This window comes from Haemorhous mexicanus, chromosome 11, assembly GCF_027477595.1.
Source record: "Haemorhous mexicanus isolate bHaeMex1 chromosome 11, bHaeMex1.pri, whole genome shotgun sequence".
In the NCBI taxonomy this organism is placed as follows: domain Eukaryota; kingdom Metazoa; phylum Chordata; class Aves; order Passeriformes; family Fringillidae; genus Haemorhous; species Haemorhous mexicanus.
Window position 1 is genome coordinate 5,929,520 of NC_082351.1, and position 71,899 is coordinate 6,001,418.

At 46.1% G+C, this 71,899-nt stretch overlaps 1 protein-coding gene across 1 annotated transcript; it reads right to left on the bottom strand.

Moving 5' to 3' along the window:
• Positions 1 to 24,292: 24,292 nt before the first annotated feature.
• On the bottom strand, positions 24,293 to 47,306 carry SLC6A1 (solute carrier family 6 member 1). Its single transcript, XM_059856149.1, has 14 exons — positions 46,938 to 47,306; positions 44,112 to 44,243; positions 41,564 to 41,664; positions 40,071 to 40,180; positions 39,826 to 39,958; positions 38,324 to 38,458; positions 38,099 to 38,202; positions 37,638 to 37,762; positions 35,574 to 35,686; positions 33,125 to 33,256; positions 32,070 to 32,172; positions 30,711 to 30,811; positions 29,105 to 29,272; positions 24,293 to 26,754 (listed from the first exon to the last, which is right to left on the bottom strand). Exons 1-14 carry the CDS (start codon positions 47,170 to 47,172, stop codon positions 26,650 to 26,652), a joined length of 1,797 nt encoding a protein of 598 aa, XP_059712132.1. The 5' UTR covers positions 47,173 to 47,306; the 3' UTR covers positions 24,293 to 26,649.
• Between the last annotated feature and the right edge of the window lie 24,593 nt (positions 47,307 to 71,899).

Consider the following 71,899-nt stretch of genomic DNA (forward strand, 5'->3'; position numbering starts at 1 on the left):
CTACTCTCACACAGAGGAAGTTTAGGAAAGTGAAGTGATTTATGAGGAACAACGTTTGCATTAGCAGTTTGATGTTATAACTCAAGCAATCCATCAGATTTCACTTTGGTCCATTTATTTTGTACTTGCCTTGCCCAAGGCCTTGTTTCTCATTGCAATAAAAGGTCAACTCCCAGCACTGAGCTAAGCAGAGCAGTGCAGGAGAGAGTTCAAAGACAAGGTAACATACAAACCAGAAGAATCCAGACAAGAGCTGATATTTAAAATGCATTTATTTGAAATAGAAATACATAAAACAATTCAATACTTAGCAATAAATCTAACCTGGCTTTTCAAACCATCTGCCTCAAGCTTGCATTTGGTGTGTCATTTTGGGGACAGCAGCTGCTTTGAAAGCCACGTGTGCACATCAGTGTCAGGTTTTATCAGGTGCCACAGATTCTCCTGAAGCCTGGGAGGCTGCAAGAATCCTCTGGGAGCCCAAAAATCCTTCCTGAAACCCGAGCTGGGGGTTTCAGAGCCTTCCACCATGTCCTGTACCCACGGTCATGGCAACTGTCTGCACAGCAGCACTGCCTAAAGTGAAAGCAGTGGGATTGGAAAAGGCAGAATTTGTGTGCCCTGGAGCATCATGAACCAGCCCAGTTTCTGTAGTGAAGGTGATGCTGATCAGAATTATTGCTTCCACAAGGTGGGACTGAGCCTGGATGGAAGAAAAATTCAAGTGAGGCTTAGGAGGAAGAGAATGTGGAGGAAGAGAATGTGGAGGAAGAGGTGGAGGAGGAGGTGGAGGATGTGTTTTATTTTTCCCTGCTGGTGCACTGGAGCCCTGTGTGGCCACCAGAACAGCTGTGCCTGGAATTTGTGGACATGGCCAAACACGAGGGACCGTGGCTGTGTCACATTTGCTTGATTTGCAAGAGATTTTGTGCCAAATGAAACCAGAGCCTCACTGCAGCAGCAAAAGCTCATTTCACCTGTTGGTGCAGCTGCCATCTCACCAATAAATGTCCTTGCAGAGCAGCAGAGGCAGTTTTTGTTTGCTTCTGGGTTTCTTGCAGTGGCTGGATAAGTGCCAGTGGCAGAGCAGGGCAGAACAGAGAGGTCAGAAGGAATGGATTTTGTCAAGTCTGGCTTTGCTGGAGCTGCCAGGCTGCTCCTCCTGTTTGCTGAGCACCCAGCCCTTGCTGTCCCAGAGTGTCCCCTCAAAGTGGCACATGCCACTTCCTTCATGTCTCCTTGGGCTGGTGTGAAACTGCACAGCCCTGCTCTGGCAGCCTTGAAGGGTTCAAACCAGGCCATGTTTAGACACCAAAAATACAAAAAAAAGGCTGGCTCTGGATTTTAGCTCCCTGGAGAATGGCTCTCCTCAGCAGCCTGCCTCACTCCCATGGTGCCACTGTGGCTTTACATTTGCTTTTTCAACTCTAAACACATCAACTGCTTGAACCTGACAATGTGTGGAGCACATTTGACAACAGAAATCTTTGAATTCAGCTCCAAATTAATGCATATTGACATAGGAGTCCTTTATTTTGTGTTAGCCAATTCTTGCTTTCCAGTTGCTGTCTAAATATTAAATATATGATTTATCTAAATATAAACCCCACAACTTCTGGGCTTTTTTATTAAATCCATTGTACACATAAAATCCTCATCTGGGAGAATCAGAGGGAGAAACTGAATGGGGATAAGCTGGTGTGGAGCTCACAGGAGAACATGGAAAGTGTCAAAAGAGGCATTCATGGCATTTACTGACAAACGAAATCATTAATAATTAAAAAAACTCGGTGGATATTTCTGTGCATAAAAGGGTTGGGTTGAGATTCCATTCACAGCTCTCTGATTTGTATATTAAGGCATAATTGCTGCTGGTGATCAGTTCTGTTTTGTTCCATTTTGGATGAATAACAGCACTAAAAAACTACTGATTTCACCCACTTTGGAGCATTTCAAGTTGTTCAAGTTTGGAATATCCCACCAAGAGAACCAGACCTGTACACAGGGGGGCTTTAATTGACCAGCTGAACAACTCAGGAAATGAAAACACGCAATCTTTAGGCTGGGAATTCATTATCTAAATATTTTTCAGGTCAATACCAAACAAAACCAGGAGCCATACAGTATCTGAAATAAGAAGAGACTTTTGTAAGTGGCAATCCTACAGAACAGCTGGGCTCACCTTGGAAAATGCTCTGGCCATAGGGGATATTCTGTAATTTCAAATATTTACAGTAAAAGCCATTAAAGAATGAAGAAAATCCTGGAATAATCTCCCCTGGGACTAATTCCTGGTGCCTGGGAGCTCCTGTGGGGTCAGACCTGCCAGCGGGGTGCAGCAATGGAGCTGAACTTGGAGGGAATAGTAAAATATCCATTTTTTTAAGGGCTGAACACATCCTGAGGTAGATTGCATCAATGAAATGTGACCTTCTAAGGCCCCTTTCAGTTATTAAATTAATAACTGAAAACAAATATTAAAAACAAACCAGTATTTTGAGAACTGCTGAAGAGCACTGACCCTCTGACAGCTGGTGAGAGGTCTGTGTGAGGAACAGGGGCCTCAGATTTGATTTGAGAGCATGGCTCAGGCAGATATCAACTTCTTGTTCTGCTGGTAGGGGTGGCTCTTGGAAGAAAATCCTTTCACCCCCTCCAATTCTGCTCTTTGTGTATTTCTCAGTTCTCCCAACCTAAAGCCCCTCATCCTCTAATCTCCTTAAATCTCATTTCTTCATCACTGGAACCCTTTGGAGGCTTTTAAAGAGCATTTTAACCATTTTAAGAGCCTGTAATTTATGGCTGCACAGTGCACTGCACCCTGTGTGGCTGGGAAAACATTTTTTCCCCTACAAACATCAATTTTAACCCTCAGAACTGACTGCCTGTTCCTCTTCTTGAGTGAGATTTATGTTCCCCTCTCGCTGAGCAAGCAGGTGTGTTGCAATAAGGTAGAAAAATCATCAATACAGGGGGAAAAAAAGAGAACAACCATAAAGCAAGGCTTCACAAAATCGAGCCTGCTCTCCTGGAATCAGGGGCTGTCCTTGTCAAGGCAGCACTTTGCAAGTTCCCGTGTGAAAGCAATCCTGGAGGGAGCAGTTTGGTAACATAGCAATCTATTCCTGGGTGAAAAAAGTGATTAAAAAAAAATTGTACCTGCATAAACTGCTTTTACACCATCAGACAGAAAAATGAAAATATCTCTCCCACACAACTGTCCCTGCACTACACACTGAGAGTCTGAGTGAGCAATCAATGCAGAACAACAGCTTGTTAATAACCAATAAAGTAATTGGCAAGAAAGCACCTGTGGTGATCTCAGTCTGAAACTGGGTAGAAACACTAACTTTGTGTGGTGGTTTTGGTTTGTTAATTTGGGATTTTACTAATTTTGAGATTTTTTTTAGTTAATGTATTAAAGAGTGTGGTGGGTTTGGTGTTGGTTAATTGCTAATGTGCTTAATTCTTGTTGTGAGAGAGGGTTAGGGGAAAGGTAAAATAGGTGTAAAACTATAAAGTGTAATAATTTAAAGGGTAGAAGGGTAAAGGTGTAATACTTTAAAGAGTATAAAGAAAAATTATTAACAGTAATTAAAAGAAAGGATAATAAGAATTAGAATAAACCCTTTGGAATATTTTTGTTTTTTTGTGTGGCTGTTCCACACAATATTCATCAATAAATGACAAGTGTTTGTGAGAGGACTTTTGAAATGTGTGTGTGTGTGCTGTCATGCACATCTGCATGCAGAAGGGTTTCTGGGAGAAGAATTTGTAGGAATTTGCACTGGTGTAGGAATTTTCACTCTCCAGTGTGATGGCTTTAGTCTGAAACTGGGTAGAAACACTAATTTTGAGTAGTGGTTTTGGTTTGTTAATTTGAGATTTTACTAATTTTGAGATTTTTTTAGTTAATGTATTAAAGAGCGTGGTGGGTTTGGTGTTGGTTAATTACTGATGTGTTTAATTCTTGTTGGGAGAGAGGGTTAGGGGAAAGGTCAAGTAGGTGTAAAACTTGAAAGGGTATAAAGAAAAATTTATTAACAGTAATTTTTTAAATAGGCTCAAAATTTAAAAGGGTATAAAGGCAAATTTATTAATAGTAACTAAAAGAAAGGGTAATAAGAATTAGAATAAATTCTTGAGCCATGTTACTTCTTTACTAATCAGAAGAGAAAAAAATAGTTCTTAAATTTCTTTCTTTCCCATGTGTTTTTCACAAAAGCATGTTTAGTTTTCTAGAAGCTCTGCATCACTTCCCTAAATGTCTCTCATGGAAAACCACCACAACTACTGACCAATGGAGTCCCACACAGGGTCTGTAAAACTGCACAAAAAGGAGTTCTGAATAAAAAATGGGCTTTTTCCACCATGAAGGAAATGGAGCCTGGGTGATTTATTCCCCTCAAGTTGAGGCACAGCAGTGCTCTGTGGAAGAAGAATAACCACTACAGAATGAAATGTTTCTCTGGGCCTGCAGGCTGAGCCCACTAGGCACAGCTGAGAACAGAAAATCTTCATTATATATGGGCAGAAAATCTTTATTATATATGGGCAGAAAATCTTCATTATATATGGACAGAATATCTTCATTTTCTATGGGCAGAATATATTCCTTTTCTATGGGCAGAATATATTCCTTTTCTATGGGCAGAATATATTTCTTTTATAGGTACAGAACATCTTCATTTTCTAGGTACAGAATATCTTCATTTTCTAGGTACAGAATTTATTCATTTTCTAGGTACAGAATATCTTCATTTTCTAGGTACAGAATATATTCATTTTCTAGGTACAGAATTTATTCATTTTCTAGGTACAGAATTTATTCCTTTTCTAGGTACAGAATTTATTCCTTTTCTAGGTACAGAATTTATTCCTTTTCTATGGCTGTGGGCAGAGCAGCCTGACTCTCTCCCTGCTTGTTCCTCCCGTTGTTTGCTGTTCAGAACTGGAAGTGATGAGCCAGCCCCAGCTGGGGGAGGGTCTCTGCACAGCATCACCTGCTGGGATTTGTGCTTTCAGGGCTGTGCTTCAGTACAGGCTGGTGTTTAGCCTGGTGGGATGGGACAATGCCACCGTGGCACAAGGTACAGAGCTGTCCTGTCGCCCAGGGGTTGGTGATGGAAGGGCCAAGGGAAGCACAGGGATTGCTGAAGCTCTCATGGAGTGGAAATCCAGGGAAGATCCCTGGGCTTGGGGCTTGGGTTTGGGGGATTTGGGGCTGAAAAGGACCCTGTGAGGCAAAGTGATGTTGGGAGAGGTGAACCCCTGATACCTTCAACCCCAACCAGCTCCCTGCTGGTGCATTTACAGAGGAGAAGGTTGGAACTGGGGACCACTGCAGGGACACCCTGTCCCTCCACAGCTCTGACTTTAGGGTTGGAGAGATTTGCTGATTGTAGGAAGGGTCAGGGGGGTAGAAATGTGCCATGGCCATGCCAGGGAAGGGCTCAGAGTGTGGGGCAGTGTTTTGTCCTGAATGCCCAGCAGTGATTTTGTCTGGTCCTTGTGGTGTCACAGACACCCCGGCTGAAACCACTGGGGCAGTGGCACCTCCACTGCTCTGCCCTCTCCTGCTCTTTTCCAGGAAGTGATTCAGAGCCAAAAACCAATATTTCACTCAGCCATGACTGCCTGAAATCCCAGAAGATTTGAAAATCTCACCATTTCCTTAGAAAACTGCCGCTTGAATTCGATAAATTTGTCTTTGGGTCTTTGTTTCTGAAGATGCTCTGTTGGTTTCATTCTGAAATGAAACATTTGGTTGTTTTGCATCCTTTTTTCTCTCTTTTTTTTTTGTTTTGGCAAAAACCTGCCACGGAGTCTGACTGTTTCACAGATAGTTTAGATGGCAAGCATGTGTTATCTGATGGAAATGGAGCTGCTGGAGCAGCCACAGTCCATCTCCCTGCTGAACACTTGGAATAAAGGAGGGAAAGCAAAGCACTCCATGTGTTTTACTGATGGTAAACCGAGGCTCAAATGCTCCAACTTGTTTCTAAGCTGGGGTCTGAGATTAGAAAAGGGTTCTGCTGAAGGGATCAGCACTGGTGTGAAGCAAAGCACAGAATTATTCTGCATTTTGTGGTACTTTTAAAGGAAGCTTGGCACTGTGGTGATTTCCAGGAAGACCCAAAAATTGGGAATAAGCGTTGCTAAAGGGAAGCAGAGCAGTGCAGTTGGTCTTTTTCTAAACAAACATATCTCTTCATATGAAGTTGTAACCTTGTTTTTTTTCCCCAGTCTAGTCCTGTGAGATTCCCCTCGAATAATTGGATTACACAGGAATAGAGGAGCACATAAAGAGGTTAACTTTGAATTTGCTGAATAGCTGAAGTGAATTGTATTTTTTATTATTATTTCTTGAAGATGTTCATAGTCTGTGTGGGTGGATAACAGGAGAGAGAGAGAGAGTTCAGGCAGCACTCTGGCCTTGCATTAGGAAGAAATTGCAGCCTGGAGGAGTTCTGCTTTATGGTCAAATTTTAAAGCCTTTGATAATAAGAAGAGTAAAGAAAATGGATTTGCCATTGCTGCAGAACACACAAAGCTGTGTGTCTGTAACCTGGCCTAGATTAGCAGGATTTGCTGCAGCAGCAGCAGGAAGGGATCTGCTTTGGGACCTCTCTCCTGGCTGGGGGCTTTTCTGAGCCCACCCTGAGTGTGCTCCGGTTTCCTGAGGTCTGTGCTGCTCTGGAGAGGGCAGAGATGAGATTTAATGTGCTGTGAAAGGCTCTGAGCACGGCAGAGAGGGGAGGGAGCACAGCAAAAAGTTTACGCTCCCGACTTGTCAGGATAATTTTGCCCCTGCAGGATCTTTTTTTTTTTTCCCTTTTTTTTTTTTGGGGATGCAGAGCATGTGAGACAGGAATGTTGCCTGGCAACTGGAGGGGAGCAACCTGTGCAGGGGGAAGGGAAGGGAGAGGGAATAAATTATTGCCCTTTTTGCTCCTTTTAGGACTGAGCCAGGAAATCTTTTGCTGAAGCTCTTTCCTTCTGCATTTCTTTCCCCAAACAAGTCACTTCTCTCTCTTTCTCTCTCTCTAGGCAGGATGCACCCAGCTGATGAAATGTTGTGATAAAGGATGTTGGGCATCTGGAAATCATAAAAATGTAGGGCTCCCAGAGTGAATAAAATGTGAGAATGCACTGGAGGAAATTCTGGTTGCTGGAATAGAAAGGGTTAAGTGGACTCTGGACTGAATTGGGGCGACAAGGGGAGCAGATCCCTCCCACCAAGGAGTGGGAGGATGCACTCAGGTGTTAGAGGAGCTGCACCTGGTTAACAAATCCCATTTGAAGGGTCAGGACTGGGGATCTGGGTTTCATGGAGTTCTCTTCAGCCTCCTCTTCTGGTTTGTGTCAGGGGCCAAAAGGGGGGGGGGGGGGGGGGCTGTGCCACCCTGCCAGACTCTGGGGGCACAGAGATATTCTGGCTCACCCCTCAGGAATTTCAGGAGGAAAGCCAGGCAAAGTATCTGTTCCAGGCTCTTTATTATCAGATAACTTCAACTGTAGAATCACTGCTGAGACCATCCAAACCACACTCAGAGCATAAAATTCCCCTTACTGGAACCTTCATTCTACAAGTGTAAGCAGAAATAGTAGATTGAAGCTGGCCTCTGATTGCCCAGAACATCACTGCAGAAACTGCTGTAACATGGATTTTTACCAGCAGGCTCTGTGGGCAGTGAGTCCATGAAGCCCAGCTGTCTGAAATCCATGTCCTTTTTGGAATGCAGCAGCTGAAATTCAGGTGCTCTCCTGCAGGAGCTGGAACAGGAGGTGGGAGAGGAGGCTGCCCAGAATATTTATTTGCATGCAGGACACTCGGTGCTGACAGCCTGGGAGGGAGCACTGAGCAGATTAACAATTAGCTCTGGCTGGGCAGGAAGCAGGATGACCTAATGCTGAGCTCAAACCCTTCCCCAGCCCCTGGCACTTCCGCCACTTCTTCTTTGCCTGCTAGGAAACGTCAGAATAAATATTTTCCTTTTTCTAGTCAGTCTGGAATAGTCCTGCAATTGCAAAGATGAGCTGCATGTAACTTTCATGGAGTCACAGGATGGTTTGGGTTGGAAAGGACCTCAAAGTTCATCCAGTACCATCCCTGCCATGGCAGGGACCCCTTCCACTGTCCCAGGCTGCTCCCAGCCTTGCCCAGCCTGGCCTTGGGCACTGCCAGGGATCCAGGGGCAGCCCCAGCAGCTCTGGGCACCTGTGCCAGGGTCTGCCCACCCTCACAGGGAGGAATTTCTCCCCCATATCCCATTTTACCCTAATCCTGTCAGACTGAAGCTTTCCCACTTTTCCTGGCACTCCATGCCCTTGCCCAAAGTCTCTCTGTTGGATGCCTTGTTTCTAGTGCCAACAATATCTCTCCTATTCTATGACATTTCTAAATCAACATTTCTTTTCTCAAAGTTTGCATACAAATACACACTATATAAATATTTATCAAATTCAAAGAATTTTCTACAAATCCATTTCCCACATCTCTCCATCTTCCCTGCAGCCCCTCCAGGTCCTGGAAGGCCACAATTCCATCACCCCAAAGTTTCTCCTGTGAACAAGGTGAACAATGCCAGCTGTGCCAGCCTCTCCTCCCAGCAGAGCTGCTCCATCCCCTGCCCATCCTGGAGCCTCCTCTGGGCTCCTCCAGCAGCTCCAGCTCCTTCCCGGGCTGGAATTTGTCCTCACATGTGGAAAACCCTGTGCTGCCTTTTGTGAGAAGCTTGGGAGGGCTCTCAACAGAGAGACCCATGCCTGTGTTTGGGTGGATCACCCCAAAATAGGGAAAATCCACACCAAAATGTTCCAAAGAAGATAATTTTGTACAAAACCCTGCATCCTGAGAAGACAAGAGCTGGAGCTGCCTGGATTGGGTTTGTTGTGTGTGAAGGAGGGAGGGATCTGGACTTCCAGCTCTGCAGACAATGTCCAGGAACTGCAGGGGAAGGAGGATTAGGAGGATGTTGTGCTGCACTCTAAGTTCAGATTGTTTTGAGGCAGCCTGAGCTCTGCTTTGGAGTGGACAGGAGAAGGGTGGGAGATGAGGAGCTCCTTCCACTCCAAAGCCTTCCTTTTCCAGGGAGAGCACCAGGGCAGCCCCTCACCAGCAGCCAATGCCAAGACATTTCCCCCTCTCCTCACACAGCTTTTCCTTTTTCCTGATTTTTGGAACCAGGGAATTCTCACTGATGGGAACCATTTGATTTGGGAATTGCCAAGGGGAAAACACAATGGTGTGGAGTTCTTACCTGGAATTTTAGTGAAATTTAAGGATTTAGGAGGAGACCAAAGAGATGCTCAGGAAGTGCCCAGAGGTTGGGTTGGCACCTTGGGTTCACTGCCTGCCTTGGAGCCCTAAGTTCAGGCAGGGTTGGAGTTTTGGGAAGCAGGGATTTGTGTGCAGGGTGTGATGCCTTTGGGGAACCCAGAGCAGAGGCAGGTTCAGAGAATAAAGTGGGGATGGGTTAAAGCCTTCAGCAGGCCCAGCTTGGGCAGCCACAGCCCCCAGAGGCTGCACCCGAGGTGGGCGATGGGCACGAGTTTGTCACACGGTGATCACTTTGGGCATTCACACATCAGGGGTTAATGCTCCAATTCCAGCTCAGGGAATGAAGGCATTCACCCCCAGTTTGCTCCCCCCAAAACTCACTTTTATTTATACTTTTTGGGGCCTGAGGCAGTGAGGTGTCCTTGAGTTCCAGGCCCAGAGAGGAGTTGTTGTGCATCTTATAACGTGCCCAATTTATTAGTGTGGCAGTACCTGTGTGTCATCAATAATTTCATCTGACCAAAATGTGCAGACAGTTAACCAGCTCTCTGTATGGAGTTTAGAGTTACAGTGCAGGAACTGAAAAACACAGAAGCTAAAACCCTGAGGGATCAAACAGAACAAAGGCTGATTTACCCAGCTGCCACTCCTGGAGGGCTTTACCTGAGTGTTCCTCTTTGCCATGTGAGAGATTCCTGGTCCAATCCTGTTATCCCAACACAAAACCAGGCAGCAGCACCTGCAGAAGGGCACAGAGCCATCAACTCTGGCCCATCTAAAAGCTGGCACTGACATCCAATTTCACTAACCTCTCCTGTTGCAAACCTCGCTTGTCAAGGTGGTTTTTTCCTGCCAGATTTACATATAAACAATCCAGATTTAAACTCAACCAGTGTATTTTCAGAAATAACTCCAGTAAATCACTTTAATCCCCAGTGTGATCTGTTCAATATAGTTGTTGTTAAAGTGTAAGCTGATATCATTAAAAGATTCAGCTGAGTGATGTCACACTCTGCTTTATCTGAACTGCCTTCTGCAGCTGAAATAATTAAACACCAACATTTTTTCTCAGAGGGCATCCTGAATCCAAGACTATCCAGATATATCTTATTTTTCTGCAGGTTTTGGGATTCTTTGTCTGCAGTTAAATACTTTAACAGAGCGAGCCTCTCTGGTACTATTTTATTTGGGTTTTTTTTCCTTTTCTTTTGACCTTGGTGTGTCCTCAATCTTTGCTGGATTGCTTGGAGGCTCGTTTGAGCCAAGAACCTCGTGTGTGTGATGTCAGCTCCATGCCACAAGGCTTGGAAGGTGAAGAACACTTTGATTTTCCTCTGCAAGGCTTTCTGAAAAATATTCTTTCGTGACAACAAAAATTCCTGTCGCTGGGTTTTGGATTTTGCTGAGATGTGAAAGGGGAAATCAGCAGCAAAATGGGAATGGGGGGAGAAAAGATTGTAAGGAAGTATTTGAAATTACTCTTCAAAGTATTTATGATTTTCTTAGCAGAAGAGGTTATAAAACACAAAAGGCTTGTGATTAAAAATAATAAAAAAAAGAGAAAGATGAAAGGAGATGCAGCAAGAAGCTGCAAGGGTTCTTTGAGATTAAGTTGGCTGATCAAATAATAAGAGCTTAAAAGGGTGATTTGCTCCATTCATAAACCCATCTTGGATTAATTAAATCTGCCATTTATTTATTTTAAATACATGTCACATTGCCACATTAAGGTTTTTACCCAAAACAAAGGGGTTGCCAGGAAAAATAGAACAATTTGGTTTAAAAGCAAAGATATGAGCCCAAGCTGAAGATCAGAAGGTTTTATAAACTCCACGTGTGGCTGCCTGATCCCAGCATCCTGGAATTTATCATCCCCAGAGTTAGATGGGCAGGATCCATTTTCTCCTGGAGCTCTCTGGGAACATTTTAGGAAATTTCACTTAAATTTAGAACATGGTGCTATTCAGAGTTTGTCTCCATGGTCTCAGTTCTGTTGAGCTTCTGTGAAACAACCAAATAATTTTCCTTTCATCATCCAGACAAATTCTGGTGAGGAGGAAACCTGAATTTGTGCTGAACTCTGTGGAGTTTCCTCGTCAGGAGCAAGCCCACAGATGAGAGCGAGGCAGAATTTTGGTGTTGGGGCTCTGCAGAGCAGCAACCTGAGCAGAAATGAAATTATTTTTCCCACTTTTGCTGCCCTGGATAAAGCAGCACAGCTTGCCTGATGTGGGGAAAGGGAAGAGTCCTTTCAAACAGGCCCTGGGACCTGAGCTGCAGGTGCCAGATGAAGCTTTGTAAAGTTAATTCCCAGGAATTTTATTTCACTGGCTGCAATGGAAATGCACTTTGTCGTAGGCAAACATTTCCAATCACAGGGAAATATTTGTGAAACAAATGAATGTTAAGTATAAAAACAATAGAATTTGGACAAAGTCTGAAGAGTCACATGGTTTCCATTCTGTGCCCTTGTATCTGCTCACCAGAAACTGAGATTTCCACAGGAAATTTCTGCAAGTTACAGGGAATAGCAGGAGGGAACCAGAGGAGTCTTAGACTTCCCTTGCTTGCTTTGTGTTTTATTAGGAATTGAAATGGTTCAGATTTTCAGAGAGTTCATGAACATTTCCAAGCCATCTGTGCCTCTCTGTGTATGACTGTGAATTTCAAGCCCAGATTTATGACAGATAGAGGGAAACTAATGGAATTTATCACTTCAGCAGTGTCAGGGGGTGGGGAGGCCATTGCCACTACAAAAATACTGTTGAACAGAAAAAAATGGTGTTTTCTGTGAGAGGAAATGGTGTTTTCTGTTCTCCACACAGATTGTGGCTTTCATCTCGTGTATCTGAGAAAAGCTGCAGCAAAAATCTTGTGGGAAATGCCTTTAAATCTCTCAGATGCCAAAGTCCAGAGATGCTGCTGGAGCTGATTCCAGGACCCACCTCAGCAGGTTCCTCAGCTCCTGCTCTCAGCAATGCAGAAAGGGCTGGGGGAGCTGAGTCAGGACTGACAGGGAAAATATCAAATATCCCAGAAAATATCTGATGGTCAAAGCACAATTCTCTGCTCCCCTGAAGAGCTTGGGATGAGTGCAACTGCCTATAGCAAGGAGAAATCAGGAGAAAATGGAAATTCTTCACCTTTTGGACTTGTTTTCAACTCCAGGACAGAAGTGATGGAGGCACACACTCCTAGGAAGCTTTTGTGGGGTTTGGTTTTCATCTCCAGCTGCTTCCCAAGACCTCCAATTTGTCCCAGCTGCAAAGCTCACATGACAGGGTGATTATCTTGATTGGTAGGCAAAACAAGAAGGCTCTGAGACAGACTAATGGAGTCAGTTGTGCTGCTGCAGGGGCCAGTTGAACACACTTTGTGAGAAATGGATTCTCTCAGCTTCTGCAGAATATGTGGGAAAAAAATCGATATTTTCCTAAATTCCTACCCCCCAGATTAATTCTGAACTTTAACCCTGCTTAGAGCCGTGATACATTTTGAAATAAGAAGTTCCAGACACCCTTCATTTTTCATTAGGCAGGAATATTCTGCTCCTGTGCTCGCTGCACTTTAAGGAAAGGGATTTTCCAGGCAGTGACGTGGTGGGGTGACCAAGCTTTGGTGGGAGCTGGGGAGGGAGTCCCAAACAGAATTCCCCAGGGTCTTAGGGTGCAGTGCAAGGTGTGCTGGGGGTGGGAATTATACATAATTCTACTGCCATCTGTTTAAACCAGGTGGGGCAGTTTTCTTTATCTCCTCCACAAACCCACCCTCCCTCCAGGAGATCTCTGCTGTCCATGGCCTCTGAGAGTCCCTGCAGGGCTGATCAAATTCCACCATCCCATGGGGAGATGCTCTGCCCAGGGGAGGAGCCAAGCATTCCTACCTGGATCCAATCTGCCCTGGGAACAGCCCAGCAGCCTTTGCCCACTGCATTCCCAGAGGAGCAGCTTTCTCCTGCCCTGCATTCCCAGAGGAGAGCAGGCCCATCTCCAGCAGCCCTGGAGCTGCAGAGGAAAACTCCCCCCTTGTGCAGGATCCCTGCTCCAGCAGAACCACAGCTGGCACTGCAGGAGGGCTGAGCCCCCCTGGGATGGGACTGTGCCACCACCCTGAGCCCTCCTGGGATGGGACTGTGCCACCACCCTGAGCCCCCCTGGGATGGGACTGTGCCACCACCCTGAGCCCCCCTGGGATGGGACTGTGCCACCACCCTGAGCCCCCCTGGGATGGGACTGTGCCACCACCCTGAGCCCCCCTGGGATGGGACTGTGCCACCACCCTGAGCCCCCCTGGGATGGGAATGTGCCCCCACCCTGAGCCCCCCTGGGATGGGACTGTGCCACCACCCTGAGCCCTCTTGGGATGGGACTGTGCCACCACCCTGAGCCCCCCTGGGATGGGACTGTGCCACCAGCCTGAGCCCCCCTGGGATGGGACTGTGCCACCACCCTGAGCCACCTGGGATGGGACTGTGCCACCACCCTGACACACAGGGGACAGGGCATGCTCTGACTCTGGCAGTGGGTTGGTTTGTATCCCTGCATTTTAACTTTCCTTCTAAAGAACTGTTATTCCTATATATTCCTATATCATTGCCTGAGAGACCCTTAATTTTAAAATTACAATAATTTGGAGGGTGGGGTTTTACATTTTCCATTTGAAGAGAGGCTCCTGCCTTGCCTAGCAGACACCTGGCTTTCCAACCGAGACACCCAGGGAATTCAGCACCTCTGGAGTGCTGGCCTTGGTCTGCAACTGGACATTGATGGAGCTGCTGCACTGTAAATCCTATTTATGGGTAAATGAGATTCCTACCTTGAATATCCAGCCCAGAGTGTGCTGTTGGTACCCTTGAAACCCCAGTGATCTCACTCAAGGGCCAGCAGCAGCCTCGGTGGAGGTGATGATTTCTTCTGTTTTACTCTAGGATTAGTTTGTGGTCATTTTTCATATTTGCTAACAAGTTTTTACATTTTTCTTTTCCTTCTTCCCCGAACTGCAGCTCCACAATTCATCTGAATTTTTTATACCTGGTATCTTTGCAATATTTTAAATAAATTTTGTTTGGTTTTTTGTTTTGTCCCTGTCTAGATCTGCTTTTCTCAGTATTGATGAGCTGTTTATTGCCTTGGAGGTCTCTTGTGCCCCAAATTTTACCATCCCTCCTCCTGTGGCTCCAGCTCTCTCTGCTGCACCAGGCCCGTGTTTCTCTGCATTTTATCTTGGCACTGCACTCATTAAAAAACCCTTTCACACAGAATTACTGCTGTGGCAACAAAACCATGTTTGTAGCACACCCAGACAACAAAACCAAACCAGATTATCCATAGCTAACTGGTCCTTCAGAGAAATTGCTGTCACAGCTGAACCAAGTAAAACAAAGCTGTGGGCAGGTCAGCAGGAGTTCAGGCTGAGCAGCCCCGAGGTTCTGCAAACCCTGCATCAAACTGATGCCTTGTTACTAACACAGAAAATGCCTAAAAAAATCCTGTTTTACACAGAAAAACTTCCAGTGTGTTTTCCCAATTTCCTCTTGAATCAGGGTTTTTTTGGACGCAGAGTTTGCCTGCACAGCCCCCCGGATTTGTACAGATGTTTTTAGGGGTGTCACCACCTGGCCAACATCCATCAGTGTGGGTTTCCTCACAAGGAATTCCAGACTCCTAAAGATGCCCAAAACTGAAATCGTTAGAGGGGAACCCTACGAAAAATCTGCACGTGGGAAGGAGGATGGAGAAAACATCCAAGGGAATCTTGAATTCTTCACACATCAACCCAAAGAACCCCAAACCACATTGCCTGGTCTCAAGGAAAAGGTTGTTTACAGGAATGAGTATATATATATTTGTATATGTATGTATGTGTGTGTGTGTATGTAAAGGGATTTGTGTGTATGTATATATATACAAATTACATATATATATAATATATATACAATATGTTATATATATAATTGTATAAATATATATTTGTGGGAATTTTTATATATATATACAAATGATATATAAAATATAGTTATTATATAAATTATAGATAGATAGATATTATATAAATTATATATATGTGTGTGTGTATTTATGGCACTTTATATATATATATATAAATTACATATATATAATATATACAATATGTTATATATATAATTGTATAAAAATATATTTGTAGGAATTTATATATATATACAAATGATATAGAAAATAGAGATATTATATAAATTATATATAGATAGATAGATATTTCTTATATAAATTATATATATATATGTGTGTGTTTATAGAACTTTGTGTATATGTATACATACAAATTACATATATATATAACATATATACAATGTGTTATATATATAATTGTATAAATATATATTTGTAGGAATTTATATATATAAATGCCCACTATTTATATAATAACTTTATAAAATATAGATATTATATAAATTATATAGATAGATATTATATAAATTATATATATATGTGTGTGTGTATTTATAGCACTTTGTATATATACAAATTACATATAAATATATATACAACATGTTATATATATAATTGTATAAATATATATTTGTAGGAATTTATATATATACAAATGATATATAAAAATATATATTATTTATGAATTATATATATATTTAAAAAATTTGTATATGTGTGTATATATATTTATACTATATATGTATAAATCTATATCTATCTATCTATCTATATCTATCTATACATCTATATACCTATATAGATTTATTTTTTTAATATGAATTTGCTCAGAGTTGTCACCAGCCAGGAGGATCCTGGAGCAGATTTCCCTCCTCCTCCCCTGATTTTCTGGTTCTCAGGAGGCTTTGGAAGAGCTGGTGCTGCCCTGTGTTTGGATTTTGCTGTCATCACTTGCCCACACAGCAGATCCTCTGCATTTAGCACAGAAAACACCCTTCCCCTGAGAGGAGGGATTTCCCACTGGAATTCCTGCTCCCTCTTTAGCACAGGTGAAATTTTCCAGGTTTTTTTTTTTTTACGAGCTCCTAAATTCAGCCCTGCCTCCCTCTCTGTGCTCTGTAGCTGCATTTTCCCGTGGCCCCTTCCCTCTGGTGTTTTCTAGCACAGAAGGATGTGGTGTTCTGTTAGAAAGTTCTTGGAATGAAAAATACCCTTTTTTAATTAACTGTCTCCTAATTCTCCTCCTTAGTAAGCAGAGAGGAACACCAGAATATCACCGAGGTTGAAAAACAGCTCCAAGCACCTTCAAACCAACAGCACCAGGATGTGAACTGCCACATCTGCTTAATTTTTTTACATTTTCAGAAATGGTGACTCCACCACGTCCCAAGGAGGCCCATCCTAATAAATTCCTGAACAAGTTGATTTTTTGGAAGTAATTTTTAACTTTGAAATGAGGACATGTGTATCAAAAGCATGTTTATCTGTGATTCTTCAAGGGAAAAGAAAGTAAAGGTTCTTTTTAGCCGTGAATAAATCTTTCAAAAAGTATGTCGTCTGCAATAATTTATTCAAAATATTTTTTGTTCCAATTAATTTCTAAAGTGCTGGGAAATATTTGCATTTGTAGTTTTGACTCCTCTAAAAAATAAAGCCAGCCGTTCATGATGTAAGAATTAGTGAGAAGTACAAAGTGATCTAACACCCATTCTTCTGCCCCAAACTGGCTTTCATTTTTAATCAGAAACGCTGCCATTCTTAGCTCTGCCATAATTGCAATTTCCATCGAGCTGCCCTGGGGGATGTGCTCAGCCCTGGGAGAAGGAAAACAAGTCACTCCTCTGCTCCCTTTTTTACAGGCCAGACCCAAACTTTTCCACCAGGGTGGGAAAGGTGTTGAGACCCTCATCCCATAAACACATCCACGCTTCTCCCCGAGCTTTTGGCATTGCTGCTTTTGCTTCTGGGGCAAATGTGGGTCTGGAGAGCCTGAGGAAATAGAATCACAAAGATCTGTCTCATTAGGAAATGCTTAAACTACTCTTAAATCAGCTCATTGCAGCCTCTTAAGTCCTGCAGGTGCCTCCAGGTTACAAACCAGCCCAGCAGGTCCTAAAGCAGTTTCATTTTGCATGTTGTGTGTAAAACAATCAGGCTGCAGAGTCACAATTATTGCTGAATTTAGGGCCAGGTGTTGGTGCTGATGCCTTTTCTGGGGCAATTTTCAGGCATTTTTCCAACTGCACAGGGCAAAATTAAAAGAAAATCCTCCAGTTTTGATTAGAAATCTAGAAACCTAAAACCAGAGGCCAGGCAGAATTAAGGGAATAAAAAGCAGTTCTGTTTATTGAAGGGCCTGCAGGTACATTTAGGGCAGATGAAATCCCCCAGGGGCTACACCCAAAATGGATGGTGGGTCAGAGGTTTTTATACTTTTATAAGTTTGGTCCATTTGCACATTGGGGTTCATCTGCCAATTCCAGCTCCAGGTAATGAAGTCACTGACCCCAGGTTTGCCCCCCCCCAAGTCCCTTTTGTTCCCATCTCTGGGCCCTGGGGCAGTGAGGTGTCCTTGATTGCCAGGCCTGGAGAGGAATTGTTGTGTCTGCCCCAAATGGGAAATCTGCAGCTGACCCTGGGTGTGGGGTTTGGAGTTACACACTAAAGAGCTGCAGGAGTGCAAATAAATGGAAAATACACAAACTAAAATGCTAAGGCATCAGTGCCTTTTTGCTAAAGCCTCCTAGGCAGTTTGAGAGGGTAAATAGCTGCTTTTGAAGAAAAACTTGATGCTCCTTTAGAGTGATAGAAGGAAAGAGGAGCTAATTTGAGTCACCACAGCCACCAGCAGTGTCTCTGGGAAGGACATTCCCCTGAGCGTGGGAGGTGTGCAGTAATGCTGAGCATTTGCCACATCCAGGTGGCATAAACCCTGTGGATTTAACAAGATTTCGTGGAGGGATGTGTGTGAAGATGACTTCTTGTCTGAAACAGCAGGATTCAAAGTTCTGGGGAAGGTCCCTGTGAAAAGCAGAACTGGAAGCTGGACCTGGTGGGGTTCATTTCTAAAAGGTGCTGAGCTCGTGGCTTTGTGTTTGTGCTGAGTTGAAGGAAGGAGAGCTTGGCTTAGCCAAGACCTCTGGGCTGCTCCAGGGGCAGTGGGAAATAAGGAATAAGGAAATAAGGAAATAAGGAAATAAGGAAATAAGGAAATAAGGAAATGAAATAATCCTTGAGCAGATGAAGCCAACGACAAGTTGTCAAAGCGCTGGTGAAGTTAAATCCCAACTGACTGAGCTCTGATGTAATCATACAACCTGCAATTAGCCACCCTTTAAAAGCCATCAGGACATTCCCAGGGCACAGTGAGGGCAGTGTCTGTCCAGGAGGTGTGAATTTGGTGACTAATGGGGAATGTTGTCCTCTCTGTCCGTGCTGCCCATCCCTGGGATGCAGGAGAGGAACCACTGGCCACCCCAGCACATGGATTCGCCAGGGACTTCAAGGGAGGTGAATTTCCCTCCTCTTTTGCTCCCCCTGGCCTCCATCATTCCTAAAGGAATGTCCCTGGCTGGTTTGAAGGCTCAGGCCCTGACAGAACGCCGGGCTGCCGCGGGAACATCGTTCTGACAGCCCACTGAGCTTCACACTCCCAAACCTCCTGCTTAATGGACCATGGGCCCTGGCCTGCTCCTGCCTCCCTGTGCTGGCTGCAGGCCCCAGGAGATGCTGGCACACGTGCCCTGGCATGGATCCTGGCAGCTGGGATCACCCAGTGGGATGGGAACGGGAACGGGATGTTCCTGATCCCTCTGCTTTGCCAGGGGAAATCTGTGCAGGGGTGGAGAGGGAAAAGTGGCCTTTGCAGGAGGGGTAAGATGCTCAAAGAGGAGAGAATGAAAAGGTTGGAGCAGGGAGTGCTCCTTGGGAAAAATGGGGATTTCTGACTTGGACAGCGGTGTGGTGGTGTGGCACAGACATGTTTTGGGAAAAATCCTTTCCTTAGGATTGTCCCTCCTGAGAAGCTGAGAGGCCTCAGGAACAAACTGCAAACAATGATTCTCTGCTGCTGTGGGATGCAGCAGGTGGATCTGGGATTGGTCTCACCTGGTTGTTTCTAATTAATGGCCAATCCCAGTCCAGCTGTCCAGTCTGTCTCAGTCACAGACAAACCTTTGTTGTTCATTCCTTTTCTATTCTTAGCCAGCCTTCTGCTGAAATCCTTTCTTCTATTCTTTTAGTAGAGTTTTAATACAATATATATCATAAAATAATAAATCAGCCTTCTGAAACATGGAGTCAACTTTCTCATCTCTTCCCTCATCCTGGGATCCCTGTGAACACCACCACAGTGGTGCTGCTCTCTTATTTGCATTTTTGGGCTAATGAAAGCTGCTAATGAGGCTGCTCCTACAGCAGTGACTGATCTTGGAGAGTTTGGAATGAAAAGTTTCCTGAAAAGCCAGCAGTAAATAAAAATAACCCCTCATCCACGAGTCCCAGTTGCATAATCTTGGAGAATCAAGGTTTGTGAGATAAAGAAAAATCAGAGCAGAATGTGAAAGCACAAAACAAGCCAGAAAACCCTGGAGAGGAGTGTGGCTTACAAAGCAAAAAGATGAGCCAAACCCACAACAGGTCATTAAATATTGAAGGGTAAGTAACCCAGAGCATGTAAGGAACAAAGAGAAAAACTTCTCTGGGCATTTCTGGACAAGTTTTTTGTGAAAGTGAGGAGCTTAAAAGTGACACACACAATGTTTCATGCTGACACTGGGAGGGCTTGGAGTGATGGAGCCCAGCAAAATTCCCCTTCTCCACCAGCAAAAGGCAGTGGATTGTTTCCTTGATGTTTTCTAAGACTTGTTTTATTGTGCCATTGGCTTTTAAGCTGGCATTTTATTATTTAACTACAAACATTCAAATCCATGGGGTTTTTTTCTCTCAAAACCCCACAGCAGCCCCATAAAATGGTGTGAAAAGAGAGCAAGTCCTGTGAGGGGCTGAGGGAGCTGGGAAGGGGCTCAGCCTGGAGGAAAGGGGCTCAGGGGGGCCCTTCTGGCTCTGCACAACTCCTGCCAGGAGGGGACAGCCAGGTGAGCTCCAGCAGGAGAGGGAGTGACCTCAGGTTGTGCCAGCTGGGCCATCAGGAGGAATTTCTCCACAAGAAGTTATCACAGTGATGGTTGAGCTGGGCAAGAACAAATACCCCTGCTCTGGGGCATTCCCAGCTTGCATTTCCTCATCCCAGCTGGGCTGGAGGACCTGGTGGGTGGCTGGAGCTGCTGCTGGGAGCTCAGTGCCTGCAGGGGGACATGGGCTGGAGCTCCTTTCCTCTCAGTACCACGGCAGGAGTGAGCCAGAATGCTTTCCAATGCTCACCCAATTTGTAGGTTTGAAGGCAAGTTCTGCCACCACACAGGGTGTCAAAAGAGGAGGAACCAGGCTGGGAAAGGTCACCCTCAGCCCCTCAGAGGGAGGCTGGATCTGGGGAAAATCAGCAGGAAAGGTCACGTGCTGCTGATGTGTGACAGCTGGGAGGGAGCAGGTTAAAAAGTGCTGAGCTCTGTCACTTTTAGGCAAAGTTTGATGCCTGCAGTGTGAGCTGGTGTTCCTCCCCAGTGTTTTGATTAATTATTTTGGTCATTCATTCAGTGCAGGGTTTGCAGTGCAGCGCAGTGAACTGAAATGACCTAGAAATAATTCCCCAACACAACCTGATGTTCTGGCTTGTATTCACAGAGAGATTTTTTATTTCACTCCTCACCAAAGCACTCCTCAGCCATCCCAGGGGAGCTGGTGTCACTCCTGCAGGACCAAACAGCTTTCCATCCACCAGGTGATGTTCAGTGGCTTCCTGCTCCAGCCCTGCAGTGTGCTGGGACTGAGATTTTCCCTGTGGAGCTTTGGAGGAGCCCTGCGGGACCTGCCCAGGGGGTGAGCCCTGGCTGCAGGAGCTGTAGCTGATTTTTGGGAATCAGCCCTGGCTTTTGGGAATCAGCAGCTCCTCAGACACAGCCAGGGCTGGGGCAGCTGCTGTTGGTGGGCTCTGGTTAGGGTTTTACCAGGGAGGAGGAGCTGGAGGCCCTTTTTGGTGCCTTTCCACCCACGGGCAGCTCTGTGTCTGCACAGGGTGTGGCCAGTAAATGCCACACCAGGTTTCCCAGTGGGGCCTGGGAAACCTTGTCCTAGACTAAACCAAGCCTCCAAGGCTTCTTTTGGTATGTTAAACATTTCCAGACGTTCCCAGGTTGCTTTAGCACAATTAAAGGAACAGGAAGTGCACAATGTAAGGGAGTAAGGCAGCGACTCCTTCCCTTCCCTTTTATTCCCCTTCCAGCACCAAGTGGGTTTCCAGTTTGGTGAAGTGCAGGGGAAACTCCAGACTCCCTCCAAGTGAACATGGACATTTTGGCTATTTTCTACCCTCTGATCCTTTGTTTGTAGCCACCTCTCAGCTGCTGATCCCCAAAGGCACAGCAAGCAGCTCTTGCAGCCTGACTGAAGCACCATAGCTGGCAAAACACATTAATTTTTGTCCTGGTGACAATGCCTGATCCGTCCTGTCCTTCTCTTAGGCACTGTTGGACACATTTAGCACCAGCATGTACTTATGACTCACAAATAACTCACAGGATTGCTTCAGCCTGCTTGAGAGTCCAAAAGAATCACTCGGGATTTGCCACTGAGCTGAATGTGAGACCGCTCTCAAACCTGGGGGGAAAAGTGATCAGATGTGAAGCTGCAAAATCATGGAATTGTGGAGTCACACGATGGGTTGGGTTGGAAAGGACCTTAAAGCTCATCCCATGGGCAGGGACACTTTCCACTGTCCAAGCCCCAGCCTGGCCTTGGGCACTGCCAGGGGTCCAGGGGCAGCCACAGCTTCCCTGGGCACCCTGTGCCAGGGTTGGAATTCCTTCCCAAAATCCCACCTAACTCTGCCCTCTGCCAGTGGGAAGCCATTCCCTGTGTCCTGGCACTCCAGGCTTTTGTAAATAGGTTAAAAATTCCCCCCCACCAATCCATACATTTAAAAAATAATGACAAATCCAGAATGAAAGCGCCGGTGTAGCGTGTGGTCAGAAGGAGGAACAAACCACAACGATACAACTCTAAAAGTTAGCAGGATTTCTGTGAAAACAGAGGAAATTTGCCCATTCTCCATCAACTGTCAGCAGGAAAGAGTGATGTAATTATTGACTGGCCTCAGGCTGTAGAGGCAGGAGTGAGAATGGGCAATACTTGGACCAGCTGCTGAAGAATACCAAGCTCTGTGGAGGGATGAATACTTTGTTTCACTTCACCCCATTTGTGCTTTAATATTTTTAAAAATTTGTTTTACTTTTTTAACTTCAGAGGAAGAAGAGAGGAAGTCATTTAGATTGCAGAAAAATGATTGGGTAAATCCCCTCTTCCCTCCTTATTTTTATTTGGTTTATTTAAACACCCACAGCAGGGCGAGAAACTGGGAAAGGAGAGTGAGGGGGGAGTAGAAAGAGCTCTTGGGATGTAAAGGCTGGTGCCTTCCTTCCTGAGCAGTGGAAGTGGGTAACTGTGGTGCTTTGGCAGAGTCAAACAGGGGCTGGCAGCTGCTGCAGCTCTGAGCTGACCACTTCAGGGGCTGGGAGTGAGGATTTGGTGTTGCTGCTCCCTCGCCGTGTCCGTCCGTGGGTGTCTGTCCGTGCTGTGCAACATCTGCCGGGCTCCTCCTCCCGGGAGTGGAGCCAATCCATCCTGGAGGGAAAGGGATCAAGAGGTGGATGTCCAAATGCTTTAGTGCAGCCCCTTTTTGCTGCTGCCTGCTGGGCAGTGCCCGCAGAGGGGTGTTGGCAGCAGGAGCTGCTGCCCTGTGCCATGGGATCACCCCGCCTTTGGGCTCCAGCCCCCGAGAACCAGCCAGCAGTGGGGGCTGAGCAGTTCTAATAGCTAATTGTAATGCTGCCGTGGCCTGAGCGGAACAAAACAGAAATAATCAGCCTTAAAACAAACAAAAAACCCCCAAAAGCAACACAGTGTTATTTTGGAATAAAAGCACATGTAGCTGAACTAATACTGCTGACGAGCAAGGACATGGATTTCTCCCAGGGCATCCTGCAGTCCTGCAGGGGAGAAGTGACCTTATTTGCATTTTTCTTGTTGAATCGCTGTTGGGATTTCTGCAGCACGGCGAGAGCAAATTCCTCCAGGAGAACATGGAAATATCACAGCACTAACGCAACATCCTCCAAGTAGCTCCCTGCTCCTCAGCCCCTGCTGCCCCCCTGCCCTCCCACCACCCCCAGCCAGCAGCGACAGCCCTCGGCCTCTTCCTTTCCCATTTCCCTCTGCATTCCCTCTGTGTTGCCAAAATTGCTGCCTCCCCTTTTCCAGAACAGTCTGGGACCTCCCATCCCGGCCGCGCCCTCGCCGTGCGCGCTCCTCGCGAAGGTCAGCGCTCGGTGCTTGGAGGCTGCGATTCCAGACGCCTCTCTGGGGAGCCTTTTCCATTCTAATCAGGTCCTCTAATTGCTCAGGCTCTTCCCCAGCATGAAGCCCTGCTCCAGATTTGCAGGCAGATAATTAAATCCCGAGCCCAGGAGCGGCCGTGCAGCTGCGCTGCAACTTCTCCTGCGCGTTTTCTCCTCATCTTCCCGCCCTGCCAGGGCAGCCGAGGCAGGAGCACGGAGCTTTGGGAGCCATGGATCATCTGCCTGGGGAGCATCCAGCACTGGGATGGCTCCAAAACCAGGGAGGTTTTGGGAGCAGCAGCAGCAGCAGGAGTGCAGGCGAGGAACCGTCCAAAACGTTCCAAAATCCAAATTTTTTTCCTTCTCCCGGAGCTCGCTCTGCCATCTTCCCGCAGGAGAATGAAAGCAGCAGGATGCCAGGAAGGGCTATTAACTGTCACCTCTTAAGCACCCTGTATAATGTATGCACATGCTAATTACATGGTAGGAATAGCACGGATTAATTATACACATCACAAGTGGGATACAGCGTTTTGGTATTTAAAGGATATTTTTATATAAATGACACATTTGGAACTTGAAAATAGCACAGGTTGGGTTTGTCCAATGAAAGACCGCAAAATTCTGAATTTAATGTATAATATAACCTTTATTCTTTTTCCTCTAAACTCTTGGAAACTTACATAACAATCGTGCTTTAATTATGACACCGTTTATAGACATTTAAAATGCATCTTAATTTATAAATATTTTACATTTGGTCCATAGAACAGGTTGCAATTTACTAAATAATACTGTACTCTTTTAAACAGGCTCTGTATATATTTTTGAATATGTATATATTACATATATATTTTTTATATAGAGATAGATTTGCTTGGTGTTGGATATTTCCTTATTGCAAAAAGCATATATGATCATACAATAATCTTTCTTTTTCAGGGCAAGTACTACAAAAAAGATACAGCTATTCACAGTTTACACACAGTAGTTCTACAACACTAGTTTGTGCTATGTGATAACGTTTGTACAGCTTTTTGCTAAAGAGCAGGTCTGTCAAACATCTGTCATAATTGTTTACAATCAAACATTAAATACTGCATTTCTCTTAGAACAACATGGGACTCGGTTACATTAAACAATAAAGAGAAGGTCGGAGTTTTTAATCCTTAGTCTAATGAAACTCACGAGGATGGTGTATCACGTGTGATGTCTGTGTAGGATGTAGGGGTTCCTCTAAATCCCAAAGACTTACAGGACGTTTGCATCTCAGCTATGGCCGCTTAGGATGGAGCTTAGATCTCGTAGTGCTTTACGTTTGACCTAGGTGTGAAACAGTTTAGAACCTACCCGACACACTCTGAGAGTTTAGGATGTAGTTTGAAATACATGTGTATTATATATATATATTATTTCTACATAATGTGCTTGACATTCTGAGAATAATACCTTATTGCAAGAACATGTTTGTCACCTTCAGACGAGAACAACGAAAAACCCAACATTCACAGGTAACATGTTTTTTTTTTTTGTTTTGTTTTGTTTTGTTTTTTTTCTCCACGTAGTAGTTCTACATAAATTGTGCTATCTAACATTGTACGGTGCACAAAAAAAAGTTTGCTGAAAAGCATGTTTTTCATTGCACAGTTCTGTCACAGTCATTTACAATCAAACATCACCCTCCCCAAAAAAAAAACCAAAAAAAAAGGAAAAAATAAAAATAAAAATAAAAAGCCTCCATGCCTGTCTTATCTTATAGCTGCCAAATGAGAAATCATTCCCCACACAGGGAGAACTTCCAGGGGCTGGCTGGGCTCTCTGGCCGGGTGGCAAACGCAGGACGGAGCCCAGAGTGGCATTGCAGGGGATCAAAGAGCTCTCCCTCGTGCCCTCAGCACCACCCAGCCCCTGGAAATGGAAATCCCACTGCTCTCAAGGTGCTGACCAGGTTTGGGGTTTGGGGGAGGGAGCTGGGGAAGCTCTGGAGCAGGGTCGGTCGAGCCCTGCGCTGGAACTCACTTTGATCGTGAAGCCGTTGGTTTGGTTTCTATTTTGGTGGCAATGCAGTAAGAGCAGAGTGATAACAGCATGATAAAAGCTCAGGGAGTCTGAGCTTGAATGGCAAATACTTTGTATTTTACTCCTGGGAATCTCTAAGAGCTCTTGGCTATTACTTGGCTAAAAAAGTTAAAAGGCGTATTTATGCCTCTAACGTTGATTTGCACAGATATCTTCTTTTTAGAAGAAGCGAGATATGTGCTTTTAAGGAAATTTATGACCTTGTTTGAAAGTCACCCTGAAAGGCTGAGCACAGCCAGTGTGTTTGGCCTGGGCTGCTCTGCCACAAACAACTCAATTTTTGCACTAGGAATGTTTATAAAGGCTGTGCCTGCTGTTAGTTGAAGGAAGAGTCTCTCCCCCCCTCAAATGGCCTCAGCTGGAACGAATTTTAAGGGCAGACTTTTGCACTGGAAATCACTTGTTTACAAAATACTCCGTTCTCTTTTTGTACAAAACAAACTCCAAACTTAATTTTACTCCTGCAAAGTCAGAAATAACAGTCTTGGGATTCAGCGGTAAGAAATAGTGATCAACTACTAAAAATCAGCAGCACAAAACTTCAAATAGTCGTGCTAAAAGGTAGATTAAAAAGGTCTTGGCACATCAATTTACAAATTCCAAGGTATGCAACTACCATTGTGAAAGGATAAAAACATTAACAGTCTGTGGATTGCTGGAGAACACAAAAACACTGTCAAACATCTGAGCTCGGATGGCTGGATCGAACCCATGGCGATTCCCTCGGAGTGGAGATGACCTTGTTGCTTTTTTTTTTCCTCTTTTTTTTTTAAGATGTATTTTTTTTTTTTTTTTTTTGCCACTAGAGGTAGGTAATTATATTCTCAGATGTGAATTTGTGGTCATATTCAACCATATTTTTTGTTTTTCTGGAGGAGGAGGAGCGGTGCTTGGACGAGAGAGGAGTTTAGATGTAGGCTTCTTTGTTGGCAGAGTTGCTCTGTTGGGCCTGGTCTGGCCCGTTCTCAGGGTGGGTGATGTCTTCACTTGGCTGAATCATCACTTGGATGCGCTGTTCAAAGGACAACAGTAAATGTCAGGCAGCCAAAAAACTCTTTCTAACCTTACTCTCCTTGTTTTTTATTTCCCTAAATATTTAAAGACAATTCTTTACAACCACCTCTCTTGCCAGGGACCAGCAGCGAGCCACTTCCACGAAACAGCATTCCAGCTCTGTCCTGCAGGTGCCAGGAGGAGCTGAAAAACCCTGTGCCAAATGCTGGGTGCCTTCAAGGAGCTTTCCTGGGGAAAAGCAATGAGGAGAGGCTCTGCTGTGAGCCCAGGGTCCAGCACAGGGGCTGCAGTGCTGGGCACCAGAGTGATGGGCATCTCCCCAGGAGAACTGAGAGTTCCTCCAGGGATAAGCCCCTGATTTGGAGTTTTATTCCTATTCTGTCTTTTCTCATCCTTTTGTCCTCTCTGTTCCTTCAGCTTCTCTGCCCAGCTCATGGCAGAGAGTGTATCTCAAAAAAAATCTCTCTTATATCTCAAAAGAAATCTCTCTTATATAAGAAATCACTTTTATATCTCAAAAGAAATCCCAGCTTGGCTCCTCAGAGCCTCTCACTGGTGCAAGCCCCCCCATCACTTAATAATAATGATTTGTCAATGCTTTCAAAAATGAGCCCTTAATCCACAGCAAGGCTGAGATGAGGAACTTTTACTGTGGTCTCACACAACCCTGCCCAAAGAGCAGCTGTATTTTAGGGCAACAGTTCTCCTCTTGCACCTAAAAGTTTCCATGAGACCAAGGGAAATCTATTCAAAATGTAGGAGCTAAGTACAGGTGGAGGGGGGAACAAAAATAAAAATCAAACCCCAGATATTTTTGTGCAGACTTCTTTGAAGCCTCACTGAGTCCTTCAAAATTTGCTGAAGACAAATATTTGGATCAAGATCTGAGCATTTCATGAGGCATCACTCGTCAATTCTGCTTAAGATCATCCAGCCCTTTGCAAAGATGGCTCTGTCAGCTGATTTTAGAATATTCCAGAAGTTCTGACAAATTCCTTCTGACAGTCTGTGCTTGCCACAATCACAGAGTGTTTCAGCACTTGGGCTGGAGAGCTGGCTGGGATGTACAGAGAGGGAAAACTGAGGATCCACCCGGACTGAAAAAATGGGGTGTGGTGATTGCAGGTGGCTCCTGAACGGTGTGTGGGGCAATACTGGGGTCAGTATTTCCCAGCACATCTCTGAGGACCTCAGAACCCACTGAAATAGAAACTGGCTGAAATAAAAACTGACTGAAAAAAAAACCCCTGACTCTCTTCCATGAGAAGTGTTGCCTCCTTTATAAAAGGAGCAGTCAGGGAGAGGCTGAGAGCAATGAGAAAAAAGCCCCAATGTTCTTCACAAAGTGCCTGCTGGCAGAAACCCCTCAAATAAAGGCTCAGGGGAAGTGCTCCCCAGGGGCTCTATGCCCTCCCTCCCAGCTGCAGCAGAGCAGGGCAGGTGGAATGCAGGAGCTGAAGCCTTGGGGGCCATCAGGGACATGCAGAGCAGGGTCACTGAGCAGACTCTCAATCCCAGGGTTTCGTAGCTCAGCCCCTGATTTTGATTCCAGCTCCCCAGAGCATACCCTGCCACGATCCACATCCGTGTGTCTCACACGAGTCAGGACACACTTCCATCATTTGCCAACCTCCCCTCTGTTTTCTAGGTGTGAGGAGCTGGAATGCCAAGTGTCTGCAGCTGCCAGAGCAGAGATAAGGGCCCTGTGGAACGTGGGGAATTGTGCTCAGCAGCAGATGGCTCGGACACTCTCTTGTCTTTTGGCTGGCACTTTTATGGGGTTTTTTGGCTCAAAGCAAAAAAAAAAAAAACCCAACAAACTGAGGGGGAAGTAGATGACAGGAAAGAAGTGCCCAGCAATCTTTGATTGCACCGGTGCCAAGGTGTGGCATTCACATCCTCTGAAAAATCCCTTGGCCCAGGATTTTCTCCTGGGAAGCTGAGAAGCCTCAGAGAAAAAGAAAAACAAATTCTTATCTCATTTGCTTCTGCTGTGTTGTTCTCATGTGGAATGTGTTTGGAGATTGTTCACCCACAGGTGATTGTTCCATTGGTTTCATGTGAATTGTTTTGACTCTTTGGCCAATCAGGGCCAGGCTGTGTTGGGACTCTCTCCAGAATCACAAGTTTTCATTATTATTTTTTAACTTCTGTAAGTATCCTTTCTTTATTCTTTAGTACAGTTTAGCATAGTATTATTTAATATAACACAGTATCCTAAAATAGTATCTTAATATATTATATTTTAAAATAATAAGTCCTTCTAAGAACATGCAGATTCATCACTCCTCCCTTCCCCTGGTCCCCCACAAAGACAGCACCAAGGGGGTTGAGACAGGCAGGCTTACCTGTTTTAGGGAGCCTTTCAGGGTGAGGAACATGTATGCCATGTAGCCAGGGATCAGCACCATAGAGGACAGGGCCATGAACCAGCCCACCCCCTGGCCCCACTTTGGGAAGACGTAACTGCCCATGGTCAGGGGGGTCATCTGCACAGCACTGAAGATGAACACTCCCTGCAAAAGCAGAAGGGAGGGTTGGGGGTCAGGTGCCCACCCTGTCCTGGCTTCAAGAGTTTTTCTGGAGCTCCCCGAGAGGCCTCTTGCCAAAACGAGTGTTTCACCTCAAAGCTGTGTTTTCACACACCAACCTGCACCTCAGGCAATCCAGGTGTGCTGCTGGCAGCAGTAAATTCCTTGGATAGGCTGCACAGAGCCAGGGGGAAGGGGCTGCTAAGGAAAATAGGGGTCCTGGGAGTACCTGTGGACATGTACACGATGCCATTGGGCAGCAGCAGCCACGCTGCTTTTGGGGTGCTCTCCAAGGATGCCCTGCAGACACAGAATTCCAGGGGCTATTCCCAGGAAAATCCCCTGTCCTGGCCTGTCTCAAATGCCTAAAGCAGCCAGGAAAACCTGCCAAAGTGAATCAGGAGGGGGGAGGCTCGTTCTGACCCCAGGCTGGGCCCTTGTGCAGGGCAGATTCCCAGAGGAGGATGCAGAGGCAGATTGTTATCCCTGCTCTGAGCTGGGCTGGGCAGCACGTTCTGCTGAGGGCTTGGCAAATCTGGCCAGTCTGACAGTGCTGGGCATCTTCCTCCTGTGCCACTGGAATAAAATGTATCTCCTAGGCCTTTATGTTTTTTACAAAAATGAAATCTGCCTTGGTCTGGGAAGGGATGACTCGAGGAACAAGAGCAAAGACATTTCTGTCTCTTTTTAGTGCTCCTCATTTGCCCTCTCTGGTTAAATGCTGGCTCGTGTGTCATAGTGGCTGCTTGATGAGTTTGTTACATTGCGTCTGGGCTCAGTGTCTGTGCAAATTCACATTTCTTTGATTTCTACTTCACAAGGTGCTGAATGGGATTAACTGGGTAAAGTTTAGAACCAGGAAAAGGCTGTTCTGTGGTTTCCAGCACAGGTCCCTTGCAGAGTTTGCCAGAAAACCCCCAGCAATGGGGTATAAAATGATTCATATGTGCCACAGAATGCCACGAGGGAAGAACAAGAGTTTAGAACCCTGCTCTGTCACCAGAAGTGCTTGTGGAGGAGTTCAGTTTACAGAAAGCTGGCATTTTGGGATATGTGGAAAATTTAGATTTTAGATTGCTAATTTCTATTTAGGAGCACCAAAAAAATAAAAAAAAAGTCAAAATTTGTTCCTTACAGCTTTCTAACTCTGCCAATCCACCTCTTGAGCAATAAATATTTTGGTTTCTCTTTTTGGGGCACAATCTTCCTGGAATGACACTGCTTTTTGCTTATTGCCTTCAATGGGATTGCTCAAATCCTTAAAACAGGAGGGAGGGCAGGACTAATATGAATCTGTGGGGCTGGGAACCACAAGGCTGCAGCACCCGGGCCACTCATTTACAAAATAAAAATAAAAATAAAAATAAAAATAAAAATAAAAAATAATAAAAAAACCCCAACTAAATAAAAGTTTGTTCCTTACTGCCACAATGATAGGAGTGAAAAAGGACCAGCAGAGTTTCCACCAGATGCAGGGTCTGTATCCCACCATCTCTTGGATGTTGTCATAAAATCTATTAACACCTGGGTATAGAAATAAGAAACAGCACAGAAACATGTCAGGTAGGGGAGTGGATGGGAAGCTCAGTGGTTCTGAGAGATGTAGTCATAAAATATGATTATATTTGGAAGCTCTACAAAGATCTCAGGATAACTTTTCCTCTGTCTGGATGGCCAAAAAAAAAAAAAAGAGTGCAAGCTCAAAAGCACCAAAAATCACCTGTTCTCACTCTTCCACATCAGAGTTAATTAAATAGAGACCAGCAAACTAATTCCCATGCCAAATGAGGGAGCTGCACATGGAGAAGGTCAGATGCAAGAAACACCCTTGACTGATTTCAGCTCTAGGTTATATTAGGATGAGAAATTTGGGGTGTATTTTACAAGTATAACCCCCCAAACCCATCCCAGCATTACCCAGCTCTGTTGCAGTGCCCACCATGCCTGGTGTGGAGCTGAAATCAGAGGGGCCCTCCTGCTGCTCCCCAGCAGCCCCCCAAAGCTGTGTCTGCCCCAGCTCATGGCTCTGATTCCTCCATGCTCACAGCCTGGAGCTGATCATTCCAAGTGTGGGCACTCCAGCTCCTTGTGGGGTCCCTCCCAGCTCTGAATATTCTCTGATTTCTGGGGGAGTTTTGGTGTCTCTTTCCATGTGCTGGGTTCTCCAGCAGCGCCTCTCCCCTGTTAAATGCTGTTCCATCCTCTCAGGCCCACTGAAATCCTGCAGGAAGCTCCTGGAGCAGCTGGGGTGCCTCAGTGATGATGGGAGCAGCTCCTCAGAGGAGCTGGCACAGCTCTGAGGTTGAAAATGCCCTGTGGCAATATCCCACAGACCCATTAATGCTTAGAGCCACAGACTGCCAGTCCAGGCTTCTGGATGTTTCAAGGTGATTATTCCCTAACTGACCAGGGAGCCTGGCTCACTGCAGGACCCTGGAGTGAGAGAATTTTGGGAAAAATGAAATACTGCAAATCCCAAGAGCCCTGAGGAGATGATGTACCCAACAGCTCTGCAGAGCCAGGCTTCCCAAGGGAGTGGGGCAGGAAAGGAGATGGAATATCACCCTTTAAATATTCCTGAAACTCTCCATGGCTCCCAGGCCTCCAGGTAGGGTGTTTGAAAGGCAGCAGCCCCTTCCACAGGCCAACTTTGAATTATATCCACAGAAAAAAAAGCCACTTTCAGTTCCACCCCCAGCACGTGCACCTCAACCAAGGATCAGAGGATGAATTATCCTCAGGGTGTGTAAAGCTCAGGGAAAGATAAAACCAGGCTGTTTACCATAGCACCAGGATATCGAGATGCACTCAAAGAATACAAGGAACAAGAGACTCATTCCACTGGCAGAGTAGTAGTCAAAAAGCTTAAACACATAGATTCCACCCTGAAATGGAAAAGAAAGAATAAAAAATAGAGCAAAATGTAAGATACAAACTAACAGGGGCTTATTAGTGTGAATTAAACAGGTTAAATTTTTTTAAGGCTTGAGGTCAGTCCTGACAAAATTAAGATTGCTGCTGCTTATGCTGAAAAGTTTAATTTTGCTGTTTGCTCTTTATTTGATAATTTAATCATAACTTAATCATTAATTGTTTGCCTCAAACAGTTTACAAAGTCAACATCTCCAGCTGCCACTTTTAGGACTGTAGGAATCTGGGGATGTGCATTTTGCTGTCCCCTGAGCCCTGCAGGGGACACCCAGGTAAGGCCTTGTTGGGACTACCTAGAACCAGGGGCCAAGCAGAATTAAGGGAATAAAAAGCAGTTCTGTTTATTGAAGGGCCTGCAGGTGCATTTAGGGCAGATGAAACCCAAAATGGAAAATGTTTCACAGGTTTTATACTTTTATAAGTTTGATCCATTTGCATACTGGGGTTCATCTGCCAATTCCAGCTCCAGGTAATGAAGTCACTGACCCCAATTTGCTCCCCCCAAGTCCCTTTTGTTCCCATCTCTGGGCCCTGGGGCAGTGAGGTGTCCTTGATGGCCAGGCCTGGAGAGGAATTGTTGTGTCTGCCCCAAATGGGAAAGCTGCAGCTGACACTGAGTGTGGGGTTTGGAGTTACACACTAAAGAGCTGCAGGAGTGCAAATAGATGGAAAATACGGTAGCTAAATAAATAAAAGCAAAAACCCCTAATATTAAAGAAATGATACCATTATAAATGAATAAAACACAAATAAAAATATCAAAGCTAAAATCTTCAGGGCGTTCTACGCTTGCACTGCCCAAACCCAAGCTCCAGTCACTGCCAATCCAGGGGCTGGCAGAGATCCCTGGCTGGGCTGGGAAGGAGGGTGGAGGAGCAGGGCAGAGCAGCCCCAGGGCAGCAGTACCTGAGTGATGTTGGACAGCCCTATCACGTAGGACACGATGCACACCACGGCGATGAAGAGCTCGCGGCGGTTGCGCAGCAGCTTGGGGAACTCGTCCACCAGGGCAGTGATGAACCCTTCCACGGTGCAGAACTGCAGGGAGAGGGGACACAGAACACGCTCCAGAGCCCAGCTGGACACGGAACACACTCCAGAGCCCAGCACGGGGTTTTGGGGAGCAGTTTGGGGTTGGAGCCTTGGCTGGCCTGAGGCTGCAGCCATCCAGCGAGAAGGGAAAATTCGCTCGACTGCAGCGGAAGCTCTGCTCCTGAATATCCCTGGTTCTGTCTAAAGAGATCTGTGCAAAAAGATTTCCAGCTCGAGGAGCACTCAAAATTCTAAGCTATGCACTGCTGCTTTCGCTCTGTGAACAGGAACTGCTCTTTTTGTGTAATAAAGATGATAAACCTACAGTTGAGGGCTTTGGTTCCTCAGTGCTACAAAATAAACTTCTTTTTTATGTGATTTACTCACATACCAGAGAGCCAACACACAAAGTCTAACCAGATTGGTTCTTCACACAGAAGGTTAAAGATTCTCACATAATTCTCATATGAAATAAATCAAAAATTCTCTGTATCCCCAGAAAACATTTTTGTTTTTTGTTGAGGCTGTGTCCTCCAAATGGCCACACTCCAGAATCCTTCTGTGTGTGTATATTCAGATAAATGCTATCATTATGGTGGCTGAAATGTGAAAACCAGAAGGCAAGTTAAGTTGTATTAATTTTCAGCAGAGAAAATAGAATTCAACCAATGGTTACAGCTCCTGTAAATTAGAGTGGATGAAATGTTTCAGTGACAGAAAATGCAGAGAGCATGACAGCCTGTAGATACATATTCCTTTTAATAATATTAGACCACCTTCCTCAGCTGTTAGTTGCCTAGAGACAAATGCTTTCAAGAATATTTTTGACCCAATTTTTCACAGCAGTTTCCCCCCCCAGATTGAGCAGTGGGTTTTAATGTCAAGCCTGAAGCTCACTGAAAAACAAAGAAAGAAAAAGTGTAAATTTTCAACTTTCATCGCCCAGGATAAAATTCCCTCTCGGTCTTTTTGATTTCCCAGGCTGGAATCAGCTTGGATTTGTAGAAAAGGATGGATTTTCTCTCCTGGTCCATATTCCAGTAAATCCCACATTCCTTTACGTGCTGGGAGGGCTGTGCTAGGGACTGGGAGCTGCTGCTTTGCCAGCTGCAGCTGAGTGCAGGTAAAGCAACACATCTGCCCAGGACTGGGCTCCTAAAAATCATCCAAGAGTTCAGCAGCCAGGGGGAACTTCCTGACCAAATCCTCCAAGTATTCCTTGTAAAAGAAGGCAGGGTGCTCTCCTGAGGGCTGCCACCGGGGTTGTTCTCTGTATTAAAATTAGCACTGATTAACAAAAGGTTTTGTTGGACATTGTTATTTCTAAAGGGCTTTCTCTCTGTGCTTTTTCATTTGTGTCACAGTCAACATTTCTAATGATCCCGTGTCTTAATTATTTAATAGTTTAATCTAGGCAGAGAATATCTTGGATTTGCAAACCCCAGGGCTGAGCCTCCTCCTTCATTCCCGGTTGTCAGATATCACCCAGAGCTTAGGCACAGCCTGAACCAATAAATTGGTGATCCTTTCCCTTGGGAAGGGATTTCAGAACACATGGAAACCCAGAATATCCTCAGCAACCATCCCACTGCCCCCTGAAGTAACTCCAGATCTTGAAATGAAATGTGTGCTGTGTCTTTTGGCTCCAGTGGTGAGTTCTGGAGCCACCCTGCAGAGATTCCTGTGGCATCCAAATCTTGTCAGACATATCCCAGTGTCTCCACACAGCTGAACATCGCACAGGTATATTTAACATTGTGATTTAACAGGGAATATTTCAAAGGTAAGCTCCTTTTTGCCTGCAGAATACATTTTCTGCCCATTTTTCACGTGCTTCCAACAGTTCATGAAAGAGCAAAGGTGTTCAGGCATCATTTTTTTTTACTCAGTCTTTCCTGAGTGCCTCCTATTCTTTATTGGATTATTCCAGGGACCATCCTGCCCCACATCCAGCTGGCAATGGAGAGCACAGGGGGAGCCCTGCTGTGGTGTTGTGTCTGAGCAAAATGGCAAAGCAGCAGCTGACACCCTGATTTTGGAGTCACACACTGAAGAACTGCAGGATTACAAATATATGAAAAACACAAAAGCTAAACACATAAAGAATCCTAATATAAAATGATGCTAATATAAAATAAATATTCCTGAATTATTAATTAAATCCTAAATTATAAAATAAATCATCTTAAATTATTAAATGAATCCTAAACGATAAAATAAATAATCCTAATAGAAATAAATAAAATAGAAATAAAAATATCCGACCTGGTTCCGCCCAGTGGCAGAAAATCTGTGTTTTTGTTTGTTTCCACCCCAGTTTTACCTGACTGTCAATGCCAAGCATGAGCAGCATGGAGAAGAAGAGGATTGCCCACAAAGGGGAGATGGGCAGCTGTGTCACTGCCTCTGGGTAAGCCAGAAATGCCAGTCCAGGGCCTGGGGGAGAGACAGGAGACAAAGATCAGGGCAGGGCTGGGGCTGGGATCCTCTGCTCCTGCTGGGCTCTGCTGGGGTGAGCAGAGATCTCAGTGCTCACTGCTCCCTGACCACCAGGGCACTGCAAGCACCTGGGTTTGAAAGTGAACCAGCCAAAACCAAAATGCCAAAAATGCACCCCAAAGCCCCCCAAAGCCAACCAAGCAGGATACTGGGTGGGCTCAGCAGCTGCCCTGAGAGCCCTGGCACAGCCAAGGCAGGAGGGCTGTCCCTGGCTGGGGTCACTCCTGCAGGCACCCTCAGGCAGCTTTTGGCAGCTGCCCTCTCCTGCTTTGCACCCTTCAGGAGAGAAGCAGAGGCAGCTCAGCAATGGAGGAGACACTTTCCAGCATTTCCAGTACTGCTATTTGCTGCTCCATTCCACTCACTCCCTCTAAACACACATTTGAACAAACTCTGTTGTTGTGGATGACCAAACTTTTTAATTTTTCTTCTTGCTAACTGCAGATGGGGGGCAGAGTGTTAAACCCCTATTTAAACCCCTATTTTAAAACCCTATTTAAACCCCTATTTAAAAGGGTTTTTTTTTTGTTCTCGTGGCATAGCTGGACATCAGGGTCAGAGGAAAAACCAGCAAATCCAATAAACACAGAAATAAAGCTTCACCTAAGGAGTGCCTCTGATTTTTCAGCTTTTATTAAATGTCTGTCAGTGACAAGGGCTTGGCCCCAGCCCCCAAACCAGTGGAGCAAGGGCAGCATCAGCACCTGGATTGCCAAAGTCTATTGAGGATTTCAAAGCAATTAATTGCTAACAAGAGCAGATATGACTGGAAAGCAGTTCCAAATAGCAGGGCTAAAAGCAAAACAAACTTCAGATAAATATGTTAATTTTACTCTGTCTGGCATTCCACAGAAATGCAGCTATGCCTTTTAATGATACCATTTGTTTTACAAGGCTCTGTAAAAGATGGCAAAACAACCTCTCGTGGTGGTAAAATCTGGCACCAGCCTCTGAGCTTACTAGGAGAAATAGAAGCCCTAATTAAAGGGTCAAAATTTTAAATATCCTTTGCAATTAGTGGCCATGGGCATCTTTCAGAGGTCTGTTATCAAATGTACTTAATATGATGTAAAAATATTGTGGTGTTTGCAGGTGTAGCCTTTATATAACTCCTTCTGTATCAAAGACATAAATCCAAAAAGCTTATTTCACACCCCACTGCCTTTCCAGAGCAGCTTTTAATAACGGTGCCTGCCATCATCATTTTGCACCTCATCTCTTTGTATGTGTAATGTATGGAGGATTATTTTCAGGGCTTAAACTCTCTCCTTTCCTGGCCAAGGAGATATTTCAGTGGGTTGTGTTTGCTAATACAGTCATCCAGATTTTGTCCACCAGTGAGTTCCAGCCAAGCTCTGAGTTATGAGATCCCTCCCTGTGGCCAGAACTGCTAAGTGAGTATCTGGTGCACCAGCTGGGTCAGGGCAGCCATCTGCTCTGCTGCTTTAAGCTTTTTCAGCTGGAAGACACACAAGAAACTGCAAGGAAGAACAGAATCCTCCCATGGACAGCTCCCCAGCTCCCTGCCCCCAGTAAAATATCTTTCATGGTACAGAGTCACGTGAAACAGGTGTAGGTGTGAACAGGGGAGAAATGGATCTGCCTCCAAGGGCTTCACCTCAAGACTTGGGAATAGGAATTAAAGCCCAATGGAACTGGGAAATATGAGTTTAAAAACCACCCCAAAATGACCAGAATTCCTCCCAGTCTGCCTGGAGTGGCTTGGGACAACACTTTTCCTTCTGCCTTTCCTTCTGGGAGACTGAGGGGACAGGGAGCTGAGGAGCTGGGAGGAGGGATTTTGAGCAGTTGCAGGAGCAAACCTACAAGCAAAGAAAAACAAAAAAAAACCCCTGATGCACAGCTTAGAGGAAAAGATTTCGGGTACCTGATGCTGCAACATCTGCAATTGGCCTCTTTGTGACATTGGCCATGAATCCCACAATGGAGAAGATGACAAAGCCAGCAAACATGCTCGTGCATGAGTTTATGCAGCACACTATGATGGAGTCCCTGAAACAAAGGGAAGGGCCTTTAAGCAGCAGGGAAAGCAAATGTTCATTCTTTTTGGGTTGCTTTTATTTATTGATTTATACTTTTTTTTTGTCCTGTGGAGAGATCTCAATGATTTAGGATTACACAGTTTAAGGTTTCCCAGTCTGGGTTCCATTCCATGCTGGGGAAGTCTCTCCCACTGGTGTAAAGGCAGTTGCACACCTCACCCCCAGCCAGACAGGACAGTTAATATCCCACACTAAACTTTATTTCAATTATCTGTGCACAGAGACAGAGCCCAGCTCCAGCTGAGACAGGCGAGTGCCACTGCAATATGTGCAGTCATCTGCTTACCTGTAAACATTATTGTGGAAAGGGTTGTAACTTCCAAGGGCAATCAGTGAACCAAGACCCAAACCGTAGGAGAAGAAAATCTGCGTGGCAGCATCCAGCCAAACCTGATTGCAGGAAACAATTTTTAAAAAAAAAAATCTCTTTCTGCACTTGAGGAGCAGCTCATAGGTCTGAAAGGGGAACAGTGAGGAGTGCAACTTTGGTTTATCAGCATGCAGTATTTACCTCAGAGTCTGAAAGCTTGCTGAAGTTGGGAGTTATGTAGAATAAAATGCCTTCCTTTGCCCCAGGCAGTGTTACACCACGGAAGAACAAGATCAGCAGCATAACATAGGGATAGGTAGCAGAGAAATATACCACCTGATGGGAAGAAACAAGGCAGAGTAAGTGTGCAAGGAAGAATGATCAAAAGCATTTGCTCCCTGAAAATACTCTAGCAGCAACCGAGGATGGCTCTTAAAACTGAGGCATTTTTCAAGGAAAAGGCTTGGGAAGTGCCTACAGCAAAATTCCCTAAACTCCAGCTCTAAAGGCAGGTGGCTGTTACCTATTTTTCTGAAAAGAGAACAGAGTGGACTAGGATGTTTTCACACTTTTTTTTTTTTTTTTGTTTTTTTTTTTTTTGTATTTAACCCAAGGAAGTCCCAAAAGCACAAGGATCATGGCACCAGGATCTGGCTCAGAAAACATCTGGCAGTTCATTTTTCCTACTCTCTCCTCCTCTGTATTACAGGCTCCTACTTTCTTGCCCTTTTCAGAGGTCCTATAAGAAACCCTTTCTGGAGCCAGACTCAGCCCTCTTTTTGCCCTCTTTGTGCTTTGGGAGACAGGAGAAAGAAAATGGTTTGCTCTGAGCTCAGCTCAGCCCTGTCCAACACACAGCTCGAGGTGGGTCACAGTTATAACCTCCTGCCAAAAACTAACAACCTGTTCCCCCAGTGTGAAGAAATCCCAGCCCTCTGCACCAGACCTGAGGTCTTCTAACCCAACACCAAGCCCCATTGCTGTGGCTTTTCATTTCCCTGGGATTTTTTCTGACAGGGAAAGGCAAGAGCCATCATCAGATTTTGCTGCCCTTTCATTCAGAAAGGTCTCTCAAGAATATAATTTCCTTGAATTGATTAGAAAATCCTAATTTCCACTCACAGCCAGCAGAGCCCCAAGAAGCACAGGGTGAAATCCTGTGAAAGGACCTCAAATGTTTCTCACTCACATGAGGGAAGGTGGCAGCAGCTCTTCCCAACACTTCCTTACATATCCAAGTCCAGCAAGAATTTTGCATTTATTGCACAGATCTTCTGAATATTCCAGCTGGTTTGTATAGCAACGGAGTGAGGATGAAGTGGTTTAGTTCCAGCAAGAATTTTGCATTTATTGCATAGTTCTTGCTGGAACCAAACCACTTCATCCTCACTCTGCTGCTATCCAAACCAGCTGGAATATTCATCCCAGGAAGAAGCAAGAATATTTTTGGGTGATTTTATACCTGGCCAAGCCAAGAGGCCTGGAAGTGAAGCATCTAAGGCTGTGGTCTGACCTAGCTAGAGAGGAGCCAGCTCTTCCTAAAACGTGGGGCTGCATCAATCCAAGAAAACACAAATTAAATCCTTCACAGAGCTCTGACAGCCAAACTGCCCCCGGCGCCTCTTACCTCAAGAACTTTCAGACTATTTGAGCAAAACGGGCATTTTTAATTGAGAGGCATTCACAGTACTTTTTGATCTTACCTTTCCAGTCCAGCCTACCCCCTTCCAGATACAAAAGTACACCAGAATCCAGGCAATTGCCAGGGTGATTGCCAGGGGCCATCGGATTTGCCCGGGCTTTTCCAAGCCGTCGGTCATTTGGTGCATGTTGCGTCTGCAAGGAGCCAACACAACATTTGGCAAAGGATTCAGAAGGTGAAACAGGAAGGGCAAGAAGGTGATCCTTGGACATGCACGGGAAGGAGAGAGGAAAATGCTGAGCTTACTCCCAGAACTCCACCACGGCACTTGTCATGTTGGTGGTGTTTGCTAAGGTGTAGTTGGAGAAGCAGCGGTCGGTGTTCCAGGGGTTCTCACAGTGTTTCCAAGGAAGGGTCTGGAGAAGGGAGAGCACCAAAAACCTGCAGTCAAACACTTCTTAAGCAAGGATTACCTCAAGTATCTCTTTCTCTGCTAGAACTGACGGCTGAGTGCAGAACTAAAGCACCTGGAGCTCTGCAGACATTGATCTCCCCAGGGTGAAAGTGATTTCAGTTCCCATCAGTTGGGGGAGGCAGGTGTGGAAATATTCCCTCTTTTCCTTAGCATGGCAGCCAAAACGCTCTGGATTCAATACACTCACCATGAGAGTATGCTGAAACAGCAGAAAGGACCTCCTGGAGGTCCTGGTACCTCTTGTTGCACAAGAGAGAACAAAATTGGGATGGTTATTGATCAGAGAGTTTCATTTTCCCCTCAGGTCAGGAGATAATTGGAGAAAGGTGAAATTTCCATCTGTTACGTGCATGTTCTGCACGTGTCCATCCCATCTTTCAGAAGTTCTGAGGAGCAGAACCTGTTTCTCACAGTATCCATTAGAATGAGCCTCATTTACATACAATTTATAGATCTTTTTGATGGCAATTGTTGGGAAATCCTCTCACAGAATGGCTGTGCTTTATACACAAGGAGAAAAGGCTTCAAGGGAATTAGAAGTCAATATTCACTTAACATGGGCCACAAGGAACATTTCCAGACTCTGCCTGACCTTTCACATCAATAACAATTTGAGGAAAACAAAGCAGAAATGGTCATGTCACTCCCAGACAGTAATTAATGCAAATTTGGTCAAGGCAAAATTCTTTAAAGCCAAGAACGAGTAAGCGTGAGCAAAATTTACAGAAGAGACAATTGAACAATGATGCATTAATTATATACAACTTATGTAAGAATGCTTCCTCAAATGGCCAAACCCCACAAATCAGACAGGACTTACTCAGCTGATGAATCACCCTTGAGGGGGGGGAAAAAAGGCAGCTAAAAATAAAGTAAACAGGAAAGAAAACAAAGCAAAAATAACAACAATGAATGGAAGTTCAGAGCTAATCAAATCACAGACCTTCCATTCCATGGGGGTTTCTTTAATAAACCCCTCCATCATGAAGCCACATTACAATGATAATATTTCCCAAGGAATCTGTGTTTGTGTGGCTGCTACTGAAGAACCAAAATTATGAATTGTTCAGTAGAATTTTCCTTGGGGGAGTGACTGACCTGTAAGTTCAGTTTTCTGCTCTGAATTTCTTGTGGAGAAAAAAAAAAATAAAAGGGATTTTCACAAAATTGGGGTTTTATCAGTAAGAATGGATTATCCTACAGATTTCTGTGGGTGCTGTGCTAACCTCACACATCCACACTGAGGCAGATTAGAGGTGTATCCACATTTTACTTGGCTTTACATCCAAGAAACAATTCCCCATCCCCTCTGGCACGCACTTACGGTGGTAAAGGAATTATACAGGTAGTATATGGCCCAGGAAATAATCACAATGTAGTAAATATTTAGCCAAAAGGACAGGACTGCAGCAGCCAGCCCCACACCTGTAAGGAAAACAAAGAGAAATAAAACCAAGGGCACTTCCAAGTGAAGAGCAAACACATCACACGGGGCAGGCACCACTGGGAAATGTTGTAGGAGGGAGAATTTCAGCGGTGCCACGACACAAAGGTGGTGATTTGGGTGATGGCTCAGCCAGCCTTCAGCTCACTGCCATCCTTGAGCTCACTGCCACCTATGAGCTCACTGCCACCCATGAGCTCACTGCCATCCTTGAGCTCACTGCCACCCATGAGCTCAGTGCCATCCTTGAGCTCACTGCCACCCTTGAGCTCACTGCCACCCATGAGCTCACTGCCACCCATGAGCTCACTGCCACCCATGAGCTCACTGCCACCCATGAGCTCACTGCCACCCTTGAGCTCACTGCCATCCTTGAGCTCACTGCCACCCATGAGCTCAGTGCCATCCTTGAGCTCACTGCCACCCATGGGCTCAGTGCCATCCTTGAGCTCACTGCCATCCTTGAGCTCACTGCCATCCTTGAGCTCACTGCCATCCTTGAGCTCACTGCCACCCATGAGCTCACTGCCACCCATGACTGCCACCCATGGGCTCACTGCCAGCCTTCAGCTCACTGCCAGCCTTCAGCTCACTGCCACCCATGAGCTCAGTGCCATCCTATGAGCTCAGTGCCAGCCTTGAGCTCACTGCCATCCATGGGCTTACTGCCACCCATGAGCTCACTGCCACCCATGAGCTCACTGCCACCCATGGGCTCACTGCCACCCATGAGCTCACTGCCATCCATGGGCTTACTGCCACCCATGAGCTCACTGCCATCATTGAGCTTACTGCCACCCATGAGCTCACTGCCACCCATGAGCTCACTGCCATCCTTGAGCTCACTGCCACCCATGGGCTCACTGCCACCCATGGGCTCACTGCCACCCATGGGCTCACTGCCACCCATGAGCTCACTGCCATCCTTGAGCTCACTGCCACCCATGAGCTCACTGTCACCCATGGGCTCACTGCCACCCATGGGCTCACTGCCACCCATGGGCTCACTGCCATCCATGAGCTCACTGCCATCCATGAGCTCACTGCCATCCTTGAGCTCACTGCCACCCATGAGCTCACTGCCATCCCTGAGCTCACTGCCACCCATGAACTCACTGCCATCCATGAGCTCACTGCCACCCATGAGCTCACTGCCATCCTTGAGCTCACTGCCACCCATGGGCTCACTGCCACCCATGAGCTCACTGCCATCCTTGAGCTCACTGCCACCCTTGAGCTCACTGCCATCCTTGAGCTCACTGCCACCCTTGAGCTCACTGCCACCCATGAGCTCACTGCCATCCATGAGCTCACTGCCACCCTTGAGCTCTCTGTGGAACCTGCTGAGAGCTGCCTGGCAGGCTTTGCTCCCAGGAGAAGGAGCTAAATCAGCTCATTCTCTGGCAGAGCAGCCCCACAGGAGCTGGTGGCAGATGCACACACAGGAGGATGTGTTCCAAGGCACTCAGGACAGGCAGAGACGTGCCAGGGCTCCACCACCAGGGTGTCTTCTGCTCCACATGGACACTCCAGGGGTGTTCTGAACCATCCAGGACAGCTGTTCCCTGGCCCTGAGCTGGAGGAAGTGCTCACAATACTCAGGACATTGCAAAGCCAGGCTGTACCAACCCCTACCAACAGCAGCAAGTCGAGCAAAACCACCTCTCTGTGAGAGAGAGTTTCATCTCCCTGCCTTTTCCCAGTGCTAAATCTCCCAGAGCAGAATCCAATCTCAACAAACCTGCAGCTCACCCTGTGCTAATTGTCAGTCCCACTGTGTGAGGTAATTCATAACACCACGTGCAGCTCTGCTGGGCCACAGCTCAGCTCAGGAGCTGGGAAGTGCCAGAGGATTTGGGATTAGAGGGGTGAAAATCACCCTTTGAGAGGTTTGTGGGTCTGTGCAGAATCGAGATGAAAACCTTGGGGTTCTGGCAATCAAACCTCACACTCAAAACGTGGAGTGAGTTTTTCTTAAGGAATTCAGCCTGAAATTGCCAAAAGTGTCTGGCTTCTGAATTTCAGTGTAAAAAAGAGGTGATGCCAATCTCTGTGAGCTCAGAAAAATTTACCAAAGTTTACCAAATTGCTGTGAACACATCCAGACCTGCTCAGACAACTACTGCTGGATATGCCATTTTTAACAGTCTTTATGCATTTCTACAGAGAACCCCCAGAGTTTTTGGAGTTCAAAAATAAGTTTGTTGCAATTCTAATGCCAGAATCTTGCTATTTTTAATGGAGAACAAAAAATATAGCCCAGCACGTTCCAAAATCATCAGTGACACCTCAGGAAATCAGTGTCTTCTCTAGAAAAATCATGGTTTAAATATAAATGAAAAGCACCAAGAAACATCCTTGCCCTGGAAATTTGGGAAACTTCTGCAGTTTGGAACCAAATGAGGAAGAATTGGAATCCATACTGTACCTTTGAACATTGGAGCAAGCTTCCACACTCCAAGGCCTCCTATAGATGTATACTGACCAAGGGAACACTCCAAAAGGAACAGTGGCACTCCAGCAAAAATTAAAGTAAGGAAATAGGGAATCAGGAATGCACCTGAAAAGAAATTTTTAACAAGCCTGTTAGAGTGGGGAAAAACACAAGTGAATTTCCAGTTTCCATCCCTGTTATGTATGAAGAGAAAATCACAGGGTGCTTTTTTCCTCTCAGATGTAACTTTTCAAAAATGTTAGTGGAAATCACACGTGCACTCCTGAACCAGCACCTCCAGAGGTGAAAATAAAGGGAAAACCAGAACTCCCCATCGTTTAAATGTTTTCTGTTGAAGTAAAAAGCTGAAATCCAGAAGCCTCTGGGCTTTGCTGCCCTCACCTCTCACGGAGAGCACAAAGGCTTTAACCAGCCCTGGCTGCTTTCCAGCCTTTTATGGGAGCTCAGAGTCAGCTACAAACCCCATGAAATCCTCTCAAAACTCAGCCCAAAAGAGAGGGATCTGCAGGGTTGGGAGGAGGGCAATGTGCTTTAGTTCTGCTCTGATACTTTATGGTCTTTAAGTGCCACTGATAGCTTGGAGTTAGAAGAAACTTCAGGGCAGAGCTCAAAGCAGAGCTTCACACTCCAAAATGGCTCTGAACCTCCTGGAAACGTGGAAAGCAATAAAACCCAAAAAACCCCAAAAACTCCAAGCCAAAACAACAACAACAAAACCTCCAAAACAAAACAAAACAAAGAAAAATAACAAAAAAAAACCCGTCTCCAAAACACCACAGCAAACAACCAAAAAACCAAAAACCAAACCAAAACAACAAAAAAACCCCCAAAACAAAACAAAAAACCGAAAAACTAAACCAAAGCAACAACAAAACCTCCAAAATAAAACAAACAAACAAACAAAAACAACAAAAAAACCCCGGCTCCAAAACACCACAGCAAACAACCAAAAAACCAAAAACCAAACCAAAACAACAAAAAAAAACCCAAAACAAAACAAAAAAACCCAAAAAACTAAACCAAAGCAACAACAAAAACTCCAAACCCCCCCCCAAAAAACCCAACCCCCCAGCAAACAAAAAAACAAAAAACCAAACCAAACCTCACCCAATAAACCAAACTAACCAACCAAAAAGAAAACCAAACCCCAAAAAATTCTCAAAAAAATCCTGCAACCCCCCAAAAACAACAAAAAATCCCCCAACCAAACCAACTGAATGCATGAAACATCTCTCCAAACCAGGTTTTGATTTGCTGGTGATTTGCTGGTGATTCCTCCCCCACAAACTAAAAAATCAAACCAAAACAACAACAAACCAAAAAGAATCCAAAACAAAAACCAAAAAAACCCAAAAGACCCCACAGCAAACATTCAAACGTAAAACCAAAACAACAACCACCACAAAAGACCCGAAACAAAACAAAAAACAAAAAAAGCACCAAAATCACCCCAACAAAAAAACAAAAAGCCAAAAAAACCAACCCCAATCCCAACTAAAAAACCAAACCCACCAACCAAAAAAAAAAACCCCAAAAAATTATCAAAAAAATCCTGCAAGCCCCCCAAAAAACCAGCAAAAAAATCCCCAACCAAACCAAATGAATGTATGAAAAATCTCTCCAAACCAGGTTTTGATTTGCTGGTGATTTGCTGGTGATTCCTCCCCCACAAACCAAAAAGAATCCAAAACAAAAACCAAAAAACCCCAAAAGAACCCACAGCAAACAATCAAACATAAAACCAAAACAACAACCACCACAAAAGACCCAAAACAAAACAAAAAAGCAACAAAGCACCAAAATCACCCCAGCAAACAAACAAACAAAAAGACATAAAAAACCACCCTCAACCCCACCCAAAAAACCAAACTAACCAACCAAAAAAAAAACCCCAAAAATTCCCAAAAAATCCTGCAACCCCCCCAAAAACCAACAAAAAATCCCCCAACCAAACCAAGTGAATGTATGAAACATCTCTCCAAGCCAGGTTTTGATTTGCTGGTGATTTGCTGGTGACTCCTCCCCCACAAACCAAAAAATCAAACCAAAACAACAACAAACCAAAAAGAATCCAAAACAAAAACCAAAAAACCCCAAAAGACCCCACAGCAAACAATCAAACATAAAACCAAAACAACAACCACCACAAAAGACCCGAAACAAAACAAAAAACCAAAAAAGCACCAAAATCACCCCAGCAAACAAACAAAAAGCCAAAAAAACCAACCCCAATCCCAACCAAAAAACCAAACCAACCAACAAAAAAAAAAAAAAACCCAAAAAATTATCAAAAAAATCCTGCAAGCCCCCCAAAAACCTGCACAAAATCCCCAACCAAACCAAATGAATGTATGAAAAATCTCTCCAAACCAGGTTTTGATTTGCTGGTGATTTGCTGGTGACTCCTCCCCCACAAACCAAAAAATCAAACCAAAACAACAACAAACCAAAAAGAACCCAAAACAAAAACCAAAAAAACCCAAAAGAACCCACAGCAAACAATCAAACATAAAACCAAAACAACAACCACAAAAGACCCAAAACAAAACAAAAAAACACCAAAATCACCCCAGCAAACAAACAAAAAGCTGAAAAAACCAACCCCAACCCCATCCAATAAACCAAAGTAACCAACCAAAAAAAACCCCAAAAATTCTCAAAAAATCCTGCAACCCCCCCAAAAACCAACAAAAAATCCCCAACCAAACCAAGTGAATGTATGAAACATCTCTCCAAGCCAGGTTTTGATTTGCTGGTGATTTGCTGGTGACTCCTCCCCCACAAACCCGCCCAACGTACCTCCACCGTTCTTGCCGCACAGGTACGGAAATCTCCACACATTCCCTAAGCCAATGGCATAACCTACACAGGACATAAGAAAGTCAAATTTCCCTTTCCAGGTGTCTCGGTCTGGAAGGTCCGTCTTCTTCTTCTGCACTTTTACTACCAAGGTTTTGGGCTTGTCGTTGGTGATGGAGGCGTCGACCTCGGTGGAGATCTGTCCGTCCGCCACTTTGGTGCCGTTGGTGGCCATGTCTCTGGGCTTGGCAGGCGAGGCTCTGGTGGCGGCGGGGCGGGAGATGTCAGCACCGGTCCACGTGGACAGCAGCTTTGCGGCTCGTGGCGATCCGCCCGATCCACCCGGGAGCGACGGCGAGCGCAGGGCCGGCCCGCGGAGCCTCCGCGCGGAGCCTCAGCGCGCCACGGAGACACCTGCGTGACACGGGCACGCTCAGCATGTGGCCATGGGCACACTCAGCTCACAGCCACGGGCACACTCAGCACATGGCCAAGGGCACACTCGGCACACTCAGCACATGGCCACGGGCACACTCAGCACATGGCCATGGGCACACTCAGCACATGGGCACACTCAGCACACAGCCATGGGCACACTCAGCACACGGTCATGGGCACACTCAGCTCCCAGCCACAGGCACACTCAGCACATGGCCACGGACACACTCGGCACATGGGCACACTCAGCACATGGCCACGGGCACAGAGCACACGGCCAAGGGCACACTCAGCACATGGCCAAGGGCACACTCAGCTCCCAGCCACAGGCACACTCAGCACATGGCCATGGGCACACTCAGCACACAGCCAAGGGCACACTCAGCACATGGCCATGGGCACACAGCACACAGACACACTCAGCACACAGCCATGGGCACACTCAGCACACTGCCAAGGGCACACTCGGCACACGGGCACACTCAACACATGGCCACGGGCACACTCAGCACACAGCCATGGGCACACTTGACACACGGGCACACTCAGCACACGGCCATGGGCACACTCGACACACAGGCACACTCAGCACACGGCCACGGGCACACTCAGCACATGGCCACGGGCACACTCAGCACACGGGCACACTCAGCACACGGCCATGGGCACACTCTGCACACGGGCACACACAGCACACAGCCAAGGGCACACTCAGCACATGGCCACGGGCACACTTGGCACATGGGCACACTCAGCACACGGCCACGGGCACACTTGGCACATGGGCACACTCAGCACACGGGCACACTCAGCACACGGCCATGGGCACACTCAGCACACGGGCACACTCAGCACACGGGCACACTCAGCACACGGCCATGGGCACACTCAGCACACAGGCACACTCAGCACACGGCCATGGGCACACTTGGCACATGGCCACGGGCACACTCAGCTCCCAGCCACAGGCACACTCAGCACATGGGCACACTCAGCACACGGCCATGGGCACACTCAGCACACGGCCATGGGCACACTTAGCACATGGCGGTGGGCACACAGGCACACTCAGCACACAGCCAAGGGCACACTCAGCACACGGGCACACTCAACACACAGACAAGGGCACACTCAGCACACAGACAAGGGCACACTCAGCACACAGCCATGGGCACATTCAACACACAGACAAGGGCACACTCAGCACACGGCCATGGGCACACTCAGCACACGGGCACACTCGACACATGGGCACACTCAGCACACGGCCACGGGCACACTCAGCACACAGCCATGGGCACACTCAGCACATGGCCACGGGCACACTCAGCACATGGCCATGGGCACACTCAGCACTAGGCCACGGGCACACTCAGCACTAGGCCACGGGCACACTCAGCACATGGCCACGGGCACACTCAGCACATGGCCATGGGCACACTCAACACACAGACAAGGGCACACTCAGCACACGGGCGCACTCAGCACACAGCCATGGGCACACTCAGCACACAGCCATGGGCACACTTGACACACGGGCACACTCAGCACACAGCCATAGGCACACTCAGCACACGGGCACACTCGACACACGGGCACACTCAGCACACGGCCACGGGCACACTCAGCACACGGGCACACTCAGCACACGGGCACACTCAGCACACAGACAAGGGCACACTCAGCACACCGGTGCACTCAGCACACAGCCATGGGCACACTCAGCACATGGCCACAGGCACACTCGACACACGGGCACACTCAGCACATGGCCACGGGCACACTCGACACTCGGCACACGGGCACACAGCACACGGCCATGGGCACACTCAGCACACAGCTGTGGGCACACTCAGCACACGGCCACGGGCACACTTGGCACGTGGGCACACTCAGCACACGGCCACGGGCACACTCGGCACACGGGCACACTCGGCACATGGCCATGGGCACACTCTGCACACAGCCGTGGGCACACTCAGCACATGGCCATGGGCACACTCAGCACACGGCCATGGGCACACTCAGCACACAGCCATGGGCACACTCGGCACACGGGCACACTCAGCACATGGCCATGGGCACACTTGGCACACGGGCACACTCAGCACACAGACAAGGGCACACTCAGCACACGGCCACGGGCTCGTGGGAGAACTGGGCTCTGCTCTAGGGTTTGGGGCTGCACCCAGCGGGGGAGAATCCCTACAAAACAACCCCCAGGATCCGCTGGTGGGAACTTTTCCCTGTGGATGGCTTGTGAGTCATCTACAGAAAAAATTATTTGCAATCTACAGAAAAAAGAATTTAAAAAAAAAAACCAACCCAAGGAATAGCAGTTGCCACCTTTAATAGTGGGAATCCTGAATTTAGAATGTTCACTGTGGTGTTACCAAAACAATCTCCAAGGCCCATCTATTGTATTTTTTCCTATGGATTGCCTATGAGTCTATGGAAAAAAGAATTTTAAAATACCAAACCAAGGAATAGCAGTTGCCACCTTTAATAGTGGGGTAATACTGAATTTGGAATGTTCACAACTAATCCAAAACAATCTTCAAGACCCATTTATTATATTTTTTCCTATAGATCACCTGTGAGTCTACAGAGAAAAGAATTTTTTTTTAAAAATCAAGGAATAGCAGTTTCCACCTTTAATAGTGGGTTAACAGTAAATTTTAAAAGTTCACTGTTAATCCAAAACAATCTCCAAGACCAACAGATTGTATTTTGTCCCTCTAGATCTCCTATGAGTCTACAGTAAAAAGAATTTAAAAAACCCAAACCCTGAGGAATAGCAGTTTGCCACTTTTAAGAGTGGATTTAATAGTGAATTTAGAACATTCACAATTACTCCAAAATGATCTCCGATACCTATTTATTATATTTTGTCCCTGTAGATCACTTACAAGTCTATAGAAAAAAGAGTTTTCAAAACCCTTCAAGAAATGGCAGTTGCCATCTTGAATAGCAGGTTAATACTGAATTAAGAACGTTCACAACTAATCCAAAACAATCACTGAGGCCCACTTATTATACTCTGTCCCTATCAATCTCTGATGAGTTTGCAGAAAGAATTTAAAAAATAAATCAAGAAACAGCAGTTGTCACCCTTAATAATGGATTAATAGTGTGTTTAGAACATTCAATATTAATCCAAAACAATCTCCAAGACCTACTGATTATAATTTTTCCTATAGATCTCCTATGAGTCTACAGAAAGAATTAAAAAAAGTAATCAAGATATAGCAGTTGCCACCTTTTATAGTGGATTAAAACTGAATTTAGAACATTTACTATTAATCCAAAACAATCTCCAAGACTCATTTCTTATATTTTTGTCCCTACAGATCACTTGCAAGTCTACAGAGAGAATTAAAAAACCCCCCAAGAAGTAGCAGTTACCACTTTTAAGAGTGGATTAATACTCAATTTGGAATGTCCACATTCACCAAAAAAATCTCTGAGACCCACTGATTACATTTCATCCCTACAGAGCTCTTACAATTCTACAGAATGAATTAAAAAAATAAAAATCAAGGCATGGAAGTTGCCACCATTAATAATGGGTTTTGAGAGTTCACTGTCAACCAAAACAATCCCCAGGATCCACTTGTTATACTCTGTCCCTATCAATCTCTTACGAGTTTGCAGAAAGAATTTAAAAAATAAATCAAGAAACAGCAGTTGCCACCCTTAATAGGGGATTAATAGTGTGTTTAGAACATTCAATATTATTCCAAAACAATCTCCAAGACCTACTGATTATAATTTTTCCTATAGATCTCCTATGAGTCTACAGAAAGAATTAAAAACAGTAATCAAGGAATAGCAGTTGCCACCTTTTATAGTGGATTTAGAGTGTTCACTATTAACCAAAATAATCTTCTATGAGTCTACAGAGAAAAGAATTTTAAAAAATCAAGAAATAGCAGTTGCCACCTTTTATAGTAGATTAATACTGAATTTAGAACATTTACTATTAATCCAAAACAATCTCCAAGACCTATTTCTTATATTTGTCCCTATGAATTTCTTATGGGTCTACAGAAAGAATTAAGAAAAAAAATTAAGAAGTAGCACTTGCCACCTTTAATGGTAAATTAAACAGTAAATATTAAAAGTTCACTATTAATCCAAAACAATCTCCAAGGTGCACGGATAACATTTTGTCCCTATAGATCACTTACAGGTCTACAGAAAGAATGTAATAACAAATTTCAACTAATAGCAGTTGCCATCTTTAATAGTGGATTAATACTGAATTTAGAGTGCTCACTATTAACCAAAACAACCTCCAAGACCCACTGATTATCATTTTTCCTATAGATCTCTCTATAGTCTGCAGAAAGAATTTAAAACCAATTTCAACTAATAGCAGTTGCCATCTTTAATAGTGGATTAATACTGAATTTAGAGTGCTCACTATTAACCAAAACAACCTCCAAGACCCACTGATTATCATTTTTCCTATAGATATCTTATGAGTCTGCAGAAAGAATTTAAAACCAATTTCAACTAATAGCAGTTGCCATCTTTAATAGTGGATTAATACTGAATTTAGAGTGCTCACTATTAACCAAAACAACCTCCAAGACCCACTGATTATCATTTTTCCTATAGATATCTTATGAGTCTGCAGAAAGAATTTAAAACCAATTTCAACTAATAGCAGTTGCCATCTTTAATAATGGGTTACCAGTGAATTTGGAAAGTTCAGTATTGATCCAAAACAATCTCCAAGACCACTTATTATCCTTTTTCCCTATAGATCTCTTATGAGTCTACACAAAAAAGAATTACCAACCAAGTCATAGCAGTTGCCATGTTTAATGGTGAATTAATGCTAAATTTAGAATGCTGGCTATTAACCAAAACAATCTCTCTGATTATATTTTGTCCCCAGAGATCTCTTAAGAATCTACAGAAAGAATTAAAAAAAGTAAATCAAGAGACAGCAGTTGCCACCATTAACAGTGGATTTGTAGTGAATTTAGAAAGTTCTCTTATCTAAAACACCTTTCCCTGAAATGCTCCCACAGGAACTAAACAATAAACCAGATCAAGCAACGGGACTTATTCCTGGTAATGATGCCAAGTTTTACACGTGGTTATAATTAGCTGTTAATGTAAGACAAATGTCTGACAAAGCTGAAATTGTCAGCCTGCAATGGCCACTCCTCAGTTCTGCTTCCAGCCATTTGTGGACCTTTTAAAACACCATTGCTATTGCTAGGTATGCTTTCAAAATCTAAACAAAACAACAATCAAGGAAGCAAATATGGATTATGAAAAATGACCTGGGGTGTTTCAGTCAACTCTGAAGTGCTTGTGGCTCCTGCAAGCTTCCACAGCTCTGCTTCAGCTGGAAAAAACCCACTGAAATAAAGCTTTCCATGTCTTCTGTGACCCATCCACAACCCATTTGTTGTCTGTTTTCTCTTGGTAACTCCTTTTTTCAGCCCAGTGCTCAAACCAGGGCTGCAGCACACCAAACGCTGGCCAGGGTGAAGAAGCTGCACCTGGTGTTGGCAGCACTGGGCACAAAGTCAGGCAGAGATCAACAACAATTTTATTTACACATTTTTGGAAGGCAGGATTGAGGTTCTAACTGAAAACTATGGTAAAAGAAACATTAAAAAAATGTGTAAAGGCTGTATTTTTCTTTGAATTGTCATTTCTGATCACTGCCTGATTATAAACCCATGCGCAAGTATTAAAAGGAAGTTTTTGGTTGGAAGCTGGAGAAAATCAGCTGTAGGTGTGGTTGGGGTGAGGAGAGAACAAGGATGGTGTTTGTAACCTTCCTTCCTGTCTGTTCCACCTCAGGGTGGGACTCAGAGAGGGAAAATCCATCTCTGCCTGCGCCCTTGCAAGCCCTGTGTGCAGCTATCTCCCAGTTCCCCACATCCCAACCCCTGTCCATCCTCCTGGGCCCAACCCCAGCACTCCCAGCTGGGCTCAGCATTCCAGGCCAGGCATTTCCTGCTGCAGGGGGAAATTGGGATCGTGGTGGTGGCAAAAGGGGGCTCCTCCTGGGAGAGCACCCCGAAACTGGGAGCTGCCCTCTGCGGGGCCGTGCGTGGGTGGCTGCAGCCAGCTGCAGGTGCAGCCCCAGATGTGCAGTTTGGCAGCTCCATCTGCTGCTCGACAGCCAGAACTGATCGTGGCTCCTTGCAACCAACACAGCCTGGATGGAAACAAACCCCACCAGGGTGTCCTGGGACTTGACAAGGAGCCCTGCACTGGATTAGATTTGTTCTTGCTGCTGCACTCTGTGTTTGGGCTGGGCTTTGTCATCAGCTGAGTTTCCAAGTACTGGAAGAGGCTGAATGTGTTGAGGATGAGTGGAAAAAACCCCAAACCAACATAAAATGTCCCTGCAATAACTCAACCCTGCATGGAGAGATCTGCACGTACATCTCTTGTTCGGTTCATCCTGGGGGAGGAATTCCTGCTCCCAGGGGTCGGGTCTGAGTCAGAATGGGACAACAAAGTCAGGAGGGACAGGGATTGAGGGGACAGGGATTGGAGGGACAGGGATTGAGGGGACAGGGATTGAGGGGACAGGGATTGGAGGGACAGGGATTGAGAGGGACAGGGATTGAGGGGACAGGGATTGAGGGGACAGGGATTGAGGGGACAGGGATTGGAGGGACAGGGATTGGAGGGACAGGGATTGAGAGGGATAGAGTCAGAGGACAGGGATTAGAGGGACAGGAATTGGAAGGACAGGGATTGAGAGGGACTGGGATTGAGAGGGACAGGGATTGAGAGGGACAGGGATTGAGGGGACAGGGATTGGAGGGACAGGGATTGAGAGGGACAGGGATTGAGAGGGATAGAGTGAGAGGACAGGGATTGGAGGGACAGGAATTGGAAGGACAGGGATTGAGAGGGACTGGGATTGAGAGGGACAGGGATTGAGGGGACAGGGATCGGAGGGACAGGGATTGAGGGGACAGGGATTGAGGGGACAGGGATTGAGAGGGACAGGGATTGGAGGAACAGGGAACAGGGTGAGAGGAACAGGGTTAAGAGTAACAGGGACTGAGATAACCAGGCATTAAAGGGACAGGGATTGAGAGGGACAGGGATTGAAAGGACAGGGATTGAGAGGAAAGGGTGAGAGGGACAGGGATTGAGAGGGATAGAGTGAGAGGGACAGGGATTGGAAGAACAGGATGAGAGGAACAGGGATTGGAGGGACAGGGATTGAGGGGACAGGGATTGGAGGGACAGGGATTGAGGGGACAGGGATTGGAGGGACAGAGTGAGAGGAGCAGGGATTGAGAGGACAGGGACTGAGGGGACAGGGATTGAGAGGAACAGGGTGAGAGGAGCAGGGATTGAGCCCCTGAGATCTCCAAACAAGCCCTGCAGGTGAGTGCTGAGCATGGAGCCTGTCCTGCTGCCCCAGCCCTCCCAGGCTCTGCAGAGCTCTGCTGGGCTTTAAAGCTGAGTGCACAGAGAAACTCAGCCCAGTGCAAGCCTCTGTGACAAAGACAAGCCAGAGGGTCAGTCAGGAAATCTTCAGGAACAGAGCAGGAACCTCCAGGAGGAAGGAGCCCAGACCTGTTTCAGCACTTCTCAAGACAGCCCAGCACATCTGTGTCAAGGCTGAGGGGTGGCTGGCAGGCAGCTTGGGGCTTTTTATGTTAAAGGATATTGAAAACAGTGGTTCAAACAATCTCCTGGGGATGTGCTGGGCCTTGTGCCACGACACAGCCACTGCACACACCACAGGTAGCCCAAACCTTGGCAGCAGCAGACCCAGAGCCTCAGCAGAGGCTCCTTTTAGAGGATGCAGGTGGGGATTGATTTTGCTTCTGTGCTGCCCTGCCACTGCTGGTGCCACCCTTCCAGCTGTCACTGGCATTGGCATGGGGCATGGACGTTGGTGCATTTATGGGCACACAGCACAGCAGCTCCAGACAATGAACAAATACTTCAGGGCCACACTTTGGAAAGCAGGGGTTTTTCCACACTATGAAAAGTAACTTTTCCCAAGCCTAAGAAGTAATGCTAATAAATGACAACAGCAGAAGAGCAGCCTAACCTCCAATGCACACTCTCCATACACTGCAGTGCTTTCTGAACTTACAAAAACCTGGAAGAACTGGCAGTGCAGCAGCAAAGACCCTGGGTGCACGCTCTCTAATCAGATTAGGCACTATCCCACAGCCCTGGGATTTAAATTTCAAATTGCTCTGACATGGAATGGGACAGAAAGACACTTATGTAAGCTCCACGGGCTGGCCTGGGCAGGAGGAAGTGCAAACTGCAGCAGTCAGGCAGCAGAGCAGGTACAGCCCTCGCCGCCTTTGTGGGGAGGAGATGGAGAAATCCATTGAACAGCTCTGTCTTTGCTCCCCCCATCCCTTCAGGCCAGCCCTGAGTGTGCTAGGAAGGGCACAGCAGCTTCCCACCACATTCCTCAGGGCACAAAAGAGCTTCCTTGACTTCAGTTACTAGGGCTGCTGAGCCAAGGGCTGCGAGCCCTCTGCAGCAGGGGCTGGATCCCAGCTGGGCAAGAATGGCCTGGGGGAGCCAAGCTCACATAGCAGCCAAGGGCCTGGGCACTGCCAGGGAAACTGCCACAAAGGCAGGGCCACTGCACAAAAGCAGTTTTCTCTCTCCTGGGCTGTGCAAAAGTGGGCTGGAGGAGTTGAGCTGATGGAAGAGCACAGCAAGATTGCTGTCCCCTCTCCCAGGGTCTCTCGCTCGTGGCAGCAAAAGGCAGGGAAATCTCTGTTTGTGCAGGACCAGCTGTGCAAGCATTCCTGCTCAGGATGGGGCCAGGGAGTGGGGCACCAGAGGGAAAAGCATCAGATGCAGCCTCCAGACTGTGGTGCCTGAAGCAGGATGTGAGAACTGATTTTTGACACGTCTGTATGGATGTCAGCGTTGAGAACAGCAGAACTGTCCATTTTGGGTGCCTGAAACTTCAGGAGAGCAGGGATCCAGTGCCCACTTCTGGAAATCCCAGCTCACTGGTTTCCAAGTCACCTGCAAAACATCCCCTTGCCAAACCCCAAAGAGTGCAAATTTGTGAAATAACCAGAACTGCAGTGGTAAACCTGGGAAAACCCTCTCTCTTCTGGCATGGCTTTTTAATCCAGCTGTGCTGACAGCAAAGGCACCAGAAGCTCAGAACATCTGTGCACATCTGGGCCCCAAGCCCTGCAGGAAGGAGCCCAGCAGGGCAGGGCAGGGCTAGGCTGGAGGGAGGGCTCAGTGCCACAGGCAAAAATGCTGCTGACGGGTGGCCAAATGTTCATCAGGAGAAGGCACCACCATGGCTGGAGCAGCAGAGAAAGCTCTTCTCAATTAATTCCCTACTGCTCAAAACCCCAACAGTTCCAAGGCATCTTTGCCCTTCTCCACCCAGGACACACTAAAGCAGGGAAGGCTCCAATCTGAGATGTCACAGCCCAGAAATGAGGTATTGGAACAACTTGGACAAGGTTTGCCATTCCAGTATCAGTTCTAACCTGTTCTGCTGCCTGCTGCTTCTGCCAGCTCAGGTTCCAGATTAATTCACTGGTTATTTGTTTTATGGGATCATGCAAGTCATCCTAGCCCAAGCAGGGTGGCAGAACCAAGCTGTATCCAGCAAATATTTTCATTTAAAACAGCTCCATTCCCTGCCCTGGACCCCTCCAGGTCCCTCTTGTGAGGGGCCCCAAACTGACCCCAGGGTTTGGGGTGCTGCCTCAGCAGGGCCAGCTCAGGGGACAATCCCTGCCCTGGTCCTGCTGCCACCCCAGGGCTGGCACAGCCCAGCACTGGCCTCTTGCCCACCTGGGCACCCCTGGGCACCCCTGGGCACACCTGGGCTCATGTCCAGCCATGTCCCCAGCATCCCCAGGTCCCTCCCTGGCACAAAATTTCCTTCAGGCTTCAGTCCATGAAAGCTCCTCTGCTTGCTCCCAGTTCCAGCCACCCCTAAGGAAACAAATTTCCTCTCTGGGCACCCAGCAGAGCCTGCATGTGAGGGAAAGAAAGAAAATAGTTTCCTAAAAATAGCCCCTCCTGCCTCTCCTGGAAGGGTAGCAGCCTTCCCATAGCACTTGTCTGTCTCTCGTGGGATGCACAAACTGCCACAGGAATCCAAGGAAATCCCATTGAACTGTGCCTTGGACACAGCCCCACCAGCCCCAGGAAGGAAAAACTGTTTTCCAATCTTCCCATGCAAGGATAAAATAAAGATGAAACCCCAAAAGCCACAAAACTTGGCCAGAACTGTGCAGATTTCTGTGTCATGCAGAGATTCCTGAGGAGGCACCTGTGCCACTGAGAGCCCAAGGAACAGCTATTTACTGCCCAAGTCCAGCTCAGGGATGAGATTTTTCATTTTCTGTAGCTCTCCTGGCACAAAACTCCCTCTTAATGTGAAGATGCAAAGGTCTAACCTGCAGAGAGAGCTTGTCTCTTACACAGTGCTGCTAGCAAGGACATAGCCTGGTTAGAGCCTTAAATAAATATTAATCACTTAATCCTCAAAAAAACCCCCGAGTTTCATGTTAAAGAGTTTACTAGCAAATGTGTAGCTGTGCAATTCAAAGGGATTCTGCAATCAGTCTGGAAAAAATGCTGTGAAATTTAAGAAAAAACCCACAGTAAAATGAAAGAAAAGAGAAACAAAAAAGAAGTGCAAGATGCAAAAACCACGGGAAGTGCTGGCCACATAGCCCATAGCAAGGTTATTTCTGAAAGACAATGGATTCTGTTCTTTTGGTTGACATCAGGGGCAGGATGCAGCAAAACACACTCAAACCACGAGTGCAAAATGATCCTGACAACCCTGGGAGTCTGCACGAGGCCCACTGCAAAATCTCCAATATTTCCCTGCCAGCATGGAGCAATAGGTAAGATTTGTGGTAAGGTTTTTGTTTAAAATAGATGCTGGAAGGAGCAGGTTTTGCCACTCGTCATGGAATTAAACCAAAATTATGGAATAATTTTCCCACTCATCATGGAATTAAAGCAAAACTGATGAGCAGTCCCTCACACTGATTTTCCAGTGATCAGCACCAATTCCTAATCAATCCCAGCAGCTCCAGCAAGGCTGGGGGTGGTCACAAACTATTTTGAGTGTGTTTCTCCTCAGCCCACGTTAGCACCATCTGCTCCTACTACTTCATATTTACACACCACAACATTTTGGGCCCTGCTCCAGACAGATTTCCAGCGATTTACAGCAGAACCAAATGGCTCTGGGGTGCTTGCTTTGGTGATTCCCACCTGCTGGAATGGTGTTTGCTTTGCTGCTTGCACTGCTGTCTTTGCCACCATTTCTATTTTTAGCTTCTAGACTGATCAAACGTAATAAATAATAAAAAAATAGAAATAAATGCAATAAAAGAAAGTATAGCAAAATGGAATAATCACCATCCAGTGCAACCACATTTTCACTTCTAGCTCCCACACAGAAAATGGGATGTGCTTTAGGAAAGCAAGGACAGCATTCCCATATTTCTCTGCAATCCTGGTTGTACTCCCATCCCTCTGAAGTCCAATGGAGCAGGGTGAAAATACAAATCACTGCTGCATGAAATGGGTTTGCTCATTGCTCTTTACATAGATTGGGGGTCATCCTTTAGCCCTGGGTGGTGTTAGTTGTTGCTGTGCAGACCCCAAGGCCTTCCCTGAGAGCCCTCGCTGGTTTGCAAGGTAGAAAATGCAACACAGAGGCTCAGAAAAGGAAAAAACTGGTGCCTGGAAAGTGCAACATCTGGGGATCAGGGAGAGGCTCAAAAAAGGACACAGCTGGTGCCAGTCAGCATTGGGGCTGATGCTCCAACAGGTCCCTTTATCCCTCTGCTGACACCCAGGAAATAACCCAACACTGCTGGTCCCTGCTGGCCACAGAAACAAAGCCAGACTCAGTGGGAAAATGGATTTACTGCAGAAATTAAAGATTCTCACCCACAGGTACCACCAGTCACAAGATTTGCTCCCCTTCTCCCATCCCCTTGCCTGGCAGGAGATGAGGGTGCTGGGGAGCCCAGCCACCCCTTTCTCCTGCTGTTCTGCACCTCTTTTTTGGGCCTTTTTGGAGTCTGTGGGCAGCAGCAGGGCAGCTCTGACTCCCTGCCTTGGGGGCACCGGGCTCCTGGGGTGCACAAAGCCCATCCTTGGAGACACACCAATGCAGGAAGCCAGCCCAGAAAAAGGGAGCAGCAAGTGCTCAGAAAGGCAAAGCAATGTGCCCAGGCAGGAGGCTGGAGCAGAATTTAGAGCAGGGTTTCTTTGCGTGCCACTGCAGTCCCTGAGCCTTCAATAACAAGGCTGCTACACTCTCCTCACGGCCTCTTTTCATCTCCAGCATGAACAAATGACTAGGTATGAAAGACTTTTTGCCTCGTGGGAGCAAGTAAAGGCAAATAAAAGCACATAAAAGCTCCAGCAAGGATCACAGTCTCTGGGGAAAAAAAAAAGTGATAATCTCAGTGTAAGCAATTGGGGGTTGTGGTGTTTGTGAGGTCCCCAGGATGAAGTGAGAGGTGAGAATCTGAATCTATGTTCTCAGAAGGCTGATTTATTATTATATTATATTACATATTATATTATATTATATTATATTATATTATATTATATTATATTATATTATATTATATTATATTATATTATATTATATTATATTATATTATATTATATTATATTATATTATATTATTATGTTATATTACATTACATTATATTACATTATATATTATATTGTATTATATTGTATTATAATATTATGATATGATATGATATATGATATGATGATATGATATTATATATTATATATAATTATTATATAATTATATTGTATTATTTTATTATATTTTATTATATTTTATTATATTTTATTATATTTTATTACATTATATTATATTATATTATATTATTATATTATATTATATTATATTATATTATATTATATTATATTATATTATATTATATTATATTATGCTATACTAAAATTCTACTAAAGAAAAATAAGTATACAGACAGAAGGCTTAACAAGCATGATAATGAAAGCTCCTGACTGACTCCTCAGAGTCCGACACAGCTGATGGTGATTGGTCATTAATTAAAAACAATTCACATGTTTGGATAAACGATTTCCAGACCACATTCCAGAGCAGCAAAACAGGGAGAGGCTGAGGCTTCTCATCTTGCCAGGAGAAGAAATCCTGGTGGAGGGATTTCTCAGAAAATGTGACAGTGATGGGGGTGGTGTTTGTTATTTAATTTTTACCAAGCTCTAAGCTCTCTGCCATTTCTCCTCCCAAAGAAGAGAATGCCCTGGCAGGCCAGAGCCAAATTTGCTGGCAGGGAGTGTAACAGGAGGGAAAGGAGATGGAGAAGGTGGTGCTGCTGTCCTGCATCTGCTCTGCCAGTGCCTAAACCTGCCAGAGCCAGCCCTGGGCACTCTGCACGATGTCAGAACCCAGCACATCCCTCTGGCTACCCTGGAGGGCTCAAGACCCTGGCAGGGGCTTGGAGACCTTGCCACAGAGTTAAAAACACCTGTGCCTGTGGTTTTAGCCCATGGAAACAATTCCCAACTTTGTGTGAGGAGTTACAAACCACAAGGGTTTGAGTAGGATGACAGTGAATTAATCACAGGGTGAAAAAGTAGAATTTTGGGGATTTAGAATGGGGGCTCAAGAGGCAAGATGAATGAATCTGGGCGTGTCCTGTCCTCCCTCTTCTTCTCCTCCATCTCCTGCTGTGATGGTGGCACTTCAGGATTGGTTTAGAGCAGAGACAGACTGTCTAACACAGGTGATAGGGATTGGGAAATGATTGTAAATAAAGCACAGGTAGGTTTTAGTATAAAAAGCCAACACCAGCCCAAGGGCAGGGACTGTGCCACAGCCTGACCTGCTGGACAGAGCTCAGCAGGGCAGAGAAGGAATGGAATGGATAACAGCAAATAAACAGCCCTGAAAAGCAGAACCAATGGATCTTGACTTCTTCTTGGGTCGTGGGGCTGGGAACAAAGAGACTTTCTGACACCTCAGAGTCAACACAGGCACAGAATCCCGAGAGCACCAGGGCTCAGCGTGGCTTTGGAAGCCTGGGAGAGCCAACACACTGCCCAAATTATCTGGAGGTGCCACATCCCCTCTGCCTGCCTTCTGCAGGTGCTGCTCAGGCCTCCAGGGTTTTGGTTTGTCTGGGGGCTGGAGGCAGCTCCCATCTGCTACTGTGCCATTTTTTTTAGTGTTATTGTTTTGGGTGAGAGTAGGTGGAACCACATGTCAGAGTGCAGCAGAAGGAGCATCACTGCAGCCTGAATTTCTCCTGTTTGAAGGAAGCACTGACTGTTGATCAGCAGCCTGTGCATGGCTCCTGCTCTGTGTCAGCCCCCACCTCACACACAAGCCCAGTGCTGATGGGGAGCAGCAGCCAAGGCAGCACTGAATTCTTCCACCAAGATTCCAAGGCCAAAATCCACAGGGTCTGACCCAAACACCCAGATTTGCACCAAATGCTTGGTGTTCCTCAGCCTCTGGTTTCCCACATGGCTCCCAGTGCCCAGTCAGGCCAAATTTAGACCAGACACTGTCTTAAAAAGGGTCTCTAGTCTGAAAAGGCTGCTGGCTCTTGATGCTTGAAAAGGGGCACCTTCACCATTGTGGGGGTGAGGTGGAGAGAGGGAAATAAAGTTTTAACAGTGCTGACAATTCTCTTCATTAGATTTAAAAATATTGCCCAAGTTTCAATGTCTTGAGCTTGAGAATGAAGTTTAAGAATGATGCTTAAGAATGAAGCTTAATTTCTTAAGCTTAAGAATGAAGACACAAGGAGAAGGAAAATAATTTCTGTAGAGCGATGCTGAAGAAAAATTAAGAGCTTTGAAGATCACTTCAAACTTAAAGCAGAGCTTCAAAATCATCGATAAAACCAACAGAATTTGGGCCACAAAAATGCAACATTTTTGTTCTGGATGTTCTCCCTCGTGCTCCTCCTGCCACCTCCAGGGAGTGCTTCACATTTCGGGGATATTTGAGTTTCTCTTAAAGCTGAAAACGCTGCCTGAGAGTGCCAGGGCTGAGTTATTGTTCAGGGGGTGACACCTTGGCACATCCCAGATCAGATTTTGTCCGTGTGACTGGGCTAGTCACTCGGGGTGACATCCAGAGGGGGAAGCTGTCTGCAGCTCCCAGAGCCACCCACCAGGCAGGATCCACGGAGCTCCAGCATCAGAGGGAGGGCTGGAAACACATTCTGACAAGCAGAGCCCAGTTATTCCCCTTCTTTAGGGGCTGGCTGTGCCACCTTTGTGCAAGTCGAGCTTTTTTCAGTTTCTATCACTTTGCTGGAATTTCTCTTTTTCCCCCCAACTCCCACAAAACTCCTGGTGGAATTTTAGCCCAGCTCAAGTCCTGCACTTGCCCAAGCCTGGTGGGGAGGAGGCAGCTCTGGCAGATGCTGTTTCCTGGTTCACAAAGTCTACAGCAGCTGCCAGCCCTGCTCATCCAAAGGATTCTGATTCTGGGGCTTCCTCTGCCTTTTAGCTGGTGGCTTCTCTGAAGCAGCCCTGTTTTCTGAATAAGAAAAGTCTTCACATTTGTGATTCTTACGTGCAGTTTTCATACAGAGCAAAGCAAACAAAAAAAAGCTGCAGGCACATGCACATGTTCATGCAGTTAAGGCTCTTGGCAGGAGAAATTGCAAAAACCAGACCATTTTGGAGGGGGTGCAGCAGAGAGAAGCCCCGAATCTGAGGTTACCCTTTTCAGATACAGCTCCAAGCTAAAGCCACATTTTCTATCTGTTCTGCTTTCTTTGATCCTCAAACTTCAATCCAAACCTTCAGGTTTAAATGGGATTTCAGCCTGAACTAAAAGCAGTTTAAATGGAAACAAGAAATTCTTTTTCCCCCTCACCCCTCCTGTCAAATCAGCAATTTGAAGCTGCAATATTGAGGTGCTTTGCAAATCTACAAAACTTTCTGCCTTGAAGTGATAAGGACAAACAATCAGGGCACTCACTCTGAGGGTAGGAGATAAATAGAATAATTTGGGGTTTTTTTCAGTTGACCAAAAAAAACAAAAAAAAGGGAAATGTAAAAGCAATAAAAGTAAAAAGCTGAATAGAAAGGGAAGCATTTTGCAAGGGGCCAGTGGATGAAAAGCAGTCCTTGCTGGCTGGGGCTGATGGCTCAATTGCATGGCAATGCCAGCAGGGCAAGGCTTCACGCCTGCCCAGGAGGATTTCCAGCCTCCCTCCGGACAAGCCTTGGGGTCAGGGTCTGTTCTGAGACCTTGGCATGGCTCTGGAGGGAGCACAGATGCCTTTGGGGGGATTTTGGAGCCCTGAATCCCAGCCCTAATTCCCGGAACGGCAACTCAGCAGCACCTCAGATCAACTTCCTGGAACTAATTGGCCTTTGGGAGATGCAAACCTGAATTCTCACGTGGCAGGAAGGCTCTGCTGGGCTCTGGGGCTCCACTGTGCCTTTGTCAGGTGGCACCGAGGTCTGGCTGCAGCCCCTGGCCTCATTTCCCTGCAGCTCTCTGCAATGTCAAGCCCTGGGTGAGGGGACTTGGGATCCCTTCCTGGAGGGGTCCTTTGCTCCAGAGCAGTCATATATTTAATTTATTTATTTATGTTTGATAAAAGTTTTATTTACTATTTTTATTTATTTATTATTCTATATCAATTTTTATTTATGTTTATATGTTTATTGTATTTATTTATATTTAATTTATAAGGTTAAAAGTGCACCTGGGTGGTTTTCACCTGACTGCACTGATGGTTTAAATTTTGAATATATTGAAGTATCCTACAAAGATTTCCAGTGTGGAGGACACGCCTTGAAAACCAGCAGCAGAATTTTGGTTTTACCTGTCTGGAGCTTTCTAGCTGCAAAGAAGCTTTGCTGCTTTGGTCAAAATAAATCTATTGAACAATCTCCTCAGGCATGCCTTGAGTTTCCAGGAACAGCTCTCCTTGCTGGGGACCATTACAAATACCTGCCTCTCCCAGCAAGTCAGTCATTTCAAACACAAAACAAAATACCCACTTTGCTGGCTGCAGTGTAAACACAGAGTAACAATTTCCTGCCTCGTGAAGGAATTGATTTGCGAGGGTTTTTTTTTTATTTTCAGCAAACTTACCAGCAGCCACCCATGCAGCAGCCCAGAGCTGCCAGCTGGAAGGGACAGGCAGCCACAGAGCACCAAGAGCTGGCTGCTGCCATGGCTCAAAACCTGCTGCTCTCATCACACCCAGAGATAAGGCACCACCAGGGCTTCCAGGAGAGCTCAGGACAGCAGCAAAGGGTAATTCTGCAACCTGGGCCAGCACCTGGGACAATCTCAGCCTCGGTCTGTGCTGCAGAAGAAGCCCTGGAGCTCTAGAGCCATGCTGGAACAGAGTGAATTCCCTGGGATAAGTGACCCAGAGCCCAGAGCAGCAGGAGGAGGAGGAGGAGGAGGAGGAGAGAAGCAGGTCCCAGCCAGAGCAGGACACCTGGGTCAGTTCAGGGCCAGGGGAGCTCTGAGCAGAGCAGAGGTTCCTGGGGAGCCCTGCTGCTTGTCCAAAGTGCCAAACCCTCACCTGAGCCCACTGATCATCTCTGCTCCCAGGGGACAGCTGCTCATTCAAAGGCAGAAATTGAATTATTCACTCCCAGCCACTACAAAACACATTTTCCTGATCTCTAGGGCATGTTTTTCACTATGGAGCCTTAGGAGACAAACACCTTCCTCAAAGAGGGAGTGATTTTCCCCCACACCATTTGTTTGAATAATAAACCACTTGAGCAAAAATGTGACACATGGGAGTTATGATTGGTTTTTTTTCCCCCTGAAGGAGATGAGGTTAAGCTTGCCTTTTTTCCAGAGGTACACAGTTCATCAGCAAGAAGTTCAAGGAGGAAAAATGTGTTTTCATGTCGGCTAAGAGTGCACACAGTGCTTGCCTTGCTCTCAAAATGGATGAGTCTGCAGCTAGCTGCAGGACTGACAGCTTTATTTTCATCTGCCTGCCCTGACAGAGCATATCAGGAAACATTTTTCCAGATCCACACTTGAGGATTTGAACATTCATGCTGAGACCACTTTAATCTCATTTGACTCTATAGAAAAAAAAAAAAAAAAAAAAGCCCACTCATATATGTATTAAGTTACATCAGGTCAAACCTTGTTTGCTGCAGCAAATAATTTGGTTTGGTGGGTTTCTGCCTCCCCTGATTTTTGGGAACTGCTTTTCCTCCCCCTCAGAGTTTCACAGCCTTCCAATGGCGAGGTTTGTGGCACTTGCCGAGGGTGAAGGAATCTAATTTGCTACTTCAATCCTCATTTGCAAACTAATGACTGTGAGCACGTATAAAACCAACACTGAGATATCTGAGAGAGCAGCCACGGTGGGGAATGCATTCTCAGAGTAAACAAAACCACCTTGCCACTGAGGCATTTACAGCCTGAACTTGTTTCTGCTGCAGGAATTCAGCCTCTTCCTGGACAGCAGCTCCATTATTAATGAAATTAGCAGCAATAAAACCAGAAATCAAGCCTTCCCCACAGCTGGGCTTCTGCAAGAGCTCCAGCTGGACTGACTTTTGGGCTAAGGCAGCCCTACAGGAGCAGTAATAAGCCCCCTACTTCTCAATCAGTGCTTCAGATTCACCCAAGAAATGACATTTCTCAGTGCTTCTCTTTAAAATTCCTCCAGCTCTCTAAATTCCAACTCAGAGTAAAGGACTTAGGTATGAAAATAAACAAAAAACCCAATGTGAGCCATCAGCAGCGTTCAGCTCTCTCTGCTGGCATTGCTTTGGGCCAGCTCTGTAGCTGATAATCAGCAAGAATTCAGTTTCCTGAAGCACACCTGGAAATCCTGCCTTCACCCACCTGTAAAATCTGCCTGTGACCCTGGGCTGGCAGGGGGGATCCTCACTGGGAAAGAGGAATGTACAAATCCCCCAGGGAGCACAGCCCTGCCATTCAGGTGCTGCAAATGACCCCTAACCTCAGCCAGCCCAAATGAGATTATTGTGCCAGAGTTTCTCCAGTGGAGAAGAGAGCCCTCAGGCCATCACAGATGCAATAATAAATTAATTTAGTTGAGAAAACAGCCTGAAAACGGGGATTTGTTTTGGACAGTCAGGAAAATGTGTCTTCTCAGCTGCTTTTGGATAATAGATGAGGCATGTTATTTATCAGCAGGCACCCAGTGATATTTAGGATGGATTAGCAACTGTTCCTTTGCTGCCATGCTGTAGCACATGTTCTACTCCATGGATTTCACTTCATCCCAGCCCAGGGGCTCCTTGGATTTGAAGCATTCCACTTCCATCAGCACCTCAGGACTGCCCAGCCAGCCTTTCCAGGCAGGAGTGAATTTCCAGGTAAATCCATGCAGCAGATCTTAGAAAAACATGTATTTTCACCCCGGGACAAATCAGGGAGGCATTGATCTTGCATGGTGGCCCTGAGTTCTCTCAGCAGCAGCAATTCCTTCCTGCCAGGCTGGGACACACAGCAGCTTGCAGAGGGCAGAAATCAGGGGAGGAGCACTTGTCTGGTTTACAGCAAAGGCAGGGAAAAAAGGAAGGTGAAATGGCCACAGCCATCTAACAGGAACTGACTGAGCTGGAATGGGAACCTGGTCCAACACTCAAATATCTGAAACAGCAGCTGGGGTGGGGAAAACATCCTCAGATTAACCAAACCACCTTCATGCAACCAAAGCATTTACAGCCTGAGCGTCTTTCTGCTCCAGGAATTCAGTCTCAGACTCCAGAGCACAAAGTTTTCCACATGTCCACAAATTTTTCCCCACCCAAGAGGCTCTGGAGGATCAGGTGGCTGCAATCACCTCCAAGGGCAGCCTCTCCCCACCCAGAGCTCCTCTGGAGGGGAGCATCCAAGTTTCCAAAGGTTACCTGGACTTCAAAAGAGCAGCTGACACAGGGCCTGTCCTCCTCCCCTCTCAAACCCAGAGTGCAATTTGCAGAGTCCAAAGGATCCATCCCACCTTTTGGAATGAGCACCTCAGCAGCAATTGGGTACCCAGAGCCCTGGGGAGGATTTAGCACCTGAACTCTGACTGTGCCATGAACAACTTCCCTCTTCACCTGAGGGGTTTGGTCAAGAGGGCCAGGCTGGAAATAAACAAAAAGTCAAAGCAGTGCACAGAACAGCTTGGCAGAGAATAAACCTGGAAGGATCTCAGCTCCAATGCAGGCTTCAAATGCAAAGCAAAAATTAAAGCCCCCTTTAATTACCAACCACCATTTCTGCTTTTCTACATTTCCAATACAGGTTTCAAATGCAAAGCAAAAAGAGCCTCCCTTGATTACCAACCACCATTTCTGCTTTTTTACATTTTATTTTACATATTTGATTGAAAATACTTCAGGGCAGACTGAAGGCAGGATGGTACCACCTGAAATCCTTCACAGAGAAGCCCCAGAGTGCTGGTGGGCAGATCCCAGGTCCCACAGAATCAGCACCAAGCAGAGCACTCCAGCAGCCAGGCAGCTAAAAGGGCTCAGAAAATGCCAGCTCAGCTGCCACACTCAGCCCTGTTGAACAAGCTCATCAAATTACCCACTGGAGCACTTCCAGTGACTTGCTGAGCTGGGGGATTTGCTTGGCTACACTGGCACAGGGAATTTCAGCCCCATTTCTGTGGCCACACTTGTGGGAACTGTTGGCCCAAGGAATTTCAGCCCCATTTGTATTTCCACAGCCTCTGGGATCTCTTGGCCCAGGGAATTTCAGCCCCATTTGTATTTCCACAGCCTGTGGGATCTATTGGTACAGGGAATTTCAGCCCCATTTGTATTTCCACAGCCTCTGGGATCTCTTGGCCCAAGGAATTTCAGCCCCATTTGTATTTCCACAGCCTCTGGGATCTGTTGGCCCAGGGAATTTCAGCCCCATTTGTATTTCCACAGCCTGTGGGATGTGCTCCCTCCATGGATATTTGCCAGTTCACCATCACAGGGCTGTGGTGAGAAATAATTCAGTGCTGGGATGGGGCACCCAGCAGGGAAATGCCAGAGCAGAGCAGGGAGGTGCTGAGGCAGGGGAAGGGAACCTGCCCAGCCTGCAGGGAGCAGGCACAGAGCAAGCTTTGCTCAGGGAGATGCTGGGGAGGACATCTCTGCTCCCTTCCTCACCCTTCCATTCCCAGCTGCCCTGCTGAGAGGTGGCTGCCCCAGCAGAGAGGGGACTCTCCAAAATAACCACCCCTCTCATCTCAGGAGTGTGATTTTGGACCACACTTTAATCTAAAAGTCCATTTGGTGCTCTTTTTCTCAGGCCTCAGGTATCTGAAATGTCTCTGAATTCTCCTAAGGGCAGACTGCTTTTCCAAGAAGCATTCTGATCAAGCAAGGGAGATATTAATATTTTTCTTTCTTTCTCTTCTCCTTTCTGGCCCTTTTGCCTTGCAGAAATGGCACATTTTTGAGTGCCAGGCTCTGACATGCTTACTGAAAAGCAGCTCCCAGGGGAGAAAAAATTAAGGTGACCACCACACTGTATCACTGATCTCAGCTACCAAAATACAGTTTTGGGGGGACTAGAGCCCTTCAAGCCCCCCAAATCCCAGCCAGTTCTCACTCACAAACAGAGCTCCCAGCTCCTGGGCTGGTTTTGACTGTGCTTCACAAGCCTGACAAGTGTTCCACACATTTTGTCCCTCTTCTCAAATGTCTCCATCCACTTGCTGGTGGGAACAACTCGTTTGGAAAGGACTGCCCAGACCCAGAAGTGGGAATTCTCTGCTGCCATCTGATAAAGCAGCAGACAGCCTCAGCTCAAAACCTTTTTTTGATTTCAGGATGAAAATTACCAAGTGAAAAAACAAGCGAAATTTCTTTTTCCAAATGGGCTTTATATTTAACCTTCAATTATATTAACTGTGCCATAAAAGTGGATGTACTACTGTAATTATACACTCAAAAAAAGGCTGCCTAAAATCTGAAATGATTGCACTGTTTCATGGCCTGGCTGCTTTAGAATATTTCCTTTTCCAAGCATCTCCTACCCTCAGTCCAAGAGGAATGTGAAAGGTGACAGGATCTCTCTGAGCCCTGAGTTTTCCTCAGAAAATTGCACTTTCAGGTTCTACAGAGCCAAGAGAAGCTTAATTGCCTGCAACTGCAATTCCAGCCACTGCAAATCATACACAGCTCTCCCATGAAAGCATTGGAGAGCTAAGACTTAATTAGCATCCCTGATTAAACAGCAATTCATACAGCCATTATATCTTCCAGTTAGGCAGCACAGTGCTCTGGAAAAGCAGAGAAGGGAGGGAAAAACCCCCAAAACCACGCACACTTCTCATCTCAGTGAAAGAATTCACCTCCACCCACCTTCTGCAACGTTCATCCTGGGAAATGTTCATCATTTACCATGCAAAGGGCACTGCCAGGCACAGCAAACTCCACCTGTGTGAGAGGTCAGAGAGCCCCTGTGCCAGCCTGGCAAAGGCACAGGAGCAGCTCAGGGAGGGGAGAGCAGCAGGAAAAGGCTCCCAGAGCCAGTCGTGGTCCTGCAGCCTGGGCAGGAAAGGGGCTCTCAGCACAGAAAAACCCCAGGGTGCTGATGGAAGCCTCCAGAACAGGCTTTGCTCAAACTCTGCCCTGTCAGCACGTTTCTCCTCCCAGAGAAAAGCAAGGCACAGCTTCCCAAGGAATTTCTGGGATTCACAGAGCCTCAGAGAAAGGGAAAACAATTTTATCCCATTGATCTGTGCTGCTCACCAGTGGAATGCATTGTGGAACATTGTTTATCTGAAGGGAATTAATAAAAGATTCTGGTGTGAGTGTTGTGATTCTTTGGCCATTCAAATCCATTGAAGCCAAGGTGTCACTTCCCAAGAATATTCCTGGGATTCACATTCTCTGAACCTCAGAGACACAAAACCCAGCTCTTATCTCATTTATCTGTGCTGTTCACAGGTGGAACACACTGTGGAAGATTGTTTACCTGAAGGGAATTAGATAATAATAATTAGATTATTAGATTAGGTTCTAATAATTGGATTCTGGTGTGAGTGTTTTGATTCACTGACCAATTAAATCCAGGTGTGTGTGTGTCAGGACTGTCACAAAATTCTGGGCAGTGCAGTGCTGGGCAGATTCAGTGTAGATGTAATGTAATATAGAATAATAAGTGTAATAAAGTAATTAATTAGCCTTCTGATAAGATGGAGTCCTCCTCATCATTCCTCCTGGATGTTGGGCAAAAATATTCACTATCCTGCTCCTCTTCTGCCCTGCTTGCATGTCAGCATCTCAAACACAGCACAGCAGGAGAGGATCAGCTCCTGCCTGGGACAGCTGGCATGGCAGTTCTTCACCCCCCTGCTGTTGGGGACTGAAGTGATGGCAAAAGGGGAGCAGGAGCAACACTGGGAGGCAGAGGCACATCCAGGGACACCCTCCCTGTGCTGGGATAGCACAGCCAGGGGTGGCTTTGGGCTGGACTAAGAGCTCGTGTTGGAGGTGGAGGAAATCCCTTGGATTAGGAATTTCCTGAATATAATTATTCCCCACTTAGTTCTGCCCAAAAGGTGCTGCCTTGCCCCTGTTTCTTGCTGGATTTGGGAAGATCTCCAGACAAAGAGGAGCAGCATCTGTTGCAGTTTTTCCCGAGTGGATCATGCAGCACCCAGACCCTGGCTGTGCTCTCCAGGAATCACTCCAGCCCCTTGTGAATCTCATTTCATGAAGCCAAGCAGGAAAAAGGCACAAGAAGCAGTGATGGGACAACAGCAACAAAAAAAGGGAAAGGAGCAAAAGTGAATTTGCACCACGTGTGCAATTGCCATCACAGAACAACATTTTACCAGGACAGGAGCAGGGTCAACAACACTGCTCCTCTACTACAGCAGCCTCGCAGTTGTCACATCAGGAAATGATCACAAATCACGGATGATTTGTGGATTTTAATGACAAAGCTCAGGGTCAAGAACTGATTTGGGCTCCCACCACACTGCTCCAGGGGAGCACACTGAGATTTTAGCAGCTTATCCCCCAGACAAATGGGGAATTGCACTGCAGCAGTGCTCCTTCCCTCGGCCAAACTGGAAATCTTGGCTACATGAAAGAGGTCTGTGATGAGGATAAATAAACTGTCACAAGACAAGACTCCAATAAATTAGCCAGGCAGACAGAACAAAGGCAGATGGGATATAGGAGGAGAGGGAGTTGCTGTATTTAGTGTCTGAAATGTCATTTGGATGCTGCTCACTGCTAATGTGCCTCCTGGGCCTTGCAGAGTCCTGCTCCATCGGCCTTCAGAAAGCCAGAGGTCAAATTTACATAGAATAATCTGAACACTTGCTCATGTTTGAACATTCCCTGCTTCCTGCTGAAAACATTCTCCGGGAACCTTCCAGAGCAAAGGTGCTCTCACAGAGCTGAGCAGTCCCTCACTGCACCCCACACTCCTGTGCCTCCTCTGGCATTCCCCATTTCTGCCTCAGGTCCCATCCCACCCCATTCCCTTTACAGAGACCCTGGAGCAGTGTTTTCCCAGTCCTTTTCCCCTCCCT

Coding starts and splice junctions, on each gene's coding strand:
- SLC6A1 (XM_059856149.1), bottom strand. CDS start 47,172: ATGGCCACCAACGGCACCAAAGTGGCGGACGGACAGATCTCCACCGAG. Junction 40,181..41,563: donor TGTATAATTCCTTTACCACC/GTAAGTGCGTGC, acceptor TCCCTTCTCCAG/ACCCTTCCTTGGAAACACTG. Junction 26,755..29,104: donor TGAAAGGCTCCCTAAAACAG/GTAAGCCTGCCT, acceptor TCCTTTGAACAG/CGCATCCAAGTGATGATTCA.